The sequence below is a fragment of the Corapipo altera genome, unplaced genomic scaffold (genome assembly GCF_003945725.1).
Source record: "Corapipo altera isolate COAL_440 unplaced genomic scaffold, ASM394572v1 49, whole genome shotgun sequence".
NCBI lineage: Eukaryota > Metazoa > Chordata > Aves > Passeriformes > Pipridae > Corapipo > Corapipo altera.
Genome location: NW_020884879.1, coordinates 8,308,373 through 8,380,461, shown reverse-complemented (window position 1 = coordinate 8,380,461; position 72,089 = coordinate 8,308,373). Strand labels below are relative to the sequence as shown.

Here is a 72,089-nt window from a genome sequence, read left to right as displayed (position 1 = left end):
GTGTGCATGTGTTAGAAAACTAATATTTTTTTCCATGTTGTTTTATCAGGCTTTGTGGGACTGATTTTGTTTTTTTATTCTCATTTGCAAGGCAGGGATTTATTAAAAATTAGAACAGATAACCCACTGCTATCCTTCTTTCTGAGTCTTTTAGTAAACATTTATTGTTTACTGATATTTTGTTGCAGAAATTGTATGTATATATGTATTATAATCTCAAATGGGATCATAGGATAATTCAAGTAGAAGAGACCTCATCTTCTTGTTATTTTCACTAGCAATTTTTTTGTAATACTGATTTAAGCAGGATTAACAAAATAGCGGTTGAAGGTCTTAGACCAAGTTTATTTTGCATAACACTGATGAATACTATCTACAGTGGTTAATTTATCACTCTGCATCAACTATTTTTGAGCTTTCAGAATAACATGATTTTTTCTGTTGCTGTTTTGCTAACTCATAGGCAGATTTTTAGAGCCGTATTTCTCCGTTTTCTTCGCTAATTACAATACAGCTCCCGAAGTGACATTCTGAAGTTGCATAACTTTTCTGAATCCTGATTCATGTAGTGGGCCTGGACACCCTTTAAGGAGTATAATAAATTAATTCAATTGTAGTTAGGCTGTTACAATCATTGCAAATTGTGGAAGTCTCACTTCAACTCAGATAAAGTAGGTAAAGGTTCATTACCAATTATCATGTTCATAATTTTAATCTTTAATTATATGTTCATTAATTAAGAATTTCAGACAAATGCAATTATAGTTTAAAACATGGATCATTAATAACTGTAACACTGCATTACATTTTGCTTATTATGCAAATAATTTCAGAGGTCAGAAGTGGTTACCTATTTCAAAGTATATAAGAAACATACTGTTCAACTGTGCACAAAATTGGAAGTTTAGGTAACAGTTCTGAATCTTGGTTTTTAATAATTCACTCTGACTTGTCCAGAGACACAGTAAAGAGGAACTAATTTAATGTTTGCTAGCATGGTGACCAGTCATAAGACTACAGTAACTTAAAACCATGGTTACCATCAGTAATGATGTTTGATCTTCTTCAATGATAATGATGATGTTTCTTTGCACAGGTTGGCTGCCTCCTATTTTATCTCTGGCAACAAATTGGGTCTTTCTCTGATGATTAGCTGAAGATAAAGGTAATATTAAGAACTAGATGCCCCTATGCATCTGCGTGTGTGCAATTGTCCATCTATTTGGTGAAAGTAGTGGCCTCATTTGAAATCAGATTCTTAACAGCAACAAGGAAGACATATTATGTATTTGTTTATAATAAATGTTATTTTTACTATAATTATTCTTGCAACTAAAAATTTTAAGAGATCTATTTAGTTTAATGATTTGAGATTTTTATTTTAATATATCAGTTTGATCATTTTACAGTTCTCCCACGCAGTCTGTCTTAGGTCTTTCTTAGAAAAAATCTCGCTCTTTCTGTTATCTCAGAGGTTTTACTGAAACCCATCAGAACTTCGTCAGCCTCCTTTCTGGTGGTAGCTCCCTTCTTTCTAAAGCTCTTCAAACTTGTTTCATTTTGTGTTCCAGAGTTTCTAATTGGAGGAGCTAGTCTTCATCAGTGTTGGGGAGGCACACAAAGCTCCCCTCCTTCAGGAGGCCTCCAGCTGACATGGAGCACCTCAGAAGGACAAAGCAACCCAACAGCTTTCTTTTGTCTTGCTCATTCACACTCCTTTAGTACACTGGACAGCAAAGAATAAACTGGAGCAAGCCCTCTGGGCTAGTTCTGGGAGAGAGATTGAAGTTCCTAAAAGGGTTATCAAGCATTGGGACAGGTTGCCCAGGGCAGTCTTTGAAAAATCTACCCTGGAGGTATTTAGAAGATGTAAGTGTGGCACTTACATCAATGATCTTAAAGGTCTTTTCCAACCTAAATGATTTTATAATTTAAACTGGAACCGAAATAATTGAAGCTGCTAGAACCCCTAGAACAGCATTCTGCTTTTATTTTAGTTAAACTTACTGCAAATTAATTAAAAAAAATTTAAAAGTCTATAAAACCTCGAGCAGTAAGTAATACCATCATTTTTCATTTCCAAAGGATGACAAGAAATTTTTGCAACTTACCCAAACATCTCTTTCAATAAGATGGAGATGTAGTATGAAAGTCAGCATAACTTTGCAGTGTTCTCTACAGTTGTTTTATTATACTACATGCAGGAGACACTTCCACTGACTTAAGACAGAGATGTGGGGAAATGTCACATGAAAGTTAACCAAGACTAAAGATCAAGGATCACGATTTCCTGATAAACAGTTTCCAGAGAAAATTAATTGGGCATCATAATCTGTGCTTCATTTGTATTGTTTTTTCATGGGTTATGTTCCTCTGAAGCTGCTCAGTAGAAAGTTGAGTTACCTGTTCTCTTTCTGACTGTTTGAAACCTTAGAACAGGGAGAAAATTTACTTTAGACTAGGAGTGACTGAGTATGCTTGGTGTGTAAAAGTTTTGACCAGGATGGCCATAGGTTGTGGCTCAGACACAGGAAGAAGACTAGTGTCTGGCAGGAAAGGCAGAGGATCGGGAAAGAAGACTGGGCGAGGGAGTAGGGTGGGGGTGGGGATGGGGAAACCAACAAAAAAACAAAACCAAAAAAAAAAAAGAAAAAAGAAAATGAAAAAATATGTACACATATATAGGTTGAGGCAACTGATATGCATTTACTGTTACCTAAATACCCATATGAATGTTGTTGGGCTGACAACAATACTGGAGGAAGAACAAGACTGCCTCTTCAGAGACACCATGGTCTGCAGCTGGGAATCCCCTCTTGTTTCCTTTCTGTCTCACTCTGAGGTTTCTCAGTTCCAGTAGCTGTTCAAATAGATGCATAGGTATAAAGTCCTTTTCATTTATTTGTTTAGGTGGTCAGTCTAAGAATAAACGATGTCCAGGATCTGGTCCTGGTCCCACCAAAGATACTTGCCCCTGAAGTCAGTGGGAAGGAGACTATTTTCTCATTGCTAATGGTGCTGTGTTCCTACCATACAGTGTAGGGACAGAAGCTTTTTTCTTGTCATTTTTTTCTTGGGCAGGGGATTCTCCCCAGGATTCCCACTGCGGGAAGAATCTAGGCCTGCCCGTAGATACTCTTCCTTTTTTTAATCCTCTTTTAAAGACTCTTTCAATGCTACTCAGAATTCTAAATCAGTAAGTATTTAAAAATTCATTATATGCTATAAAGTGTACTATATTTTAAGAAATAAAAATAATCCAACATCTGTGTCTGTTTTCTAAGCAAGTCTATTTGGAATTATTTAGGGGAAATACACTTTAGGTCTGCAGAACAGCTAACATTATAGTTCCCTAACGATTTTAATTGTCCCCTCAGTCCCTCACCATTCTTTTCACATTCTGCTTTGAGTGAAACAGATGTTAGATTTAGATGTTTGTGTTTCTGGATGTTTATGCAAAACTTACACTTTCTAATAATGTTCTGGGTTTTCTAGATTTTTCTTGTTTTAATGTTCCCCCCATAGTCTTCCTGTTGTTTTCCATTTAAAATAAAGGTTTTATATGGAGTTTAAATAATGGACAGATATCCAAATCTTAGAAATTAAAAAAAAAAAAAAAGGATTCTTTTTAATTCAGTGCATTGTTGGTCATTATACTCAAATTCATAGACAAAAAAATAGCTAAATTTATAACACTAGTTCTTTGTAACAGGCAGATCTCCTTCATTGCATATGCTTGCACAAAAGACTGCTGGTACAGAAAAAGCAGTAGGTTTGAGCTGATTGGATGGAACCCTTCCCCTCCACACTTTGCTTCTGGATATTGAGAGCAGGAGAGAGAGAAACAAAGCAATGGGAGTTGTTCTGCTGAAATCCACCGTGTGCTGAGTTTGTTCTCTTGAAGTCCAGGTGTTAAGAGAGTTAATAACCCAAGGATCAAACCACTTTGCTATATTGTGCACTTGTGTGGATACTAAAACCCACGGACAATTGCTGTGCATCAAAGAGATTTGATATGTACTATACAAACACTTTGCTACAGTGTTTGTGTTTCCAAAAACTTAAGGGTTCTTGAGATATCTTCTAACTGTGCTGGAGTAAAGGGAAGAGTCTGGAAAGTGAAAGCTTTTTTCTTATCGTGGTTTTTGCCTGACCTAAGCATTTAAATGTGATCTGCTTTTCATCCTGCTTAGGCAAGATAAAAGTGGCCCTGACTTGCCCTAGGGATTACTTTTGTCTTTTCAATTCCTTCAGTAAGCAAAAACTATGTAGTTGTGAGCATGCTGTTTCTAATATTGAGGAGAACATTGCCTTGCAGCATTCTTTTTTGTCTCCATATTTGATACCTATAGTATATGATCTGAGTGTTCTGTTATACAACAAGAGAATTCTCCACTACTTGTTTAGTTTAGTTCTGTGTTTCCTATTGAGGTATTCCCATAGCGACACTTAAGAAATTATGAGCTTGAATTTTGGTGGCTTGTGGTCTCCAAGCAAAGCCTTAAAGATAATATCTGGTGAAAGAAATGCTTTTCTGATTTTCTGAGTTTTATAAAAAAAGAAAATATGTAAGTGAAAATACTTGGAAAGGAGCTTTTATCTCCTCTATGGCTCTCATAAATTCAGTGAAATTCACTGAATATTGCTGCAGCAGGTGAATGTTCTGCTTATATTTTTAAGATTATGCAATTTGTTACTATAAAACTATCGATTATAATCCACTGGATTCAATGCAATATACTAGAATAAATGTAGTGACCTACAGGTTAAGAAACATAATAATGAATTCTTTATATCTTCTTGACTATAAGAGCTTTTCAGAAAAGGATTTTACTGGCAGTTCTTGTAATAGAAATGCATATCCCTGTAATTTCTTCCCCTAATTAACACTGAGAGAAAAGCTTCATTCTAGAGGTATTCCCCTTAGACACTCTCCATTCTTACTATTGTACTTTTATGAGAAGAGCATAATTACTCTGCTGCAAACTGCCACACTTAACAGAAAGTACTGTACATAGTTTCAGTACTTTCAGAAAGCAGAAATTAATACCAGATTACAGAACAGTAGAAAGTATTTTGCACTTACCAGGTAATTTACTTTTCAAATATCATGGTTGTCAAGTACATCTTAGATTGTATTTGCAAATTTATATGAAAATACAATTTTGGAAATCTCACCCTATATCCTTAGCAGCTTCAGAAGAAAACATCTATAAAATACAAGTCAGAGGGAAATCAGTGTATGTCAGAAGTTGGATAAGATAACTAAAGAAACTTTGGATTCTTACTGGTTTGAGCAGTATGGATCCTGGTTTGAGGGAAAAGCTTCATAAACAAAGCTTTTTAGGCTTTTCATATGAACAATGTGTCTATCTTTTACTGTAAATAAAAGGGAAAAAGTATAAAAAGTTTTGAGATGGGTTAAATCTGAAAAATACAGATTTGAATTGTCATCCAAACCTACGCTGAAAACACCGAATTGTAAGGTCCGAAGTTCTTGATCTAAATTTGGATATTTATTTTCCTTTTAAATATATATTTTATAAGCAATTTACAATTAATTTCTTTGTTTTTTTTTTCCAGGTCAAAGCGTTATGACAGATGACTGGGCTTTTGGACTGCACTTAAATTTGATACCAACTCCGTTCAGTTAACCTGAATTTCACTCCATCCTTTTGTGATTGTTTGGCAGTTCACATGAGGGCATTCTTCGTTCCAATAGGCACAACACAAGAACTCTTGATTACTTGGTGACTTTTTGTGACAATCAGAACCAGGAATTGCTGTGTCATATCTTCTCTATGGTGTCCTTAGTTTCTAAACTTAGTTTTGAAGTCTCTGAACTTCTATTTAGCACTGCTTTTTAAAGTAAATACTCATAGCCATCTTTGGTGACTCTTTTCTGAGTTAAAAAGGCTCTGATTCTGCTTAGTATCTGGGATTTAGCTTCCTATCTGCTAACAGCAGTAAGTCCAATTTCTTCTCTTTGCAGGTCACAGTCTTAGTAACCCCCCTCTTTCTGTTTACATGCTCTCAGGTTGCATCTAGGCAATCAATTGTCTGCAGGAAAGTTTTGTAAATCTGTTGTGTACTTTGACCAAAAAAAAAAAAAAAAAGACCAAGAAAACTAACTCTGAAAATAACCTGTAAAACACCTGCAACAAGTGTTTAAAGTATGCACAAGGATATATTTCATTTTTCTGTCTTGTATTCACACTCATGGATTCATTGTTGGCTACTGTAAGGTAAACATACTCAGGTATCTTCCCCAAGAATGCCAAGGCAGTGGAAAGGGTTCAAAAAGGTTTTATTTCAGAGACAAAAACATTAAAAAACTTCTCGGCTCTGCCAGGCAGTATTGGGCCTAAGAGAGAAAAGGCATGGCCCTACCCTCTCCAGGGCTTTTTGTCTTCTCTTCCCTGTTCTTCTCACCTTCTCTTGGCTGCTGGGGCCCTGTACATGTTTGTGAGGGTTATCTCTCTCCGGCATAGCAGAGAAGGATAACACAGCTCTCTCTCTGCAACTGTCTCTGACTGCAGAAAGGAAAAAAAAAACCAAACACCTAACCCTTTCGAGAAGGCATTTTGCAGTCTTCCTCAGCAAAACAAGTTCTACCTTTCTATTACAAATCCTTCTGAAATCTCAACTCTTCCTATTACTTAATTGAGAAAGCTATCTTTCAATAGAGACTTCCTGAGTAGGACTGGATTTTTTTGCCCTCTGCCTTCAGCAACATTCTAGATTGGCTTTAGTTCAGCGGAGCAATGCTAGGAAGATCTATAGTGAGTCTTCAGCGTTGGCCTGACTAGGTTTTTGCTGTGGTGGATTGACTGTGGTCAACAGCAAAGCATCCACAGAGCTGTTCCCTCGATTCCCATTCCTGCAGGATAGGGAGAAAACAAAAGGAAGGTAAAACCACTTGTGGAGTGAAAGAATGCTGGTTTAGTAGGGAAAGAAAAAGGTGTGCACACAAGCAAAGAAAAACATTCATTTACTACTTACAATTGGCAGGTACTTACCATCCAGACACTTCCTAGAAAGCATGGCCCCATCACGTAGTGGTGACTTGGAAAGACAAACACCATCACCACAAACATCCTAGCTTTTCTCCTCCTTTCCCCCATCTCTTCTCACAGAGCACAACACCACCTGGTATGGAATACCCCTTAAGCCAATTCACATCAGCTGTCCCATCTGTATCCCACCCCAGTTTCATGTTCAACTCCAGTTTACTTGCTGTGGGAGGGTAGGGCTAGAGTGAGAATAGTGAGAACAAGAGAAAGACATTATACTGAGCAAACCCTGCTCAGGAAAGCACAAATTCTGGTGTGCTGCCGGCACTGCTCAGTCACAGTCAGGGCCTGCAGGGGCTATGCTGTGCAACGCTTTGTGTCCTGCATTTCACTTCTTCCACCCCAAAGGTCCAAAGGTACTATAAAATTTATAGTACGGAATTAATTAATCCCTGTAAGACTTTTTTTAAGCTTTGTCTTGGGAGATTCACACCTACACTAACAGTCAGCCACAAAAACACAAAGATGAAAAAAGAAATGATAATTAAAATGACCACCAACCTTCCAGAATTGTGTCTATCTTCACTTCAAGACACTGACAGAGACTTTTCAAAAGTATCTTTCTCTCAAATCTTTCTGACTGAGACATGTTTTCAAGCAAAAATGTGCCACCAAACTGGTTTGTCTTACCTGGCCCAGCTTTAAGCAAACATTAGAGCCACAGAGATTGTAAGCACCTCTGTGAAACAGCTGAAGGAAGTAATCCAAACCAGGGAGGTATTAGGACTAACTCTGGAGGATAGTTGACGGAATATCAAATTTTTGACATTCCCCAAACAGCTTTTGAATTCTTTATGCTTATTTTTAATTGTGTCAGCTATTGAAGCATATGCATAAATTACATCAGCATTATGTAAATTCATAAATAATAAATTTACAGCTCTGATTTCAGAGATGAATTGCTAGTTAAAAAAACAGGGTCTCAAAAACTTTATAAGGTAAAAGAAACTCTGTACTCTATCATCAAAGCTTAAAATTAAAGTCTTATGTTTTAAGTAAAAGAAGGAAATTCCCATACCAGAATTATTGCTAATGTTTCACATTAAAAAAAAAATCGGGAAATATGATAGCATATAATACATTTTACTCTCTGTCAAGGTCATAAGATCTGAATGAGGAATGAGAGACTTCAACCACTTTTTCAGTCAGGCAGAGTATTTCATCGGGTTAAGAAAATGGTAGGATGATCAGGGGCAATTTGAAATTCCACTGCCATGTTAGCTGGAACTTTCCCAGAACATTCAAAACTCAATCTAGTGACCATGGCATGAATGCCAAAATTCCCATTAACTTTTACAGGTTTTGAACAAGGTTGGAAGTCACATAATTGCAAATTATCTAGGGTGCATCTATCTCTAGGCCAAAATTAAAATCACACTATGATTATTAGTAGAATGCAATGATATTTTGGTCCTAAATCTAAAACTTTTCAGCTCATGTTTCTTAACAGGTAAGTAGCTGATTTTTTAATATCTCTCTACAAAATAAGTATCTTTGTGACATCCATGTCTCACAGTTCTTGCTATCAGCCAGATAAAAAAACACACGTATTTCTGAGGAAAGGCATGTCTATTTTTATTTTAAAGCCCACCAAGTAAAACTTTCTTGAAAGGTTCAGCAAGGGCTTGACATTTTATGATTAATGGAAGATTTTACTCATGACTTTCAGTAACATGAAGGCAATTTATGACTTTTTTTCAAAGTCAGAGAAGGTTGTTAAGGTACCATAATCTTTGTTAAGGTTTAATTTGTGTTTAAATTGTTAATGAAGTGAAAGTCTGGAAATGCAAATAACTTTTCTTCATTTGGGAAACTGCTGAAGTCAATGGTAGTGTTTGTTCATGATATTTGTCAGATGTTCTATCTCTAATTGACTTAGGGAGAACGGTTTGTCCAAATCACTTTTATGACAAAATATCTCCATAATTTCATTTAACATCATTTTATATTTCCAAGAAGTACGGTATTTTATTGAAATTTGTGGGAAAAACAGAATCCCTTGTAAAGAATTTAACAAAATTTAATTTCAAGGTCATAAAAATGTGTCAATGTTTACACTGTAAATCTTTCATTTGTAACTACAAATGATTCACATGCTTCTAGCGAATATATATATATGTGGCAATGGAAGATACTACCAGGCCAAACGTACCCACAGAACACTTACGTCTATCCTTTTTAGTAATTCCTGTAAACAGCACTGAAAACATTATCAGAAAGTGCTAATGTATAGGTTATTGGCTGACATGTGTTGCATGTCCAGTTAAAAATTTATGTGATTGTTAGCGAACCTAGTAGAGAAGTCTGCTTCTTTTATTCAAACTTTTACAGATTTTTGCTTTTAGCTTTGGAGTGTCCACTAGTAAAATATTATTGTTAGAGAGGGATAATATTTCTCCTTTTTTCTCACTTGCACAGGTAAAAGAACATCCAAAAAATTTCAATGTCCTGATAGCATACATGACACCTCACTATCATTCTTAAAATATGATCATACCAATTCATAATATTACATATAGGGATCACATTAAGAAGCTTCCAATAAGCAAATAAAGGGCAGAGATGTCTATATAGTCCTGCTTATATTTTTATCAGTAAAATATGAAACTTCTATGAATCTATACTATTGCTAAAAACAGACAGAAAAAGTTTCAGAGATAGTTGTGATATACAGAATTTGATTTAGACAAAAGAGATGGGGTTTGCTTGTAAAAACGTGTCTATAGAAGCTTATTGGCAGATAGAAAAGGCACAAAGTAGATGGTAGCACTTGAAAATACCCCTTTGTGTTACAAAGAAAGCAACAGAGATACAGATACTCTGAAGCTGATTTACAGGCTCTTATAGTGGTTTGAATTAGAGAAGAAAGTTTAAAAAATCAGCAGTTAGGTGATATACAAAAGATCAAAGTTTAGCTAGTTATTCTCTATGTGTATTACCTATGTATTAGTCTTAAAAAAATTTCTTCAATGACTCCGAATAAACAAAGCACAGCTTGTAGAACAAGAACCCAGGGTAAAAATGTCATAGCATCTTTTGGTAGTGTTTTATTTCTGATAACTTGAGAGATTAAAATAATAGCTTAATTCATTGGTGTATACATTATTCTTCTATTTCTACATGAATGCAGAGAGACAAAATAATCATAGCTGAATGTCTAGAAAAACTAAAGTAATTCATTACAATACTGGCTTTAGTAAAGTTATGTCTTAAACTATAAAGTTGCATAATTTAATCATTCTTCTTCATCAGTGCAGTTAGAACTCAGTAAATGTGAACATATGGAGAAAATTCATCAATTCATCTAACCCTGTACAATCCTATTTTCTTTTACTCTCATACAGTTGTTTTTTTTTTTTCCTTTCTTTCTTCAGTTATTTGTTACTAATTTACACAACAGCACTAACATGCTTCCCTGCTCTAGACTAATTGATTTGTTCTCCATGTGTTGAACTCTCTGTTCAGTCATCAGTTGCTGTGGGAAATGAGCTAGACAAAGACAGATGTATAACCCTGGACTTTTAAGAGAACATACTTCAGCTTGTTCAGTGCTCTTCTTGGCAAGGTCCCATCAGAGACTGCCCTAAAGGGCAAAGGATCTGGGAGAGCTGCATGGTTTTCAAGGATGTCCTCCCTAAAGCACAAGAGCACCCCACTCCAATGCACAGGAAATCAAACAGCATGGTAGAGGGCCAGTGAGGATGAACCAAGGGCTCCGGATAGATCTCAAAAGCAAAAGTGCACAGAAGGTAGAAGTCAGAGTGAGAGCACAGAGACAACTGTGACAGTGAAACTTTAGAGAACACAGCAAGAATGCACTATCAGTGCTGCCTTTCTCATGAGAAGCTAATTTTCTTTTAGTAAAGTGCTTGCAATCACTATTTAAAAAAAAAAGTTTAATCTCATTAATCAGCAGAATAAATCTTCACAAAAGCTGACCACTGAGAATAAAGTGACAGCTATGACTGTTTGTACTGATGATCTTCCTTTATGAGTAGTGTTGTGTTTCCTTTACTCTTCCTGTGACTACTGTAAATTTTTTTTCCCAGTGTGTGCTTAGCACATCCAGCCCAGGACCAAGTTAATTTAATAAGAATCATTAACATTTATATAGGACTTTATATTCCAAAAGAATTTTGCAAGCATTTATTAATCTTTAGGTTATCTCGGTAAAATAGGTATCAAATTATTATCTTAATTTTAGTCATGGGGAAACAGAATGCAGTAAATTAAATTCATAATCAATACCACACAGAAACTGAATAATAAAGCCAGTAACATAGGTGAGGAGGTGCCCAGTCTCAGTTTCCTAAATGGACAATGTTGTTTACCTTCCTCTCATAGCAGGATCCATGCAGTTGTAGAAGGTTAGGGGTAGGAACAGGACATAAAGTAATCCAGTGGCTATGCAAAATGAAAGTTTAATGACATGGTAATTACTCATTAACATTCTCTCCTAGTATTACATCCTGGAATACTTCCTGGAACTATGCGAACATAAAATTTCTTTCACTAGACAGTTCATCATAGATCAAGCAGATGCTACCAGTGGTATTGGGTTACTGGAAACTATTAGCTTTGTAATTCTTGTCTTCTGTTCTACAAGTAGTGGCTTGGACACTTGAAACGTTACACATTGTCACATTGTGAACACTTGACAAAAAACAAGGAAAACTACAATGTCATTCCTTAAAACATTTTTATAAATAATGAACAGTATGTTGCAAATTCATAAGTATTTAAATAAATATCAGCATATCTATGAATCTGTAAAAGGGTCATTAGTTGAAATTTGATACCAGACCTGTGTCTGACCCAGATGTCATTTTTAAGAGGTTTTAAGAGTCTGAAAACAATATCAAAAAATCCATAGCTGAAAAATATGATAGAATCATATAATTGTTAGAGTTGGAAAAGACCACTGAGCTCGAGTAGAACTGTTAACCTAGTACTGCCATGTTCACCACTAAACCTTGTCCCCAAGTGCCACATCTATACATCTGCATCATCCAAGTTATATTATTTTTGCATGCATTTATAGTTTGTAGATGTTTTATTCTGAAAAAGTAATGTTTTATTTTTGTCACCTAATCCAGAAAAATACCAGTAATTTCATTTTAAGTAATAATTAACTAAGAATCCAGCAAGAATTTATCATATTTATACTCTCTAAAATTGAGAATATTGTTCTTATAGTCAGGAAACATTGTTCACATTTTGATCGATGTTATGGTTTCATATAGTCTTTCATATGCCTTTTGAATTAAGCTTCTTGACACTAGGACAATGGAATCCTATCAGTAATATCAGTGAAACCACAATGCCTATAAATAAAAAGAGATTTGGTTGATTTGTGTTTATTAATGCAAATGCAAAATTTCCTGTATTTTTTTCTGGGAAGCCTGTTCTCTCAGATAATGAAAAAGGCATTATAAAACTGGAAAGAAAGATGATTTTTAATATTATTATAAGGATAAATTCTAGCACTAACTGTAGTAGTTGTAGGAATACTAGATAAAGAAGTAGGTATGCCTCAATGTTCTGTTTCAGTGACTGGTTTTTATATTCTAAGTGTAGAAAAACCCACTGTAAAGCAACTATTGATATATTCAGTTAATTTGATACTTTCTTTTCTTTTAAAATATTTTTCAGTTTAGTTTATGTATTTTTAGATTTTTCCTATGTAGTCTTTCTGTTTTTATCAAATACATCCTGTAACTGACTGTTGATTTGAAGCTCTACTGTGTTTTGACTTCTGTGATCATTAGAATCTTAAAGCCATAATTAAGCCTTTGTCCAACTTAGTGGTACCTTATTTGTCTGATTTTGTTTTGTTTGTTTTCACAAATGAGATAACTTTTCAGTATTTTTACACATATTTTATCTTCCATGAAAAGGCAATTACACTGAAAGAGGATATGGCTGTAGGGAAATTCACGCAGTATTTTTGCAACTCATTTTTGTTTCAGTCATGACAATAACGTTTGCCTCAACCACTAATTAATCCATACCTGTTATCTACTATTGAAATATTAACCAGAGACCTAATTTTTTGTCTTAGCTGAGCAACTGCATTTTATTTGGTTAGAATAAAAAAAAATTGTTAGAGTAAAAAAACCACCTTGTTAAAACCACCTTGTATTAAAAACATTAGTAATTTTAAATGCTGTACTATTCATTTAATATATAGATCAGTCAAATCTCTGGAGTGTTTGATACAGAGGAAGAAGGGGAAGAGCTCTCAACCCTCTTTAAATACAATGTTTTAAAATCTTGACATCTTGTAAAATGTTTCACTGCAGTTTACTCCCATTACTGATAAAACCCACTGTTCTTATTCCTCTACTTATTGAATCATGAGAGATTCATGTTCATCTTTACTGTCATATTCCGGACCTACTTATGAGAAATCTAAAGAGGCAGCTATAATGACTGGTGGATGTTAGTAGCTGTTCTTTGTTTTCACATCAGACCAGAAAAATCTACAAAGAACGCTGGTAAGCCAAATCTGTGAAGCCAAATTATTATTGAATAGTCTGATAGTCAAAGAATATCTCCTAAAGCAGTCCTTTGGGGAATCAAAAAACAATACAGATGCAGAACACTACAAACATTTTGCTAGCAACTTTGAAATATATTTCAAAGTGATTATGCTCTTGTCAGTTCACCGCTTCTTCCATTGGATAGAAGCATTTTTTTGATCTTCTTTTAACTAGCAATGTCTTAAATCAAATGTTTCTTGTTACTACCATAAAATTGAAAAACTGATGCTATTGAAAGAGCCACAACAGATGAATGCTGTGAGGGTGTGTTTGTTGGTTGAGGGTACTCAATACAGAAAAAATACTGCGAAGTTAGGTAACTTATAGGATAAAGTTCTCAAAAACAATTCTGAGAAATGTCTGAGAAAACATTACTTTTGGGAAAGTGTCTTGAAGTTTTTCATTCCTGGCCACTCATGGATCCAGCGTAAGATCCAAAAGTATAATTTTGTAAGAGCAGGACTAATTTTTTTTTTTTCACAGTGTAGTTAAGCTATTTCCAAGAATATTTTTTATTCCAAATGTCTCACAGCACTTGCCTCTTATTTTAGTTATTTATTTATTTTAGGATGAGACCTTGGGTATGATATATCTATAAAACACTGACTTACTTATGTAGAAAAATATATCTACACATCTTCCCCATTATACTTTTACATGAGAATAAGATTTTCAGCCATTTCTCATGCATAGGTATTAACTGACCTTCCAGACTACACCTCAAATGTAGGTGTACACCATGACTACTTTGAAGGTACATTTTGTTTCTTACTAAGATAGCGAGACAGTCTAACAGCAAACAAACACAACAGATTAGTTCCTCTACTTAGACAGGGAAATGTCTTGTGTGATTTGAGATCTACCAGCAAGATAACCCTTCTTAAAGACTGGTTTTCTTCCATGTATCTACATCTAAGTACTTATATACGGAGATCTCCCTCTACCTTGCTTCTATTTCTCTGCCTACATGTGAATGACAAGACAGATTCCTACATGCATGCTAAATACATACACTTATGCTACTTCTTTCCTGTGAAATGGCTGTGCTGTTTTGAAACTGATTAAGTTAAGCTTGTAAACCATCTTTGCATCAAAGATTTGAGTAATGCTGTATTTAGTCTCTCTGCATCACTGTTGATTTCTGATAAATTTCTACATCCTTGCACAAAATCTGTCCAAATTTGGTGATATTTTGGTTCTTTTTTTAAATCTGCGACAAAGCTTGAATGAATTTTGCCGGATTTTATAGTCAAAACCTATGAATATTTTTGCAAAATTTCTCTATTGCGTACACTAATTGAAATACTGCACAATATGTACATTTCTATACTTTTCTACATTTAACAGTCTGTAATATAAATATACTCACAGAAAAAAAAATATCACTGCTAAAGAAATAGAGAACATTAATGTTTATATATAGTACTATGCTGAAAATTCAACTTCATCAGATGACTGGTTAAGAAATTCTTCAATTTCTTAATAAAAACAATTTAAAAGACTACCTTTTCTTTAACCAGGTGCCCATACAGCTAAAAACTGTATTTGCTAGTGAAGTGGTACTCATCTTGCATGTCAATTGAAAATCAGGATTTCCATTTAACATTTAGGATTAGGAAAAAGGATTTTCTGTTGTTTTGATCTTATTGCATGTAAGTTTGAAGCACAGTTGGTAAAAATGATTTTTTACTATTTTTGAAGGTTAAACAAATGTTTTAAATAACTTTGGTAACAAATAAGAGTATTAACACACTTTGTAATAGATTATTACAGCATCTTATACCCCATATTATTTAACTAGGACAAAATCAGTAGATGCATCATGAAAAAATCCTATGGAAAATAAAGTAAAACCTGACATGGTTCCATTTATTTCTGCAATATTTTTAAAAACTAAAGGATTCATAGTAGAGGAGAGGTATTTATTAATTTTATTTGCAATATATTACATGAGGTTCAAACACTTCATAATTTTAAGGTTTTTTCCCTAGTTCTACACAAGTTTTGAAGAACACAAGTATAAACTTCTTGAAATTCTACTCATGCATATCTCCAGAAAGCAAATTATTAAGATGCACAATAAGGAACGAATATAATAATGAATAAATTTTCTTTTAAAATAATATTGGCATGATGAAAATATGGGATCTCACTCCTAGAGAACCTGGCTTTTGATTTATTTGTAAACTATTCATCTCAAAATGTTTTTTATTTCATCTGAAAAGTAGGACAATCAACACATTTCTTCCTAGGAAAGCAATCAGGCATAATAACAAAACCCTACTATGACAACTTCCTCTTGAAAGTAATGAAATATGCATGACAAAAGTATTTTTTTGAAACTTCAAAATTTTGGTTTTCTTTCGGCCAGTGGGGTATGCCGCTGTTTATAGCTGATTTCTTTTTAATAAATACATTGGCAATAACATCACTGTCCATCTCTTTTTCAATTGAAAAATCTGAAACCAATATTTTCAATTTAATTTTCAAAGTGTGTCAAAAGCAATGGCTTGGGGCAGTACGTATTTAGTGTCAGATGGTGCCTGCCACTCTGGAATTATGAAGGAGGTTTTAGAAGTCAGAAATGAACTTTTGCCATTTCACATATTCAGAAATGACTAGGATGGAAATAAGATGTGGCACTCTTGTGAGAAAAATATTTTTTTTTGAGAGCAGGAACCATCAATTACATGTAATAGATTGTCTTGAAAAAAGAATTTTCAGTAAGAAAATAAACTTTTTTTTTGTAATTATTTCTCCTTTTAGCAGTAGAAAAGATTTGTAGTGTTTATTTGAATTACCATAAACTTGAAAATTTAATTTTGAATTCTTAGCAAGTTCACTAGGGGCTCATCTATTTATTGTAGATAATCTTTCTTCCAATTTGAATGTTGAGCACAGTTTATATAGAAGCATTGTTTGCACGAAAATATTTTTTGCAATTAATTATTGGCATTATCACCAATATTTTGCTCTCACTGGTGTTTACAAGATCTATAAAAAAGGATCTACTTGGTTTGCTTGCAAATAGTTGTTCCTTTAATACTCAAACTTTTGTGTTATGATCCCAATGAGAGTAGAAAATATGCTCATTCCCTAATTTGGCATGTGAATTTCATAGATATCAATCTGTTTTCAAGGGATCTACAATGTGAGAAAGAACCATATTATATATTTTGGTTTTAATACGATGTCATTACCCTGCTCTTCTACTTTGGCAAGAAGTTAATACCAATGGAATTCCTTGGCAAAAATGTGACCTCGATACAAAATACCCATGTATTTTTTCCATGTATAGTACCATCTGGATCCTTATAATTTTAGCTTTTTCTCTGACTGTTTTCTTGGCATGCTTAGCTGTTGGATATTCTCTCATGGTGGATTTGCTTAAAAGGACAGCTGAGGGTCAGGCAGCTGATTCCCTCTCGTGTGTTCAAACATAATTTTTGTGTGATAGGATCTTATATATGAATAGCTTAACTCCTATTCATATGTTAAAAAGATTTTGGACAAAGATTTCTAAGACATTTGATATCAAGGCTTTAATTCTCTTTCACCCTTTTTATCAGAAGAAACTGTCATCACTGTATCTGGTATGTTTTGGAGCTCAAAAAAGACAATCAAGATAATTCATTATTATACTAAGTATAAGTGTCTGGGTGTATTTTGTCATTAAATAAGTATGTACTGCAAAATGCCAAATGTATCAGATATGTCTCTAAGTAAGAGTATTCAATGCAAATATTTCCATGGCTATATTTGTGAAAGTAAAATTATAGTTTGATTCTGAAATCTCATTTTGGTTGAAATTAGACTTAAGTTCTTTCCAGTGAATTCCTTTAATGGAAATCAAATCACAATCATCTTCACAGGTGGCCTAAACTAATGCATTTGTTTTGAAAACTTCAAAGCCCATAAACTTTTCTCTGTGAGCAACATTTCATGTTGCTTGGATCAGAAATTTTGAAATTATTTTCCCTAAGTTGCTATTGGCGTTGCTATTACTATTTGTATTGTTGAAACACCCAGAGGTCACTGCCAGAGTGTTGGGCAGTGTCAAGGTATGCAGTACAACATGATCCGTGTTCTGAAGTACTGAGGGCTGAAAAGACAAGGAGCAGATGAGGGAAATTGAAGACTGATTTTAAACATGGATAGTGATATTATTAACTTCCTTTTTCTCCTGGCTCCATGGAAAGCAACACTATGAATAGTATGGGAAGATACAAACAAGATAACTATGTAATCTTCCATATGTATATGTCATACATATACACTTAATATGTACATATGTATATATGCACATATCCACAGATGTTATACCTATAGTCATATTCAGTAAAGTTCAGATAAAACACACATATAGTGTGTTTGGAAATATTTTGTAAAATGATTCTTGAAGTAATATTTAAAAGAAAATGGTAGGAGAGCCTGAGGAAATTGATTGAGAAAGGTATTAATTCAATACTCAGTCGATACCATGACCGATAATAGAATAAGTATTTGTGGAGTGGGAAACCAGACTCCTAGTCTTGTGCTACTTTATAAATCAAGAGTTTTAATGCAGAGAATAGAACTCCTACAGTGATCTGAAAGGGAAGGAAATAAGCTTGAATTTGTTATACAAGGAAAACAGAAATGGTAGGTATGTATTTAGATTGGAAAAGTGTGGTGTGACTGACAATAAAAGTTCAGGACTTTTTTTCTTAGTAGCTAATGGATCTGAGCAATAAAGCTGCCAGAAGAGAGGAAGCTGTAGTTTTTGAAATTAGAGACCTAATCTTCATATTTGGGGGGGAGGAGGGGGTAGGATTTTCAGAAGACTATTTTGATGCATTTTAATAGAAAAAAACCTGGTCTTCTCAGGACTGGAGACAGAAGATAAGATGAACAACAGACACAGATTGCAGAAGCAAAGGTGAACTACAGAAACAGAGCCAATACTCATAGACATCAAGGTAGCTTTGGAAAATAGGGACAAGCAGTAGAAAGAACAACTTGGTCATGCATATTGCCCAAGGTTCAAATTTGTGGTACAGAAGAATAAGAGCAAATGCATGAGTTCAGCCAAAACCTACTTGCTCTTTAGACATTCAAGAGACTCGCATTTCCTGACCCAGCTGGCTTTCCCCAGCTTCCCCAGCTTCCCATGGGAAGGGGAAAAGTGGATAAACCTAAGCTCTTACCAAGGTGGCTTGTTGAGCCTTCAGCTATTGACAGAAGAGACAAGAGGTGTCTCCAGAGTGGATATTAGAAACAGAATCTGACCAATATTAACCTGTAAGTAAGAGAGGCTATAAACTGATAACCTAGAAATTCATATGAAGTACAAGGATGCTCCTCTGGAAAGGGGCACCAGAACAATGGAGTTGATGGGAAAACCATTTTACCATTTCCTGACAAAGTCGTGATTGGTTGACTTTGGATGGTCACAGATGGAAGCTGTGAAATTTAGTTGTTGGTTTTTTTGTTCTAGGAGATTATGTTGGAAAGTCTTCAGTTTTATAGAGGTGACACACATCTCCTGGGATGCACCTGGGAACTACCAGAATAAGAATGATAAAGGAGCTTTGTTTTTTATAAACAGTGCTCTATTTAAATACTACTCGGTAAAGAAGAGTTCTTTCCTGTAGAGCCTACAATCAACCCCTGAAGTACTTCAGCAGAAAAAGCATTATGTTCTAGCAGTTATTCTGTCACTTTTCACACTGTGACCCATCTGTACAGGTTTTCTGTTTGCTCTGTGAAACCGCCTCTTTCCTATTGACAAGTCGTTTGGTGATCTTGAAAGGATATTTAATCTAATTGTCTTTCACTTATTTTTACCTTCAACAAATTTCCTTCCTCTCTTTTCACTCTCAGTATATCATCTTTCTTCCATACATAAATCCAACAAAATTGTTGAGCCAAAATTAAGAAAAATAGACCTTTAAGAACACCGATACTTGCAAACACATATAACTAATTTACAAGTTTGTTCTGTGTCATAACTCAGCTGTGGTTTTTAAAAGGCAGATGAAAGAAATAATTAAGGTAAGTGTTGTCAAATAAACCCAAAGTTGTAAGTTTGCTTCATAAAACCAACAGGGAGTTAAATTAGGGGATATGTCTGAGATATTGAACAAGATGTCCTATTAAATCACAATTAATAATGCTAAGACAGGAGACTGAATGAATTACTAAATAGCTTGCTGACAGTTTTATTAAAGTTGTTAATGGAGCTGTAAAATGGGCTAATCCCAACTCTTAAGGAGTGCCTTTTCTATCCCAGTTCAATAGATTACACAACAAGTTTCTGTGTTTCTGGAGGCTGTGGATGATACACATATTGGTGAAGTAGACACTCTGAATAATGCAATACTTGGAAGAATTTAATTGCCTGATTAAATGGCTGTAATAAAACATCATGTGTCCTAATACAAGCAGAAGTTGAGAAATGATCTTCCCACTGAGCACAGCACTGGTAAAACTGCTGCCAGAGGAAGGAGTACAACGTTATTAACCCCATTTCATGAAAGTTTCAAATCCAAAAATAATGCAAGCACTCACAAATAAGTCTTAAATTCAAGGTTTATGCAGTTCAGTTGTTTTTTCTAATTAACAAAGAGATTGAGAGTTAACTTCTTGTAGTTGCTTACACAAGGGAATTATATTACAGAATAGGAGAAAGTGGGTCTTTAATCCGAGACATATAAACTGAAATTAGGCAACTAAAACTTGGAACAAGGTCAAAGTACCCTATTAATGAAAGTAATTAATACTAGAGCGGTTTGGGAAAGTTGGTGGGAGAGTTTTTCCCTTTACAACCTCTAAGAACAGTCTGAATTATCTGAGAACTGGAGATAAACAGCTTCTATGAGGAATTCTGTATCTTCTCTTATCATTACAGAGGCTAGACATTCTTCGGTACTTCTTTTTATTGCTGTTGAACCTTAGCCCTACATTACTGAACTACTTCAATTTGATATGTCGTCTGTGAACACTCTATATAATTCAAAAAACATTTTTTCCTAAAATCAGGAAATTTTAGGCATGCCCTTCCTTTAAAATAAGAGCTTTGATATTGCTCTTATAGTGCTTACTAATCTCTTAAAATAACGATTAAAGTAAAATCTCATGTTTCAGAACTTCAGGTAGTCATACTCTAATGGTCAGGAAGGGCTTTCTACCCTATCCTCCATGAACAGGTACAGGAACATTAATTACAATATAAAATTTTAAGATAACCATCCATAGTTTTGGTAAACTGCAAAATTTTTTGCTTGCAACTGTGGCAGTTTAGAAGGTGGTTAGCAAACAGTTCAGGCATCCATGTGTGGAGGGTAGAGGGGACAATAGGGAGAGCAACCTTGACAACTAGCACAGGCAAAGAGCCCCTGCTCAGTAGACACCCTTTGATTCCTTGCTGGTGTGTTTTGTTCCCAGGGTCTGGGTCAACTGATTTCTGGACTTGGGTCCAAGGTGGAATAATCTATTAGCACTTAAGACTGACTGTATTTTTCTTCAGAAAACAAACAAACAAAAAAAGCCTTTTTTTTCTATTCTCTTTCAGAGAAAAAAAAGTACAGTGGCATCCAAACTTGTTAGAATTACCCCCAGGTAATTTTTCTTTTCTTAATGTAGTCCTGGAGATAGTAGGCTTGTGCTTATTTTAACTAGCTAATTTATGCTATTAAGGTATTACTAAATAATATTTAATAAGAATCAGATATCTTGTGCAAGATAAAATTCACTGACACCAAATTTTTCAGTATGGTCTCAGAATAGGTCAGATGGTACAAGTTTTTAAAGCATCAGCAATAAAATTTTGTTTGAAAAATTCATTATTATTCTGCTAGAAAATATAACCAGTTGTACAAAGAATTGGGTTTGTACTGTAGAAAAATATTGTCCTTTAGTATTTTAAGATTTAAGGAAAATCTTAATTGCCTATTTTCTCCATTCTTTAAGTGTATTTTAGAAGAATCTGCTCTGGTTTATGGGTTCTTTCTGAAAGGAAATTAGAGTTATCTCTGAATTGTTGCATTATTCAAACGAGTTTATCCAGTGTTAAGTATCCTATCTCATTTCCAATTTTACTTTGAAATTACCTGTTCAAACCCAAGGATATTAATTATTTTCTTGTAAATTTATTTTGCAGAATCAGGTGTTACAGATATCTTTGGGACCTGGAGCAGCCACTAGCTAGCATTCATTACAGCTGTTGGGAATAATACTAAAGGATTTAAATTATAAAATGTTTGTGTTTCCCAGTCAATTCTGTAACAATATTCTTCATAGGCCAAGTACTATATGACACATATTTAACAAATCCTTGATTACTTAATGGAATTCAGAGCCATTTTTTCCCTACTGTGTCGGGAATGATAGCTCCTTAATTATGCACTTACCCAATCCTCTGCATTTTAAACAAAACTTCAAAATTAAGCATCTTCCTGATATTCAGCAACTCCCCTAGTAAGGAATATTTTCATCAAATCCATAATTAGAGACTTACAAATATGTATCCATATAAATAATTTGAATGAAAGGTCTCACAAAGACTCTAAAAGAAGAGAAATCTTCTTCACACAACTCCTGCTTAAAGTCTAAATTCATTAAGGAGATTATTCTTTCTTTCCAGGGGTGCCCTATTAGAAAAGACAAGCCAAGGTGGAAGACAGCTGTGCACGGCTGGAAGGGTGTGAGCTTTCTACCAGCCTATAAGTACCAGCACCATAAGTGTCTTATGGTTGGAATTTGTGGTGAGAAGGAGAAAGAAGGGAGAGAACAAGATTAGTAATTAACTTCCAAGTACTGCCAAAATGAAGCTGAGGAGAGGATATAACATACACATACACACTCCTACTACTGTCTTAGGAAAGTAAATGTGGAAACAAGTAGCTCAGATCTTACTAAAAACCATGCTGTTGTATATACACATCTGCCTCTTTTCAATTTTAATAGTGGTATTTTATTATATTTTCTCCAGTTTGTAGTAATTTTTTAATGTGTTATATTGGAAGTGTGCTTTACTTTTTTTAGGACATAATTAATAGTAAATTGCTTTAACAAAAAAGTAGAATCTAAATTTCATGTCATAAAAATTGTGTACGAAGTGATTGTGTCCTACCTGAAGACAAACAAGGATGAAAATTATTTATGAAGAGATTTCATGTTTAACTATGGAGACAGAAAGAGTTATAAAACTCATTTAGAAGTTAAAGTTCTGAGAAAAGGACTTGCTGAAGACAAAAGCTAACACTGACTTGAAATGAACCTCAGCATTTATGTTAATGAAGCCTGCAGGAGTTTCAGCATCACCCTTTGATGCCTTCTGTTTAATTCCCTTCAGCAGGAGATAAGTGCATATATGCCCTGAAGACCTGAGTGTCAGCAATTCGTACAATCAGACGTTGTTTCTGAATCTTTGAATCTTATGAGGGCGGTATCACAGTAGCATTTATGCATGTAAGTTTCTATTGATATCAGTACAGTTGGGAACAACTTTAAATAGGCTACATTGTGTATGTATATGTCTAACTAAGCCAATCACACTGGGCTCCTGTGATGAGAAGATGGGCCCTTCCAGTGCACCTCATATGAAAATTCACATAAAAAACTGTTGAGTGTATCACATTCTGTGTTCACCTGGAAGTAAGTGAGAGAGCTTCCTTGTAGGTTGTTGCTTAACTTGCTTTAGTGATCAGGATTGTTCAGAAGGAGCAACTATAGAAAGAACTAAATACCTTCACTTAAATTTATGGGGATTTTTCTCATTTTTTTCTCAGAGGAAAAAAGTCATCTGGTACCTGGGTTTTGTTTGGCATCAATTTTTATTGCCTTCTTTAGTTATTATTTTGTCTTCCAAACAGCAACATTAAACTCATATTTTCAGCTTTTAGCACAGAAAAATATAGGGTTAAAATTGAAAACCACTTTGTGAAAAGAGGAAAATTGTAATGCCGAGCTTGCTAGTGTGAAATGCAAATGCGTTTTTCTTCCCTTGGTATGTTTATTCCAGCAGTGATATCAGCATACCATTCACTGGCACAAATCAGTATGCCTCTTTCTCAACAGTATGTACATATTCTTTCTCTATGTATAGATGCACAGAAAAGAAATAGACGCAAAAATCTGAGACAAGTGAATTTATTTTCAGTTTTTCATTACACCACTGGTCTTTTTCCCAACTTGAACAGCTGACAATCTATTGTGAATGACAGAAGTAGAAACATATTCTGCATAATAGAAAACTAAATGAAAAAGTACCCTAAATAACACGCACTTTGCCAGTCAAGACATCTGGAAGATTTACAGGACACAAAGATAAAATTTGCAGGTATCAAGAATTTCCAACAAAGTAACAAATATATTCCCTCTTTCAACACTTGTGCTGTGTAAGTACTTAAAAGAAGTCATTTATTTTCCCTAATCTCTTTCATTCTTCATGTGATCCAGTTTGTGATTATCTCCCATTTCTGTTCTCATTCATTGTATTTATAATTATTTTTTAAAAGTATTTTTATTTCTTTCCAGAATTCTAGCATATTAACATATACTTCTGCCTGACTTTCAGCTGCTATAATTTTCTCAGTTGTGTCTATGCTAAGCAAAACTATATTTCACGTTCTATTGTATTAAGAGAGTTTGCAAACATTGTTCCTGTACACATCTTTTCTAGTGTGATAGTTCACTAGTGCAGTCTTTGGAAACCCTGACAGTCAGCAGACAGCTTCCAAGGTCAAGAATCATAGAGAGGAAGTTCTTCTATGATAGCAGAATTCCCAAACTCCCTGACCACCATAGATAGATAAAACAAAGTGACATCAATAACCATAGTTTCTCTATTTTCTGGTAACAGTGACAATTCAGGGGTCTTCTAGTTTATAATGTGAAGTGCTGGAGAAAATTAGGTTTCTTCACTGTTGGTAGCACTGGTTCCACCTAAAGCATTCCCTTCCTCTCATGAGGATTTGAAGGATCCTAGTCAGTTTTACTTCAAACTTTTTGCCTTAGCTGCTCACTCCCGTTGGTCATGTCATTAATACTGGTGATCTTTCATTTCTCTATCAAATCCCAGAGAAAATTCCAGAATTGAGAAAAAAAAGGTTGTTTGCTATTGTCAAAACTAATATTACAGTACCAAGTTTAGAATTTGGACTAGAACTGATAAAGCTAATAAAACCTGTCTGTTCTTCTGGTTCTGCCCTACAGCCTGCTTTTATGTTCTTCTGCTAACATTGAGGTTAAGGTATTAAATTAGACTAATTTCTTGCAGTTGACAAGGTTGCATCACAATTAGAACGAACTTAGCCAAGCAGGAAATGCTACCCTAGGCAGCTGTTGGCAAAGACAAGGTCAGTGAAACAGAGAACAGAGAGGAAATTCATATGAACAACATTAAAATTAAATGGTGATAAGATGTCTGAATTGTCTAGAATGAAGGCTTTGTGATCTTTTAACAGCACTTTCTAAAGGTCACCACTAGAGATATAATTAAGTGTAGCTAATGCGAGTGCAAGTAGTCAGGTTGTAAAATCAAAAAAAGCTGATTGTGACTGGAAGAAATTTGTTTGGGAGTTTTTTTGGTCAATGTCAGTTCTATTATATTTTGAGAATTGAGAACAGATATTTTTAAGAGGTATTTCAGCGGTACCAATTACAAAAAAAGCAGACTTTGCTACTATTATTAGAAGAGGTCATTTGCTTGACTCTCTGGAATAGCCAGACATGGTGGACTTTTCTCTAGGGCTGATTCAGAAGAGGTGGGAATGGAACACCAGCTCTCTTGCTGTAGGTAGTATGGCACTTATTTTCCTCTAGTTCAAGAATACACTACTGTTTTAGTTTAATGACAATCACCTTGTGATGTACCCCAATAATGAAACCACTTCAAAATCATCATCTTTGTTTCCAGGGTGATTATTTGCTCCTTAATTATGTGACCTGTTACTAAAGTGCTTTATTGGCATTACACATTCCATTGTGCTTACCTAAAAGGCTGTCCAATTTATTAACAGTGTTAATGGAAAAAAGATTCCTAAGTAATTGCAAAATGTTCTTAACTATTTTATCTTAGTGATGTTTAGTGTAGCATTTACCCTGGTATTTTGTGAAGCTACTTCAATGTTGTTTTTGATAATGATATAGCTAGAAAGTAGATCTATTACTTTATTTTTTAAATGAGATTGAAAATATTCGTGTATTTTGAGTCTTTTGCATCATCTGCTCTGCTTGACCTTCATTTGAAAAAGGACATCACCTCTCTGGAGAATTTTGTTATTTCTACAGCATGCCACGAGATGTCAGTGTTTCAGAATATTACTTTGGTCACAATCTGCTATTGAAAGCCCCATTCTGTGTTCTGTATTGTTTAAGGTTTAATAGCTGCAGTAATTTTTGATATTTTTGGATTAATAATATAAACTGATGGAATCACTCCCAACTAGAAATGGAACACAAATAATTAAAAAAAAAAAAAAGAGAGAGAAACATAGACATGTCCCCCTGAAACCACATTTTTATTCCTTTCTTAAAAAATGGTACCTTGAGCAAATCTTTGTGGGTTTGGTCTGTAGTGGGTACTTAATCACTCCTGGAGTTTTGACTTATTGGGTTTTCTGAATTAGAAACGGCACTACAGTTCCTGGGTTTAGTGAGAACCAGTAGCTAAGTCAAGCCCAGGTCTGATACTGCATAGCTTGAGAAAGAAAAGACTGATAATCTGGAGGTTTAAAGCTGGGGAATTCACTTCCTTAAATTGAAAAATCATAGTAGTTAGCAGCACAATGCTGCAACTGTCTGAATGTAAAAGTTTTATGTCAGTGGGGGCAGGGGAGAGGGAGTGAAAGGGCAGTGGGTGAACAGGTGGCAATATAATCTTTCTAAGGTCCCAGTTAAAATTCAAATACATATCTTTTGCAGCAAAGTGGTATTAAGTATTTTTCCCTCAGGCTTTAGTAACCTCTCTGCAGCTCTAAATTAGCTTCCTGAAGGTGAAAATACACAATGAAATGTTCCATTTTGAGAGTAATTTCTCAGGTAGGTATACTACTAATAAGTAGATAAAGCTGTCACACAAGCTGCAGTAAAGAATTGGGAACATTGACTCTAAGATACGCTATTATTAGACCCGAGGCACATTTTTTTTAAAGGGAATATGAAATTCTTATTGTCCTCTAGCAAGTGGAGTACATAAAAACAAATTAGTATATATTGTATATGATATACATGGAATGCATCATACAGTATTTATGGAAAAAATAATGAAAAATCAGACAATATTGCCAAGCATGATTCAAATGTGAGCCTGATAAACCAAAAACATTAAAAGCAATTTACATTTCATATTCTGGAAATAAAAGAAGTATATTCAGTTAGAGCTAGCTCTGGTAGCATCACCAAGGCAAAGACACATTGGTTTTTTAGTAGAGGTTATGTTTTTAATGTCCATCATTTGGTGTATATTCTCTCTCACTGCTAAAAAAGGCAAAACCATTTTCAAAAAAGAAAAGAAAAAAAGAAAAATTTTTCTTTCTGGTAATGATGTAAGGACTCCAGGTCATGAGTCTAATGCCCTATTTTTTTGCACCATTTAGTCTTACGAAATAACAACTACTGTCTTCTGCAGAAAGATTCTCATTTGCAGTTCTTCCTTAACACTATGTTTCCTCAGCATAGATTTTTTTTTTTTATAGCAGAACAGTGCTTGCCCAAAGTGCACATGTGCTCACCCAGTCACTGGCCTACAGCAAGTGGGGTGCGTTCACTTGGTGCTCACCAGAGTCTCACCTGCATTTTCTACATGCATCTCCTGGCTTTTGAGTCCATAATTTCACTTCCTTCCTTCTGAAATGGTAAGTCAATTGTGAATACACAGGGAAGGAAAAGGAATAATGAAAATATAACTTCTTCTATGTGCACATACTCTAATTTCAAAATACCTGCTTATTTTATGCATCTGTCTCTTCAAGTAACTGTTGTCAGCAAAAAAATACTTCAAATTACCCTCTCTATATATTTCTTTATAAAAAAAAAATCACTAACTAAGATGTCCTGAAAGGCAACAGAATTTATCTATATTCCACTGTCGCAGAAAAGGAAACTGTAATAAGTAGTTCAGCAGACTCTGAAGCATCCAAAAATGCTGTGGTGATTGTTAATCAGTTTGGTTTATCTGCAGAAGTGTGCTTCAGCTTAGAAAGGAATATATGAATAATTCACCTTATCTGCTGCTTACTGCTATCTGCTGTTGATCTAACATGCAAAAGGAAATCGAGCTGAGATAGCCACTGTTGTTTGGATTTGTACCAAATATTTTCTTATTCAACCGCTATTAAAAAAGATTTTGATGTGCCTAAGTTTATTCTCCAGAGCAAGTTTCCTACTTCCACTGCTCACTAACAGCTGAGGGTTTTCATGCTCCGTGTTTTCAGCTATAATAGTCAATACAACTTAGTACAAAATTGTAATGTCATGGATGGCTGTACAATTTCACTGTTTCAATCAGCAACAGGAAGCTATTGAACTCGAGGAAAAACATGACTTTCACAAAGGCTCTGCTAATATTACAACAGGAGAGTAATAAGGAAACAAGTAATTTCAACATGCACCACTGACTTACACTTACACGAACAAACATACAGATACATCTACGTACCTTTAAAACACTATGCATTTCCTGTACTGGAATGGTTCTTTCAAGGATTTTGGATAATTTGTATCAGGTGCCTCTTGATTTGCTTGGAATTGTTTACTATAGAAGAAAAAAAATTGAAATACCTGAAAATAAGCAGAATTACTTATTTTTTCTTTTTTTTTTTCTTTCTTTGTTTTCCCTTTTTTTTTTTTCTTTTTTCCCTGTATTGATATGATTGGATTCCCTGTGGCACAAAAGGGTTGTTCTTCAAACATACAATTTCCTGTGGAGCCCTAAGCAATCAGTGTTCAGTGAACTGCTTCTGCCCTAAAGCTCAGAGGGAGAAGTTACTTAGGCTTGAAACAGTCTTACATTGTTGGCATCTTTTCGAGGAGCATCATGTACAGTAAGAGCCCTCATGTGACCTCTGTGGTATCTGTGAAACATCAATACGTCATAGCTGCATGTCCTGGGGCTGTAAAGTGTCACTGGTGTGCACTGGGTCCTCATCTCGGACACAGCTTACATGCATTTGGAAATTTTGAAGAATGGCCCTTAACCTGAAGTGCTGTACTCCAATGTGCTATTTTGAGAATGTTTTCTAATAAACAAATAACACTCTTCACCTAGAGACATTAGGCTGTAGATGTTCTGCTAAGTAGAGCAGCTGAAAGAAAGTCTGTGACTTACAAATTAAGTGTTAACATTGAATATTCATGATAGCAAACCTTAATGGGTCCTTCCCAGGAGATCTGCTCGCTGAACCTCAGCACTTAGGCTGTGACCCTGACTTGCTTCAGCTTAATGATAGTCTACAGAAACAGCACAGGCTCAAAAGCAGGACTTAAAGAATTTTTTCAACTTTATCCCCACGCTAGGTTATTTGTAGCTTCCATCTGCTGCCTTCACTCGTCCATGTGGAGGCAAAGCTGTGACCATATTCCATGCAGGAATTCAAAGTGTCCTGTCCTGCCCCTACTGTGCTATCATTACTACTGTAATGGTCAAGCTATAAATATATATAAAATGTGTTTGCAATCTTGTTATATTTCAATAATTTTTCCCTTCCCTAAAATCTTTGATAATTGTCCTGCAATATCTATTCCTGATGTGAAGTACCTTTATCTTTGGTTTTGAGACTGACATTCACAATCACCCATTTCTGAAAAGTACAGAGAGTATCAGTTCCTTCTACAAGGCATTGCAAACTGCACCTTGCCACTCAGACTAGATGATTCAAATCAAGATCAGGCCACTAGCCCTGCCTCTACATCCTAAATGATAACAGTTAAACACTTTCCTGTGTTGGCTGAAAATAGGAAAAATATTGAAAAACACCCTAAGCAAATGCTAGTATCCCTGAATTTTGGCTTATTGTGTCTCTCCTTCATTTAAGAGCCAATCTACCTATTTCTTTTAGTTTTGCCAGGCAAAGCTGAGATCCTCATTATTATATCCTCAATTTGGTTCTCCTTGCCTTTGCACTGTGAAGTGTAAAAAATACTTTACAAGAAATCTTTTTTCATATTTTTCCCATAGAGTGGGTGAATGTAGGGAGTAGAAGCAAACCTCCCTGGCATATTTAGCGACAATCCAAATTAAGAAATGCATATAATGAAAGTTCAGTACTCTCAAATATATAATAGTTTTAAACAATAAATTAAATCTGGTATCTTTCTCAGCTTTCAGTGAGCTTGCAAAGTACTCCTGTTACCAGGGTTCATTACCATATAAAACCTTTCATTATAAGTAAGTTTAAGAACCTACCATCCTTTCCATCACAACTCTGCAAAGTTTTAAAACTCAGCTATAAAATTTCAGAAATAGACAAGCTGGTTCACAAGGTCACAGATAGCAAGCATCCTTTTTCTATATTTTTAGGGAAAATAATTTATGCACTTTTAAAAGCACCAAGGTTGGCCTTTCTGCTGCTGAAATCTGTTTTTAATGCTGACACAGAGTTACAGCTTAGAGTGATGTGGAATGAAAATGCAGACCACAGTGAGAACAAGAAGAAAGATAGTCTATTCTTTTGAAATAGGAACTCATATTCCCAACCTATTACTCTAGTTAGTGGGTTTGTCGCTGCTGTTGTTAATTGAGGCCAATATTGTGAGGATTATTAAACGCTTTGGGAGCAGAAGCTATAAGTACTTTTGACAAATATTTGACATCGTAAATTGGATTCTCTCTATACAAAAGAAGAATTGCACTTATTTTTTTGTTGTAGTAAAACTACTTTTAGAATCATAGAATCATCAATGTTGGAAAACACTTAAAGATCATCCAGTCCAACTGTCCACCCAGCATTACCCCTTTAACCTCTGAACTACTAAATCATATCACCCAATACTAGATCCAGATGCCTCTTGAACAGCTCCAGGTATGGTGACTCCACCACCTCCCTGGGCAACCTATTCCTATACCTGACCACTCTAACGATGAAAATTTTTTTCTAATATCTATACTGAAATTTCCCTGTCTCAGTTTAAGGTCATTTCCTCTTATCTTCTCACTGCAGGCATAGCAGAAGGGATTGTCCCTACCTCACTACAACCTCCTTTCAGGTAGTTGTAGAGAGGGACGAGTTCCCACCTGAGCATCCTCTTGTCTAGGACAAACAAACCCAGCTCCCTCAGCCATTCCTTATAAGAAGTTTTCTAGACCCTTCATGAGCCTGTTACCCTTTTCTGAACAGCTGATTTCTATCACTCTTTATTGAGTATGAGCTTGATAATATACCTGGAAGATATAACTGAGAATCTAACTGATGTTTTACCATTGATGTCAATAGACGTTCATCAGCTTAGAAGTGTGCAACATGAAAAAACAAAGAATCACAGAATCAAAGAATAGGAAGGGACCCACGAGGATCACCAAGTCCAGCTTCTGGACCCACACAGGACTATCCCCAAGAATCACACCATGTGCCTGAGAGTACCATCCAAACGCTTATTGAACTCTGTCACCTTGGTGCTGTGACCACTTCCCTGGGGAGCTGTTCCAGCATCCAATCATCCTCTGGGTGAAGAACCTTTTTCTGACATCCAACCTGAACCCCCTCTGACACAGCTTTAGGTCGTTCCCTCAGGTCAACACTGTGTGTTTCAGCATCCATAGACAATGGGTTTCTTCATTCATCTTGGTGAAGCTGCCCTATTTACACTAGGAAGCTTCTGGACTCAAGCTATAGCCTAGTCAGGATACTGTGCATAAATGATGCACAGTATCAGTTTTCCATACAGATGTTCTCAAAAAAGCCTCCAAAGTAGGTCACTGGCCTTTTTAAAATAACCTTGTAATATTGCTTTATCATTTAACTGCAGTAATTCCTAGAAAGCTCCAACATACTTTACCTCTCCAAATGGACAAGGGTACACTACAGGCTGTGGGAAACTGCAGTGTACTAATCATGTAGACTAGGATGGAGGGAGGTAGTGAAGACAGCAGTCACGTCAGATAGCATTAATAAACACTTAGGAGAGTTGAGCTTTGAAGTCAGCTTTGAAGGAGCTGGCTATTGATCAGGCAAATCAGTGAAGGGATTAAGGAAGGGGCAGCATGAAGCTCAGGTGCTGTATCTCCTCAATGCCAGTGTACTTAACTCTAGTAAATAATTGCATGATGTCTCACAATCCATATGTTTTACCATGAAAAGCTGTGATCAGATACACTTTGTTTAATCTTTTTAAATAGCTGTCAGTCAGAAAACAAAACTCGTTTGGATTAGTAAATAATCTTTTCAAAGTCATGTTGAAGATTACTGTAAGAAGGGTTATTCTTTTCTTTCAATAAGGCAAGCATTCACATCCTGTTTGGATGTTGAACCCAAATACAGAAGACACTTACTCCTCCCTTTTATCCTGCAGTAGTAATGATTGAACTCCCTCATTTGTAATTTAACAGTGCTCTGTGTAGTGTGTTCAAAGTAACATTGATGTAAAAGTTTTTAACACTCAAATAAGCATCTTTCAACTGAATGGAGTGTTTACACTGAGTTAATTTCTTCATCAACTTACCATTACTATGACTAAACCACCAGGAAAATTAAGACACCAGTTAATAATTTTTTCGAGACTGCACAAGTGGCATTTAAAGCGAACAATCTTTACTTCCTTTAATTTTTAACATAACTTGAAAAATTGGCTTGTCACCTCTCAAACAACTGAAAAACAGAGTAACAACAGTAAATGATAATGAAACAGCGGTAAGATTGTGCATGAACTGCCCAAACCAAGATAATGTAATATTGAGATATCTTGCTTTGAGTATTTCAATGTCTATAAATGGAGGGGAAAAAAATGGAATCACCATCCCTGGATGTGTTCAAGAAATGTGTAGATGTGGCACTTGTGGTTTAGTAGTGAATACGGCTGTTCTAGTTTGATGGTTGGACTCCATGATCTTAGAGATCTTTTCAAACTTAAACAATTTTATGAGTCTATGATACTTCCATGTCTTCTTTCATGGTATTTCACCAGTGCTGGCAAAGGAGAAAGAGGCACTCTCAAAACAAAGAGGAGACTTCTAGCCTTCTTAAAATAGTCTTATATTCTTCAAAATTTCTGTGAAATTTAATAAAAATCATTGCAGCATTCTGAATATTATCTGAATGAATGAAAATAGCAGAAAGAACCCCAATGCTGGATTTCTTTGTATCATTGTATAATAGTCCTGTTTCCATGTTCCACTCTACTTTTTAGTATGATTTTTAGCTTAGGATTTCTTTTAAAACTGGTCATGTAATGTTTCAACTGCTGTTGTTTCTCTATGATTTTTTTTAAAATTGATAATATAGAATAAACTCATGTCAGAAATGTCTGTGCTCTGCCTGGCTTTATTTTTTTATAATGATGCCTAAAGATTTGTAGCTTTATCTAAATGTTAGTGTAGTTGTGTAGTTTTCTTTCACTTTGGACAGTTACTTTCACATAGTTTGTGTGTCACATTTCTGAGTTTTGGTTTAACTATCTTTTAACCATCTTTTCAAGGCAATAGACTTTAGCAGCGACATTCTGTTGAGATGTGCACCTGGACCAGAATAATAAGATATATAGTAGAAAAAACTAGATATGATATATGTGGGTGCGCACCTATGTATTATGTGCACCTGAAGGCCTTCATTAAAGAGCTGCTCTCTATCTTATCTATATTAACATTGTTTGGAGAATTTTTTTCTTTCATTTTAAGCATCAATACCAATTATTGTTTTGTTGGCTGTTAGATTCCATCCAGTAACGTTGATATGTATATGCCAAAGAAATTTTGGCTCAGCTCTTCAGACAAACTGAAATTGTGGTAAGATTTAATCTCATTTCACTTGAAATTCATTTAATTCACACTCCTAATTTTAAGATACAGCATAGAATTTAGTTAGGAGATTTCAAAGTCCCTGGTTACCTTAAGAGTTTCTCCTTGTGACCTTACATGAAAGGGTTATTTAAGAGTGTTGCACAACTTCCTTGGCTGTGTTCAGGTTGATGCTATGTGCAGAACAAGATTTGTTTCAAGTAAGGATAATGGTTCTCTTGGGAGAGAAAATGGCTGGTCCCTAGTTTTGACGTGATTTATGTCCAATACAGAGATCACAAAGACAAAAATAAAGCTTTCATTTGAAATGAGGAAGATATCTACTGCCCTTGAGAAAATACTGTGCTATAATCCTTGTTTTCTGTTACCTTTCTCTTTTTTATATATACATATATTTAAAAAATAGCTAGCAAGATTCAGACACTTAATCAAGTAAGAAGCTCTAGCTGAGCTGTATAGTCTCTCTTTCAGTGCTACCTGATATGACATGCTCCTTTCCCCAGCACCTGATTGCATCCAGTACCTGCACTCTCCAGCAATGGCTCTGCCTTGCCCCTATGGTTTACAAAAGCTGTCATGATTGCCGTGTCAAACAAATTAATGTACACATGCACTTCTTTAACGCTATGTACCAGCCCATGGTACAAGTGAGAATGTGATGCAGGAATTAAAATGTGGTTCAAATAATCTCACTGTTGCTAGAGCATCTAAGAGCATGTGCACAGTTTCAGTGGTTCATCTGGTGTTCAGTGGCCTTTCAGGTAACAATGAACCGGGTCTATGTCTTATTTTGCATGGGATATGTATATAAGAAAGATTCAGATTTTGTGAAGAACAGCTTGGCTTTTGTGGAGTGATGGAAACATAATAGCTAACTCTTTAGTAACCTGTGGAGGAATTTGCTGGGAAGAGTTTACGTGTGACAGTGGAGATAATAATTTTAAAACCTGACTCTTATCACAGGAATTAAGGCTGCCAGGGACTAAACTTCAGCCATCATGTCCACAATTCAGATGCACCATACCTTAATCTCAAATAAGGAATCAGAACTGGAATATATAATTTTGTTTTATGTTGAAGATCACCTACATTTTTCAGTTATCTGCACTTTTCATGACATGGGACTTGGGTGTGTGTCCCACAAAAGTAACAGCTAAAAATCACAAGGTAAGTGGAGATTCAAATTTTTGATGCAAATTTGTTAGAGAAATAAGACACACTTTACAAAATAACATAATTTAAGAATTTACAATGTGAAGTTGCTTAGATGAAAAAAATCTTAATACAGTTCATACTTTTCATTTTGTATAATTCCCTTTGACAAGAAAAGCTTTTTCTCTAGCTTATTCTGTTTATTCAAAATCAATGTCTACAGTAAACTGCCAAATTGTCACATTACTTTTATTTTTTAGTAATCCCAAATTATTACTATGTTTAAAGTACATAGGAATAAAGACTGAAAGGAATTTCAGGGATCATCTAGCCCAATATTCCACATTTGAAGGCTTTTACATCATAATATTTTTCATAAACTTTACAAACTTCATATAAAATGAGCTTCATTTTGGCCCACAAAGTTCCTTACAGAAAACTTTCCAAATCCTCATTTCTCTGATAGTTCAACCCAAGTGTGTTCATGGCTGCTGAATATGCATTTGCTCTCCTGTCAACATTGTTCTTACCTTGAATAGACTTTCTCCCTCTCTGCAATTTGCCCATATTAATGTATTTATAGAAAACAATTATATATCCTCTCAGTCTTTGTTTTACTGGGCTAAATCCTCATGCCTCTGAGCTCTCATAATCTCTCCTGTTAAAGTAGGCTCTCTTGGTGTAAAGTTATTGCATAATTGTCTTTACATTTTTTCCACATTCTAAAAATACCCATAAGATCACCAAGTTGTTTTTATTGTTTGATTTGTTTGGGGTTTTTTGACTTTTTTTTTTTTTTTGAGTGGGGGAAGGGATGTTTAGGGTAGTCTTTTAAAAACATATCAACCTTTGTGAAAAATATTTGTCTGTTAAAGTATACAAGTGCATCTGTATTTTATCCTTGGCTTGGAATCAAGAAAATATTGTGATCTTTTTGCTTAGTCATTTTCAGTTGGTGACAGCCAGATCATTAGCAAAAATCTCTTGATTAGTCCATTCTGATTAGATATCCATATCACAAACCTAACTAATTTTTGATAGAGCTTAAAAGCATAACTTGTACTCAAACTAAAAAAAAAAAAATCTTAATGACCTTGATCTTTGATACTTCACTGTGGTGATGCCTGTAGGAATACACTCCTCCCTTGTATATCCTTCTTCTATTTTGCACTATGACCAAGGTTTACAAAGGGGCAAGTACCTTTGTTCAGCTGTACTGTTATGTCTGGCATCTCCAATGAGCTATGTGGAAAGGTCCTAGCAGGGAGCATGGAATTTGACAACTGAACCTTGTCCTCAAATCCCAGTCTGATCTCCATCTGCCTCTGGCAAGACTACACTTCTCATTCTCAAGCCTTCATTTCTGGAGATGGTATCAAATGACACTTTGAGCAGAAATAGTATCCCTTGTGTGCCTATATATATGTGAATCTGAACAGAAAAAGTATTCCAGGGCTTCTGGATGCCATTACCTTTCTATCTCTCAGGTTAATTTGTATATTGTTTCAGTTATCTTTTCACCTTCACCTCCTCTCCTCTAACTGAAAAGTAAAATACAAAATCTGTAAACACTGAGTGCAGACCCCATTATATACTTTACTGAGCTTTGGCTCAATTGTCTACTTTTAATCAGAACACCAACCTAGGATGTCATGATTTTTACTTCTGCCTTTCAAAACTAAGAATTTAAAATTAATCCTTTGAAATTAAAATTACCATAGAAAATTCTACTGACAGAACTACACATGAAAGTTGCACCAGATTACCTTAGCTAAGTTTATTTAATATGTTGAACTGCTCCACTACTTGTATCTGTACTTATTCTAACTCTGCTTTGATTTAGCTGAAAGTGACTGCCTCTAGGTTTAAATCTAACTGCAGCAATACACTGTATCAGTTAAGAAAAAGAGAATTAAATCACATCTCTTCTAGTCAATTACTGGGGGCAATGTAGTCCTCTTGTTACTCATGTTTAGTTTGCTATGATCTTCACAGATTAGAAGAGACACACCAACACCTATCCTAATCACATACTTTCTTCCTAGTGCCTGGTTCCTAATGGTTTTGGGAAACAGAGAAGGTAAAAGCCATGAAAATGTCACAAAGCTACGATGCACTGGGAATAGTTCAAAACAGAGTCCAAAAGTGGTGACCAAAGTGCAGAACAAAAAGTAGGAGAAGAGCAAAGGTTCTCTGTATCTGGCAATTCCTTTGAACTCTCACCACAATAAAACAGACTTTAAAGGAGAGTACAGAGGTCAGGAATTGCCATGTTTTCCTTACAACTGAACCATCACAAAAACTGCCACAACCAAGAGCCATTTATTTAATTCTGTGCTCACTGCTTGTTACTGACAGGGCTGATAGAAAAGCTGGGGTTATTTTGCTACTGTGTTTGCTGATCAGCTGATGAGAAGTGCAGATGACAGACAGTATTCAGGCAACTAATCCTTAAACTAAGAACATACATGATCTAAGAAACAACATCTGTAAAGAAAAAGAGATGGTTTGTGCTAAGATAAGGTATGCATGTGCAAGGCTTGGACACTGTAACTTCTTGGATAAATGGACATTGATCAATTTTAAGTCATAGTGACAACTTCCACCAGTACAGGTACAGCCAGCAGATCTCCTAACACTGGAGAAATCCTTTCTGTAAGAAGGTCGCTTGGTGGTTTCTGTGTCACAAGATGAATGCCATTGTTTGGATTAATAAAAAGACCATTACATGACAGAGCTCTGCAAGCTTCATGAAGGTTTGAAGTCTCAAAATGAGGAAGTCTCCCTAAGCCTTTTCATCTCTATAATAGAAAAAGGTATCCTGCAAATTAGTACTCTGATACTAACCACACTGGAAGATTCATCACCTGAGATGGCCTAAGAGGCGGAGTTTGAGGCTGATAGGGGCAACCTTCACTGTTTAAACAGGTAGATCATGATGGGAGTCAGTGCTGAAGCTCAGTGATCTCTGTCCTCATTAGGCTCAGATAAATAAACTAGGCTGATGAGTGTAGAGAAAGATTGTTTTGCCTACGATTTCTGTGATCCATGTTCAGAACACAAGGAGATAGTCTGCTCAAAAAAGTGGGAGGTTAGCCTGAACAACGTCTGGGAATTGCACCTCTTTTGTATTTATATGGAAGCAGCAATGAAAACAACATAAAATAGATCCATTTTAGAATTTGACAAAGTAAAGGAAATTTAGGAAGGGAAATTCAGACTGCATCACGTCTTGAAAATCTCATATTTAATGAATTCTAGAGGCAAAAAGGTAAGTCACGCTGGAGATCTCTTAATGCCCATGACCTTAAGCAGAGAATTGTATTTGGATGGATCTCGTCTGGCGGGTTAGGCTGCTACTTACCAGCTTGTAGAGACTTGCTAGTTGAATATTGGCATAGCTTGGTAGGAAGATTTAAAAGTCATGCTGACAAGAAAAAATGCTCAAAATGCTTTTGTTTACATTAGGTGACACTTTTTAAAAAAATAGATCAAAGACAGAATGACTCTGCAATCAAAAAGAAATTTTTGTAAAGTGCTTTTACATAATAAAAAAGCTTATTTAAATGACAAGAGATATAAATAACTCAGGGTTACAACTAACAGATGAAAGTGAAGTGTAATAAGTTGCAAAGAAAAACTAATAATACATCCGTAAATGGGTTTAATTTCTTTGAAACAGAAAGGAAAGAAAAAGAAAACAATACTTGTGAAAAGAGATTTGAAACATAGAGCCAAATAATTTTGTCGCAGTCCATTTTAAAGTCTTTTTGTTAAAGAGAAAAAAGGGAAGAATAAGCAGAGACTAGGAATAGAAGGAAGAGAATAATCTTCCCAAATATTTGCTGTATTTTTGTCCTGTGTTTTTTATCATTTTTTGGCTTCAGGTTTTAGTCTGTAGCTTTCAAAATGGTGTGGAATGCCGAAGTGGCTTAGTAGAGTAAGGTTGATGAACAGATTTCATCATTAATAAAATACTCTTTGTGACTAATAATCCCTTCAAAAGGAAGAGCTTTCAAATATATTCAAGATCTTCCTCTCTTTGGAATTTTCATGATTAGGAAAGCATTTTCCAAGTGGGAAATTCTGGATCCCTTTCCCCACCCACGACGTGGGGCGGCCCAGTTCTAGTTCCGTTTCCATCTGAAGAACTATTGCGACGCTTTGAAGGATGGGGAAAGGGAACTCCAGGGGTTTCTCAGGGGTCTCTTCTGGCCCTGAGCCTGGAGGGGAGAGGCGCTCCCCCCTCCCCCCCCGCACGTGGCCCCATGGCTGGCAGGGAGACAGGACACTGGGCGTGGAGAGGAGGCAAGAGAGAGTTTATTGTGGGGGATGTTACATTTATAGGGTTTAGGAGGATTCACAAAGTAACCAATTAGAAGTCTCAAGGGGCTTACAGGAACACCCAATCACAAGAAGAGGTTAACAAAGGCCAATGGGAAACACCTCAGGACACCTTCCCAGGACATACCTGCATGGATAACATGGGGGGTGCTGGGAAGAAGAAGCATGTGTTTGCAAAGAGACCACCAAAAGCCATTTTAAGACATGTTTAAACAACAGTTTTCCCATATAATGCAGGTTTAGTGCTACAGGAAATATTTTGTATTTTGTATTTTCCTTTTATTTTCAGATCGGAAAAACTGCTAATAAGTGGAAAGCAAACTCCATGGGGACTTCTCTGAAACAATATAATGGAGAAAAAATAGCAGTTTCTACATGGTTTTTTTTTTAATGTCTGGATGTGGAAGGTATACTTAACTATAAATATTTAAATAAACAGTTCTCAAAACAAAATTTAGAAAAAGTGATCATTTTGCATCATTCAAAGAAATTCAGTTGGATTTTCATGAAAGCAATTCTTTGATTGGGAAAAACATGCAATTTAGATGTTCATAATTGTTTCAGTACATTTTTTACCTTTTTTTCAATTACTTGCATAATTTAATTCACTTTCTCTTCATGTATGACTTTATGAATTAAATCTGATAAATATAGTTAACTACAGTCTGCATATGTGGACTATGATTTCTGGTAGAACATGATCTTCAGCATATATGCCTCCTCAGCTCTTTTCATAAAGAAAAAAGTTTGAGTTTTTTTGGTAGTGGATTTGTCTACTAGAAAAAGATGACTGAAGGAAGCATCTCCTACTGAGGCCACTCAGTTCAAATTTTCCAAGTGAAAAAAGGTCCTACAGGAAAATAATTGCTGTCTTTTCCCATCTTTTCCCTACTTTTTAAAAAACTGCTTAAGTTGGAAAATCTAGGTTTTAGACTGGATCTGTGGTGTGTACACGGAAAACCTACCATGTTTTTATCTCAGATTTTTCACCAAAAAATCTACAATTTTCTGTTTTCCTGAGCTCAGGAAAGCAATTACATTTGTAATACAGCTGATCTCAGAGGCCTAAGATAGGTGAAAATCGGAAATAATTGAACACTCTGTTCCATGTTATAGTATAGAAGCTTAACTTACTTTCAGAACCACACAGAAATTTTTATCTGAGGGGGAAAAAGTTGGGAGATGGCTTAATGCTGACTTGAAAAACTGAGAAGAAATAAAACTATAGATCAAAATTAGAAATTAGATCAAATACCATCAGACCTCTCAAAGGTAGACTTTGACACAATCTGATTTTATTATTTGATAAAATATCTGTTTCTTTATACAGATAAAATACATAGGATTTATTAGTGTTGTTGTATGATAAATCATTTTCTTCTGGGCATTAGTATAAGAACTATGAGAAATATAAAGAAAAATAAGCATAGTTTGTACTGATAATATAATGTGAAAAAAATCAGAACATTTGGGGGGATATATTTTTTATATTATTTTTATCAATGGTAGTAGAAAAATGCTAATTTCCTAATGAAATATATTAATGGCACAACTGTGTTCTCCTTAAAACTAAAAAGACTTGGATTCCACACACTTCTTCCTATGCCCTAGGCATATAACATATAATATTAATAACAGAGTGATCAGTAATCAATATGAAGTAAAAGAGATGATTTTTAAAAACAAGACTTTTTTATATAGGCTAGGAGCTCACTGCATGTAAGCAGTTGAATAGGAACTAGACTTCCTTGGTTAACTGCTTATGGAGTAACTGTTGGTTTTGAAAAACACACGGCTATGAAAAAAGGCAATTGTTTTAAGTCAGGTAAGATACATCCAGAAAAGATACAGAATAAAAATAAAAATCTGTTTGTGGAAGGTTGACATAATTCCACCTGAAAGAAACTATTTTAGTTAGATGTCATCATCCAATCTTCAAGAATTATTAAGAGTGAAACAGATATAGAGGAATATATCTAAGCACTAAAACTAGAGGATCTATTTTTATTACTACTTCTCTTGTATGGCAGAATGAGGCAATGACTAGGAGAGGAAAGACTTCTTTGGTTTTTGTTCTAATAAAACTGTGAAATTTATGCACCCGTCCACCACACTCACAATCAGATTTTGTTTTTAAAATTTGTGGTGACAGCTGTGGTCTGCAAGAGAAGACTTTATTCTGGTATTTTACCTTCACATAAAATTCATTCAGTGTCATTATAACCTGCGCCTTTACTGCACTCTGGTCCTAGTAATGTCGTTGATTCTGTATTCATGTAAATAACTGCATTAATAGATTAGATTGACCATAACTAGACTTCAATGTTGCACCATACAAATGGTCTTTACCTTTTAAAATTTATTAATTTTATTTTGTAGTTGATGCTTTGGCCTCATGAGACAATATTTCCTGAAATGCAAGAGGTGAATTTTGGGTTGAGCTTCTATATACATCAGGTACTACAACCTGATAAATCTTAGCAGTACTTCTCCATTATGTTTCTGAAAGTTTCATCTCACCATTCTACCATGTCTATGTTGTTCCCTGCCACAGCTCGTAGGTGAAAGGGAATAGGATAGGGCACTGCAGCAAGGACTAGGACACAGCTGAGGGTGAGGAAGCAATGCCAGCTTTATTGAGGGGAACACGGGCTTATATAGGATAGGATCAGGGGCTGGACTCAGGCAAGGGGAGGAGAGAAGGATTGACAGGTCAGGAAAGGTAGGGATTGGGCTTCAGGAGGGGAATGGGTGGCAACTCTTGGGTATCTAGGGGAAAGGGCCAATGGCAGCTGCCTCTGCACTGCACCAAACAGTGGCCAATCACAGGCAGAGGAGCGGGAAAGCAAGGGAGAGCAACAGGCTCTGGTGGGAAAATCATGAGGGAAGATAAAGACAACATGGAGAATGGGATTTTTAAAACAACAATCAGGGGTATAAACATCCATTAACCACATGACAATAAACTGAGGATAACTGGGGATAACAGGGGTAAACTTTTCCAGTCCAGGTATAGCCTTTTCAGGCATATAAGGTCCATTTCAGTGATGCAAGTCCATTTATGGATTGTAAATCTTCCTCCATGCCTCAAAACGCTCCCATTCGTCCCTGTTCACTTCATCATCATCTCCAACAGTTCCCTCAAGTGCTGTGCATTTTTGTGATCTTAAAAAAAGATGATTTTTATGGGAAACTTGCCATTCTAAAATTTCTTGGGGATACTAGGTGCAGTTGGCATGTTGTAGTTTCTAAGACCGGTTAATTATGAGGATGCTATTTCACCCTTGGCTGAAAAATTTGATGTTCATGGCCCTCAGGGTAAGCAAGTTAAGACCTTGCTGTCATCACTGGTCTGCTTTTAATTGCACTTTCAGAATTCATAGAACAGTGCATTATGTCTGGTCCCAGTGCATTTTCAAAATGACATTACAGTTCTGCAGCCTAAAAGACCATATTCTCTTCTTACGCGAAACATAAGCACAGGCACTGACAAAGACCACTGGCTACCATGGTAATAGGAGGATTTCCCCCACTCTGCCCCCACAGTTAAACACATTTCTTCTGCTTCTTGAGATCTACGTGCTTTAAATCATCCCTTGAAAAAAAAAAAAAAGGAATTTTTACTGTCCTACTTTACAAAACTAATATTTGAAAATATTCTAGGGTATTCTGAAACTTAAATTAGTGTCAGAATTAAGTTATTTTCATTAAAACTTGAAGGTAAGAAGAAAAGAAAAAGATGTTGAGTTGAAAGAAAGAAAATGCTCACTGCAGTCATGAGCGTAGAGGTCTATAGATTTAATTAATGAAACATTTCAAGGGAGATCTGATAAATAAAGTAAGCATTTTAATTTAATTATACTAGAAACCCAAAGTGTTTTAAACATAATCTGAATATTTTTCTCAATGCAAACTATTAGCTCCTTTCTAACAGATCCTCCACTACATCTTTACCCTAAAGTATAGCAAACGGTAGGAAATTTTTTCATGTCTGCTGATTTAGACTGATTCCAGGAAGCACAATACATACAAAAAGCAAGCTTAGAATATGAATGTGTCTTTGAGTATGATTGAGTCTTCACTTTGAGGAAACATATTGCTAACTTTAAATACTTGACCAGCAAACATTTTATGCACCATTCTCGGCATACATTCATTCTAACTCACCTGTAGCAGTCAAAGTACACAAGGAACAGACAAACTACGTAGAGCTATTAATTCAGATGTTAAGCAAATTAGCTTACATTGAACAGAATTATAAGTCGTCTCTGTAAAGTTATTCATTCAAAGTCTTTGTGGGTCAAACGTGGGATTGTAAAAAAACACACCTTAAATAAAGTAATTTTTTCCTTCAGATTCAGGATTGCTGTGTTTCACTTCCTATTATTCAGTTTCATGCATGCTCATCTATTCTTGCTTTATCTTCCTGATTTAGATTTAACCAAGAATGAAGCTTATACTTATTCTATATGAGTGGATCTATTTCATTTATTGGAATTGTTCAGTATATGCATCTGAACAAGTATACATCCTGTTCAGTTATCATTCTGAACCCTAGGCATTATAAAAGATTTTTATTATCAGTTGACACTTTCCACAGTTTCTGAACAACAAAATACTTTATTCTGATGAATTTTTTTCCCTGTGTAACTCAAAGGCAAGATTTCTAATACCAAAGCAGCCTTCTGAGACAAAGCTTTGCAGCAATATTCCTTAACAAGAAATATTAACATACCTTGACAAAATTTTACTTGTTATTCTGGACTCTGTAGCATTCTTTATTCTGCAGTTCACTGTGAGTCCTGAACCCTCAATAAGTTCTCAATTTCTCTTACAAGACAAGAATTCTTTCTATTTTCCCTTGGCTCATTACTGTACAAATTATTTACCTTTTTCAAAGTTAATTTTGAATTTGCAGGGGTCTAGGGTTTTTAATGATTTTGCTTACTAGGTGGTAGATGTGTTCCAAGATTACTCCTCTGTTCTACTAGTCCAATATTTTCACAGAATTAATTCGTTCACGGTTTTTTCAAAAAGTACATCTGATCGGCTTCATATACATATGAAATGTTATATTATATACATAATTCTTACTGCCAAAGATGACTAAGAGCTATTAAATACAGCTGTCATGACCTTCTCTACCAGTCAGCAGTCTCTTAAAAGAGATTATGAGTTAGGAACCATGTTTTCGGAAATAAATATTCACTACAGATGGGCTGCTTCAGCCCTAATGTAATCTCAATTAGCTTGTGGCTGCCCCACAGCTGACAACAGATAGAAGCTATGAGGAGTAGGAGCATAATGCAGCTCCCTTACTGAATTGAATAAATTAATTTCAATGAGTTTGTACAATCAGTGCTTTAGAACCTGTTACTGTGAGAAGTAAGTCTTCCTGCTGATTGTCTGTCCTTTCATTTACATATTTCTAAATAGGCATTTCTATTCAAGTCTTCTTGACTTCTAAGACTTCTAAGGAGGCATAAATCTAGTCACATCATCATACATTTTTTCAAGTTAATTCCAGAGCACGATTTTGATTAGTTTGTTCTTCCATTCTTGTATTTATTCTCCACTTTATTCTAGGAGTACTCAGTTTCAAGAAGTCATTGAGGTCCTGAGGTACTGAACAGAAATTTATTTTGGTTAGTGAAAGAATTCCACAATAACAGAATATGCTTTTTAAAACACCTTTCTTCCAGCTTGTTTGGCTTAGGAAGATGCAACTGTAAAATAGCTACATCTCTGCAGGACTAAGACATAGATCAAACCTATGTTCTGAGCTATCAAAAGCAATATTTATCAGTTGGTGATTTTTTTAAACCCTAATGTAGACCATGATGCCGTTGTGATATGTCATTATGTTGCAGGGAGGCTTCATCTAGAACAAAGAGAAGAAAGAAAAATTTAGAGTTCTGCCAAATGTTTGATAACTCTACTGAATCTAATGTTTGTTTGCAGACGTAATCAACACTTCAAGAGACCAGCAGAATTCTTGTTGGAACAACTTTGCAAGGACGAAATTATTTTGAACTGTGTCTACACAATATTAAAACAAATTTGGTATTTTTCATGATAAAACCATTGTGTCATTCAGCTTTATACCTTCTGTTTTGCAGTTATATCTCAGTCTCAGTTTACACCCTGGAAATATATACAGGAGAGGAAAGGACAAACAACTGAAAAGCATGTCACAACAAATGTTCCCTAAATATGATTTGTCTTCTATTGCAAATGTGTTTAACAGAATTCATTAATAGATCCAGGAGAAAGGAAAAAAAAAGAAGAAAGAAAAGGAGTAACCAAAAAGAAAAAGGAAAAGAAAAAAAACAAGAGGAAAAAGGAAAAAAAAAGAAAAATAAGAAGGACAAAGTAATAAACATCTTTGCCAGTTAACATCTTAGTTAATTGGGCTTGTGGAAGCATGAAGAAGAAAAGTGAATTTACATTGCCCTGTGACTGAATGTTTGTTTACAGACTTTATTTATTTTGCATGTTTTAAGTATTTGTTTATGGAAATAGATGAACCACAGAGGAAGAGCTTAAATCCTAATTATTATGTAAACTTTATAACAGTCAGTAGAGAACAATACAAACAATTCACCCATCTCCTCTCACCCTTTTGTGTCCAGTAGAGTTTCTTTTAGTTGACTATTATGTCATCTAGACAGTTGCCTTAGAAATCTTAAAACAATGTACTTTATGAGATTAGTTGTACAGTTCTTTTTGGACAGTTTTGATTCTAAGCTTAAGAAACCATATTACATTGAAATTATGATTCATACTTTATTATTATAGCTGAACATTTTTAATGCACTTTATTTGGAAGATCTAGTATAGGAAGATTCTTCTAAATATTAGTGATATATCAACCTCACAAAGAAAAAATTCTGTTAGAAATAAATATAAAGAAAAGTAAACAAAATTAATTTGAACAAAACATTAAGAAATCTAAGTATATAATGAAAATAATTGTGCCAAGTTTTACCTGTTCACTGTTGACAACAATATCTGGAGACTGCAGTATAAAAAAAGTGAACTACATGAAAAAGAGAGCTCATTTTCTTGGTCTCAATAACAAGGGAAAAGAAAATTCCATCTGATATAAAGTGAATGTCAAGGTATTTGCATAGGAAGGAAAGGGGTCTGAACTTTTTATTATGCTATTTAAAGCATAACCTTTGCTTCTATGCTGCAATTGTTAATGTAGGTGGTAAAGTAGCTTACTAGCAGAGATTCCAAATCACACAAGACATACCTTCTGAGAATAACAACATATTTTACCTTGGAAGTCTGTTATGCGTTTCCTCAGACCTCCATTACCAGATTAATTTGGTGATTAATAGTGAAAGGAAAAAGTAATAACTTCTCTTCATTCACAGAACTAATGAATATTGTTATATTCACAAGTATTGAACCCTCTGTTAGTCTCAGTTTGATGGCTAAAGTTTTATGTTTGTTGTATACTTAAAACGAATTAAAATGTCCTTTCTTCCCTAATCATTACTCAACAAAGCAAAGAATTTTGTGAAAAGAATTAAAGAGAAATCTCTTACAGAGAAAAAGAAAAAAAATTATGTTTAGGTCATTAATTGTCGATACGTAATTAAACACATTCATGTTATTTATTCGTATTGACCCATGCACATCCATAATTCATTATGAAAAAACACCAGAAAGAGCACAGTGATAGTGGCATGAAAATTTACCTAAGTGAATGGATCAGCCGAATGTCTAATTTTGAGACATCAAAGGTGCCTTTTTAGCATACCACATAAAGAGTCAAATTACCTTATACTTTTTGTTCATATAGAAATTTTGTGCCACTGGCTCTTGTCTTCCATAACCATAAAGTTATAAAGACGATATATTTAGGGTGTTTAAGGAATTTTATTCTGTTTCACTATAAAAATTATGCAAGAATGGTTTAATTCTGTTTCTGCTTTTTTACTTTTTTTTTTTCCCATTATGATGCACTGTGATAGTGGGCTTTTTGGAGTAAGAATTGAACATTAAAAACATAACTGATATTGTATTTTAATTCCTAGCTGGAAGTTTCCAAAATGTTCTCCCTTCAAAGTGATTACCACATTCTATAATCTCTGTGTGTGTCTTGTAATGCTTTAACAGATTTAGGTAATTAAAAAAAAAAAAAGACCATGGTTATGAAAAATAGTTTCTCAGTAAAATTCTTAAAGGGGGAGAGGGTACAGGAGGCATCCAATATATATATTCACACAATAGAATCTTTAAATCAATGTAAATCTGTTCTTAATCCTGAAATGAATTCCAGTTCTATTTGAAAGTAACTTTTTTTTCTGGAACTACTGTTCATTTACCAAAAGGTATATCAGTGCAGTTAACAACCAGTCTTTTGTCTTGAAGTTCCTTTTCTCAAAGGCATCCTTTTTAATTTAGTCCATTGTCAGTTTTGCAGGAATACACTGTGTATTGAGAAAGATCTTTGAGTAATTAGTGTAATGCAACATACCTATAAAGCTCAGATATACTTCATAAAAATAAAGACTCTTAGATATTATGTCCATACTAAATTTTAATATAGCATGTCTTCCACCAATATTTTACAGTATTTAACAACAAAATTGACCACAAGAAAATTATGAGTGTTAATGCTTTTAGAGTCTTCCTAATTGCAGGTAATCCAACCTAGCCCAAAGTGGCTAAGCCTCAAATGTAGAGCAGGAAATAATGGCTTCTGAAACTTGACTAGAGAGACAGATTTTAATTATCTGAGAAACATATCAATATCTTTGTTTTGTTTGGTTTAAAGGAAGATCCAAGAAATTATAGGCCCATCAGTCTTACTTTAGTCCCTGGGAAAGTTATGGGATGAATCCATCTGGGGCAGGCAAAAGTCAGATGAAGCACATGATTGGGAAATAAAACCAGCACAGATTCACCAACGGCAAATTGTACTTGACAAACCTGATTGCCTTGTATGACAAAGGAACATGGCTGGTTGATGCGGGGCAAGATGTGGACATTGTTTACCTGGATTTCTCCAAGGCTTCTGATAACTTCCTACAGCCTCCTTCTGGAGAAACTGATGTGTTATGATCTGGACAAGTGGTCTGTGCAGTGAGTGGTGAACTGGCTGAGAGGCTGCACCCAGAGGGTGGTGGTAAACACCTCCTTTTCAAACTGGCAACCTGTCACAAGTGGGGCCCAATGCTGTTTAATATCTTGATAAATGATCTGGATGATGGAATTAACTGTACCCTGATGCAGTTTGCTGGTGATACCAAACACTGAGTGGGGAAGTGGACACTTCAGAAGGGAGAACCACCCTGTAGGAAGATGTGGATAGTGGAAGAACATAGGACATGAATGCAAGAAGAGTGAGACAACAAGAACCTCATGGAGTTCAACAAAGACAAGTGTAAGGTCTTGCTGACGAGAAATATGATTCGGGAATGTAGCACAGTCTGGAATCTACATGGTTGGGGACCAGCTCTGTAGAAAGGGACCTGGGGGCCCGGATGCTCAACAAGCTCAATATGAATGAGCAGTGTGCTGCTGCAGCACAGAAAGAAAGCCAACAGGATGCTGGCATCAACAAGAGCATCACCAGCAGAGATGCGCTCTACCCACCACTTGTCAGGCCACAGCTGGAATAGCATGTTTGGTTTTAGTCTTGACTACCCAAAAAACATGTGGACAGGCTGAAGAGGGTCCAAGGAAGGACTACAAAGATAATCAAAGAACTGTGAGGAAGTGGGTTTATTCAGTCTTGAGAAAAGAAGACTTAGGTTAGACCTTATCACCATGATACAGTATTTAAAGGATCACTATAAAGAAGATGGGAAATTCCCTTTTTACAAGGAATAGCATGGAAAAGACAATGGGTAATGGGTACAAGTCACTCCTGGAGAGATTTCATTTAGACACAAGGGTCAAATTTTTCAGAATGAAATCAGCCATTGGAATAATCTGCCCAGAAAAGTGCTGGTTCCCCATATTGTATACTTTTAAGATTCGTCAGGACAGGGTGCTGGGCCATCTAGATCATACTTTCGACAAGAGAGTTTGCACCAGACAATTCTTGAGATTCCCTTCCAAACTAGTATTCTATTATTCTATGATTTCAAGTACATAATTTAGTGAACCATCAGAAAAAAATTAGGGAATAAAAAAAGTGTGTGCTGTTTTGTGTACATTTTATTGGATTGTTATCTTTCAGTTAGTCTGCAATTCTGGTTAAAAATTATTTGAGATTCATATTTGTTCTGTGAATTTTCATTTTTTATTACTTGAATTTAATCAGATCAAAAATCTCTATTCTGGCAACAATTTTGCCAGTAGTGAAATAAAATAATTGCACTTCACTGAATCAAAGCTGTATACATTATACTGGAGTAGCAGATTTAAATAATAGGGTTAATCAAAGAAGTTCAGGTGCATACAATGTATTTCTTAGTGCAGTGTGTTATAAGTCTGGTCTATTTCACTTAAAACAGATGACACATATGGCATACAAAGAGATCAACTTGATTGTTTGAAGGAAATGATTTTGTTCTAGAATTCCCAAAAGTAAGAGAAACACATGCTAGGCCAAATCTTAACGAATGTACATTGTAGAGGAGTATTGATTAAGATTATTGGCTTATTTGTATAAGGTTTTTGGCATACTCTAGAGGCAGATATAATGCCTAAGGCAGAACAGACAAATTCATTAATGGTGCTTACTTTATTATTAAAGAGAGAATGAACAGTGGCAATTAATAAACAATGGTTTACTAAAGAGCTTTCTGCAGAAATTAACTTTTTAAATAATTTATGAGGTAGTATCAGAGATTTTAGTACTGTATTTCATCTAAAAATAGTGTTGAAACTGATCTTCAAATGAACTTCTTTCAACATATGACATAAAAGTTTAGAGCTCAGTTTACAGAAGATATTTCTTGGTGATTTCTGCAATATGCCATCTTCTCAAGTGAGACAGAAGGGAAAGTCATAGGAAGAGTAGAATAATCCCAGAGTGATAACACATAGGAAATAACACCCAGAAATCAGAGATACAGATATCATAAGGAAGTTGTCTTATTTTGATCACAGGACAATTGAATAATAATAAAACCAGACTGTTTTATAGGGTTTTTTTTGATGTTGACTGTACTGCCATATATACAAGTACCTTAACTCCTGACTGATGACAGTGTAGACATTAAATGTCTTAAATTTATTCTGTTATGCAATAGAAGAGGCTGAATATTTCCAACATGCCACCCTCTGCCCCCCCAGAGAACCCCCAAAAAAACCCTAACACAACAAAGAATAGATGCAGGAATGAAACCAACCAATCAACCAACCAACCATCTAACCCAGCAACAACTGCAACCCCAGCTTTTGGTCAAACCTGAATGCAATCATCTTCTACATGCAGCTTTACTGTTGTCACACTGCTCAGGACGTCATCCCAGGTACATCAACAGCTCCTGACGTGAACAACAGCAATGACAATGAAGATTACATGGACTACTGACCTTGGTGGTGAATCCCAGAACCACAGAACATGCTGAGTTGGAAGAGACCCACAAGGATCATTGAGTACAACTCCTAGCAATCCCCAAGAGTCACACCATGTTCCCAAGAGTATCGTCCAAACACCTCCTGAACTACATCAGACTTGGTGCTGTGACCACTTCCCTGTTCCAGCACCCAAACAATGTCTGGGTGAAGAACCTCTTTCTAATATCCAACCTAAACATTCCCTGACAAAACTTCAGGCCATTCCCTCGGGTCCTGTCACTGGTCATCACAGAGAAGAGATCAACCCCTCCTCTTTCCCTCATGGGGAAGTTGTAGACTGCAATGAGGTCTCCCCTCTATCTTCTCTTCTCCGGGCTGAACAGACCAAGTGACCTCAGTTGGTCCTCATATGGCTTCCCCTCAAGGCCCTTCACCATCTTTGCCCTCCTTTGGATGCTCTCTAACAGCTCAATATCTTTCTTATATTGTGGTGCCCAAAACTGCACAATATTCAAGGTGAGGCCACCCTAGTGCAGAGCAGAGCAGGACAATCCCCTCCTTCGAACAACTGGTGATGCTTTGCCTGACGACCTCAGGACACGGTTGGCCCTCCTGGCTGCCAGGGCACTGCTGACTCATATTCAACTTGCCATCAACCAGGACCTCCAAGTCCTTTTCTGTGGCACTGCTTTCCATCATCTCCTTCCCCAGTCTGTACAAATATCCAGGGTTATCCCCTCCCAGGTGCAGAATCTGGCACTTCCCCCTGTTGAACTTCATAAGGTTGATGATTTCCCAGTCCTCTAATTTGTTGAGGTCTCCCTGCAGGGCCTACATGCCTCTGAGGGAGTTAACAGCTCCTCCGAGTTTTGTGTTATTCGCAAATTTGCTGAGTATCCCTTTCAAGAGATACTGCATCTAACTCATTTATGAAGTGTTGAAGTGCAAAGAAGACAACAGAAAGTACTGAGAAGAATTTTTGATGTCTTGGAAATGTGTACCTTGTGATAGCTCCTTTTGTTCTTAATACTGATTTCTGCAGTTACTGTATGTTTCATTTCTCGGAACAATGTCACCTGAAAAAGGACAATAGAGAATTGAATTTTAAGTGAGTTTTACTGCTATTTACTTCCTCTGCTCAGAAAAATTGATGCCTTTATTTTCTTTAACCACACTGAGCCACACTTTTTTCTCTGTCTTCCTTCGGTCATTCATTAACTCAGTTTTTGCTCTGGATGATCTTTTTGGAAACTACAGCTCATGACCATGAGCAGTTACAGTTAGCAGTTAACAATGCTGAGTGTGTTACTGTTTTTTTCATTGGGAGTTTAAAATTTAAAGATGTAAAGGTGGCCAATAACTCTTTTCTTCTATTTTCTTTTTTTTTTTTTAATATCTGCTATTTTTAATAGGAATTTAATTTATCTCTCAGATTAATACAACTGTTACCTTTCCCCACAAAGGTCTTTCAGACATCCAAATAACAATTTAAAAATCAAATAATTATTAAAAAAGCTCTTTAAAAATCTTCACAAACATTTGCTTAACATTTGGGATTACTGCTCAATGTGTCTTAATCACACTTCAGCAGACCTCTGCTTTAGTTTCATGAATTTACCCATTCATGATTATCTGAAGTTTAATTCTAATTTTCCTTCACTCTACCATATTACACCTTACTTTTTCTCCTGGCAATGACTGCTGAATACTTAAACCTCTTTAGTAGGCATTAATTTTGCTTATATGGCATATTTTTAGTATGTTAGAACTGAAAACAGAAGGACATATATGATGGGTTTTTTTTCCCTAAGCTTTCATTGACAAGGGGTTGGACTAAATGTATGTCATCTCTGATGTCTCTGACAGTTTAGTTTTGTTCAGCTACTTCTGTCTTTAAGATTTCTACAGAAGACATATTGGACCTGAGTGGAAAGGATGGCTCAGCAGCTAAGACACTGATCTCAAACTGTGGAATCCTGGGTAAACCAATTTTGGGTCTTAATATTCATGTTTTCAGGTGGGAAATAATATTTTCTAATCTTATGAGTATGCTGTAAGGAGAAAATTTATAGAAAATTAATTATTAAAGAATAATGATTAAGTGAATTACATTATGCCATCAGAAGGTTGTCTTCTCATCTCTTCTATCTTTTGCAGATTCAAATGACAACTTCAGTTCTTTTCTCTTGCCTGAATAAAACCACAGTTAAAATACAACATTTTCAGCTAAATTCATTTTATAGTTGCATATATATGTATACAGTACATGAAAGACTGATATCACAAACATACTTTTATTTTGCTAACCTAATCTTTCTTCTTCAGCAGAAAAATTGTGAAGGGAAACCACTGTGCATAAGTGATATAAATTACAGTTTGTTTATAACCAGGCCATCAGAAGAACACCAGAAGGACCCGGCATTATTTCTTGGGTTTTTTAGGTTTTTTTCTTATTGTTGGCAGAACATGTTTTACTTTTTTATATACCAGATGGACTTTTAGAGGCTCTATATAGTCACAGGTGCTTTTGGAAGAATATTCTTTAAAAACCTGTTTTCTAAGCTAGAGATGATGTACAGACTAATTAACATCTGTCCCTTAATTTTTGAGACAAGAGTAATAAATTGCAATCACAAAAGGTTGCTTCTCTCTGTCTGTAAAGCCATTTATCTATAGTTTAATCTTGAAGAATCTTGCCTGCACCAGACTGTTACAGATACAACATTGCCTGGCTTCATTAGTGGACTTTTTTTTTTTGCTAGGCTTAACATATTTTCAGTAGCATAAAGCACTTCTTCAAGTTGCTGACTGTGGTCTATACAAAAATGTCGACCTCAAGGCTTTTCCTAAACTAGAGATACATAGAGAAACGTTTCACAACATACTGCTTTAAAAAGATTTTTTTTTTCTGAAAGGGGAATATTTTCTTAAAATAAAGATATTTATGAAAGATTTATTAATGGTGTAAGCTTTCCAAGCTGGGTTTTTTGCAGCAGATCACACATACGTTACTGAGGAGGGCCCTTAGACCGGAGGAGAATCTAATTTTATTGCAAGATGTTCTATTCAAATTTTACCAAAACAAAGATAATTAAAAAATTGCTTTTGTTTGTTGTCAGGAAACTTCAGCAACTTGACAAAATAATTAATGAGCATAAATATTTTAAGACAAATCCAATGGCCCTGTCAAAAGTGCAATGTAGAGGGGACTAACTAAGGAATGACAGAAGAAGGGAAGTCATGAGTAGGCCACTACATCAGGAACTTCTGCCTCTTTAAATCAAAAACAAAGGATGAATTTCATCCACAACCCTCTGAAAGTACTGTGTGTCCAACGGCACAGCACTATAAACTCACCACAAACACTGAAGTACCACATAACCGAAACAGGTTTTCTGAAGAAAGAAGGGTTTAGGGGCGGGGAACTCCATTCAAGAAGACTGGGATAACTTTCCTTGTTTTTTGGCTATTCATCTGAACCCATCTAATTTCTTCTGCTTCAGAAAGAAACATCCCTTACTGACAAAGAGTGGGTGTTATTCACCTAATCTGACTTCACTGTGTGCAGAAGTGCTCACAGAATATTTTTGTCGTTAAGTGGTGGCGACAGATTGCTGTGTTGCATAGAATTTATCTTTGTCATGAGGCATTGTAGCCCATACAACTTTAGCTCAATATCATTTTCTACATGCCTTACAAAATACAGGGTATTTAATTAGTTACAGCAAACTTGGATAAATGAATTGAGTGTAACACTAGGCATAGCATCCCTATAAGCTTCATATTAATTTTGAATTTCCTAACTTACGAGTGTTGGATTTTGCAACTAACTTTTTTTTTTTTTAATTATGTAACTTAAATAAACACTTTGCATTTGTTTTCTGATGTAAGTTCTATGAAAGATGCAAAATGACAGGAGTAGGCTAGTAGGAGAATGATTTTCTGATTCAAAATTAACTACATGAAGATCAGGGCTTATAAAAAGAACTGTCATTAAACAGCATAGGAACAAAAACTAGGTTTATACAGTCATCTTGTGTGGCAGCTAAAATTCCAAAGAAAGTTCATTTTGTTGCTCTAAAAGTAATTTTTTATGATGTTTGAAGCTCTTAGTAAAAGCCCAGTGGGAAATCCTGTTCTTCAGTTCCTTTCTTAAGGCATGTTCACTCATTTGGTTGGTTTTTCTTCAAAAGCCTGCCTTTCTGCTACCCAAGATTCTTTCTATCAGGCAATTTGACTAGATATCAGAAGTGACATTTTTATTTCATTTGTTAGGGATTATAACAAGCAGTGAGACCTCATCATACTGATAACCAAGCTGGTAGGACCTAGTTGACCAGAAACTGGATTCTGCAAGCCCTTTATTCAATTTCAGAACCTATTTTTCTTTTTTTTTTACTATTTCGGTGGGGTTTTTTTATTGTTTTGTTGTTGTTGTTGTTGTTGTTGTTATTGTTGTTGTTGGGGTTGTTTTTCTGTGTTTTGTTTAGTTTTGTTTTTTGTTTGGTTCTTAAACTGAATGTCCTCTTTGAGCTTTTTTGGTTTACATTTTCAATAAAGACAGGAAACAGTCCACATTTTTCCCTGCAATATACTTCTGAAAAATCTCAAGTAATTTCCCTGTTTTCTCACTCTGTTGCTTCAAGTCTTGAGAAGCCAAATGCCTTTACTCTTGTAATCTGTTTTAGTCAGACTAATTGTATACAATATGTGGCAAATGCATATTAAAACTAGGTGTTTTAAATAGCATACTAGTTTATAGATTTGTAGTTACGCATCTTAGTCCCACAGTAATTTATAATAGGTCTCACAATTTTTATTCATAGTTTTAAATTTTAGTGAAACACTTCAATGAGTTTGTTAAAGTATTTAATTTATATATGTTGCTTGATTTTGAGAGAAGGGTCTCAGCTGGTTGCTTCACATAGACAGCATCTGTTTCTCAAATATACAGAAATGCTCCTGTACAGTAGCCCTCACTGGGTGCTTTGGAAGCTACTCTGTGTTCACAGAGGTGGGCACATGGCAACATAGGTTAAGCACTAAAAGCAGCATATGGCCTAAAAAATGAGGAAATCATAAGATCCTGTAAAAGAGGATCACCATTTTTCCTATTATCCAACATGTAACAATTAAGCGTCTTTTTTTTGCTAATAGTGACTTACTAATGAATAACGTACACCATCCTTGCTTTCTATGATGTTATTCTTTTTAAAATCTTCGGAGCTGTGTCAGTGCTGTATGTCATTGTTCAGATAAGAGACAGTTCATAAGAAGCTCTTGTGGTTATAGACCCCACTGCCCACAAAGTAATAGCTACTACTATATAGGTATATACATATGTAGAGAGAGTATATAGACAAATAAAGGCAAAGATAATTTTGATGTGAATTCAGCTGTTAGATTTGTACTCCATGCTGACAATAACTCTGTTTCCTTATCATTAATTTAGTGAATGTGTTTAGCATGTACTCTGGTCCCAGGTTGAGAACTTAGAGTAATATGTATATACTAAATATACAGTCACTAAACTTTTTGTACATAACTGGGATCTTTTTTATCTTGTGAAGCAGTCATTTTATTGCTCCTTGGAGATAATAAGCATTTCATTCTGTGCCAGCTTAAAAGCTGCTGCACAGAGATGATCTTTAGTTTCACTTGCCTTTTTTTTTTTCCTGCAGAACAGTGACAGACTGAAGCAGGCTTAATTGCTTACCTGACAACTTTCATAACCAATTTCTTAACAAGGGTGAGACAGGGTGTTGGAGAAAAATCACCTCTGTACACTTTAGAACAAATCAGTTATTTAAAACAAAGTACCAGAGCATGTTCCTTCCAAAATTTTTATTCCATTTTCCTCCTTTAGGGTGCAATTTCATGAATGATTTAGCTAATTCAAATATGGTTTGCAAGTAATAGAAAAAGATAATTTCACTCTTTTTCTCCTGCAACATGGACACTTCTTTTATTTTACAATAGGCTGATTTTTTTTTCAGGGCTAGCTACCTCAAACCATTTCCTCAACTTTTTAAGTAACCAGTTATTTAAGAAAGCATAATTGTACTTGCATTTAACCTGTTCCTGTGGAGTAATCTCATGTATACTGATCTTTTTTTAGTCCCTGTCTTTCCAATTGTCATCAGTTTTTCCTTAGGCTCTAACATTTCAAACTCTATTGTTATTAAGTCTGGAACATCCAGCATAAATGCTTATTTTGATCTTATGAAAAGTCTGATTTCCATTAAAATAGCCTTAAAGAATTTTAGTGACAAAGGAACAGCTTTCAATTTCTGTAAATTCTGCTGAATTTCTGGTCTTTCTCCTTTTTTTAACCTCAAAGTAGCACTTTTTGCTTACAGTAATCAAAATTTTATAGTCACATTATGCAATCCTACCTATGCCTTTAATGTTATAATGTTAAACTTTTAACTGCTTTCACTACACTTAGTCTACTTCACTTAATGATTATCTCAAAACTCTATATAAAATTTTTTCAGTATTTCTTTGTCTTCTTACCAAAGAATGACCAAATCAATCCTGATCACTCTTGTGATTTTTGCATTACCCTTGTTTTAGAGCATCCATTACTGCCCTATGCCACATGGTGCTCTCTGGGTTTTTTTAACTGCCTCATCATTATTTAATAAGATGTTATACTCTGTCCACACTCTTGTGATGGTTACAATGGACTGTCCCCTGGGTTTTCCAGTTTGGGTACTCAGCTACTGATGACTGAACAGGAACAGGAATTGAGTATCTTTGTTGTCTATGATGCCTTTCGAATTTTATTGTCTCTTCAAGGTACACCGATGCTCTGACTTTTTTTCTATTTTGCATTTGAGATATTTTAAAAATCTTTTATGTGACTGAATGACAAGTGCTTTCATCTTCTTTCTATATGTTTTCTGGTATTTCCACTTGTTTTTTAAAATATCTCATTGAGAATGAAATTCACTATACATAATTTCTTTTTTATCCTTTTTCCATTCTACTTTCTTTCCTAATATCAGCTGCTACAACAAGGAATTTATTGTTTTTCCTTTTCTTAATTTTTACTGAAACCTATTGCTTATAATTTTTGTTCCACTTAGTGAGTTTTGCATTGAGCCCTAGGAGATCCTTTGCTTCCTCTAGGGAAACGTTGTTCTTGACACAATTCAGTCCTTTAATGGAATGCTCACTCCAAGTCCTTCATGACCTATCAGAGAAAAAAGCTGCAGAAGGAAACATTCCAGGAACCTCACTCCAAATCATACCACTGAAATCTTGGTTTTTCTTTCTGGGTTCACCCCTCCTAATACTTAAAATTTTTTGAACTGTCTAACTGGCACCTACTGTGGTATCAGAAGTGCCAGTGTGGGGTTTTCATTCATGTAGTCTGACAGGAAGCAAAACACTGGTATACAGCTGGTTAAAAAGAAACCAGTATATTCTATCCATTTAGCAGCTTGAATTTAGATTGTTGGCCTCAACCTCCTTTGTATTCAATATGAATTCACACTTTATACTACACATATGCTAGTTGGCTACAGATCTTATGTACATATTTTGTATGTATGCACAGCAATAATTGCGCTACAGAAATGTTTATTTGTTCGTGCATAAGTTCTTGTCTTTGTGTGAAACAATTCCATCTTATTCATATAATCAGTTATAGCTTCAAATGTAGTCTGGTTTGATAGCCAAGGTCTGTCTTCCTTTTAACCTGGTAGCATCAGCATTGCTTAGTTTTACTCAGGACAAGTACAATACTCAGTAGATTTTCCATGCAAATATCTTGCAGTTTCTCTGGTGATTGTCCTGTATATTTCTTTTTGATATATTGTGCCCAAAACAAGATCTCCATTCAAAGTCAGATAATATTTTCTGTTATGCTAAAGTCTTTACAAATACAATAAAACTTCAACAAGTTAGAAAGTTCCAAAAGATCAAACTAAAGTTTTGGAATTTTCTGTTTATAACTGGGACACTTCTCATTTGGAAATATGTAAGAGAACCTGAGATGAGCACTTAATTTATCCTTTGTCTGGAGACTTCAGAAAAAGTCCAAAGGACTCTTGTTATAACTTTTTCTTTTAAACATTAAAAGGTTCTATAAAGATCACAATAAAACTCAAACTGTTATCAGAACAGAGTAGTTCACTTTTGAAAATGCATTCTTTCTAAAAGAAGGAAACACTGAAATACATTTTTTAAAAAATTTCTTCATAAAAGTAAAATTGTGGACATTAAAAATTAATTTACACCAAGACCTGATTTGTGTAGCTTGCTGCTACCAAGAATTTTCAGAGAATTTATGTAAAAAAAGGAATTCAAGATACAGCAAACATAGCTTTTAGTGTATTAAAGGAAGAGTTGGAATCTAAGAAAGGAGAAAAGTTTATCTTTGGCATGGTATATGACATTGAAATGACAAGATAGACCAAAAGAATCTGGCATCTTACCCTATGGAGAAAAATAAAGAAGTCTACTTTTTGTTTCATTCCTCTTCTAGTATCATATCCATAAGTAATAGACAGTGCCTTCATTTTCATGTGAATAAAATCCCAGGTATTTAATTGTTATAAATTTCTGCAGCTCTCTTGACTGTGAGTCTTTTCAGTAACACTCATTTTCTCTTAAGTGCTTTTAAACTATTTTAAAATGTTAGTAACCACGGAGAAATTCCTGGTCTCATGACAGATGTGGAGCAAATGGGAGTGATTCTGAATTGTGTCTATATAAACTAAGGAAAATCACTTGAAAAATTCTGGGATGTTATGCTGATCTACTCCATCCTGGTTCTGACTGATGTGTGTAACTGGAAGCTGAGGTCTGATGCAAGAACCTGCTGTGGTTTAACCCCAGCCAGCAACTAGGCACCAGATAACCACACATTCACTCTTCCACCAGTAGGACTGGGAGAGAATCAGAAGAGCAAAAGCTAGAAAACTCATAGGTTGAGAAAAAGACAGTTCAATAGGGAAAACAAAAACCTTGCACACAAGAAAAAAAAAAAAAGAATTAATTCAGTTTGCCATGGGTGGGTAGGTGTTCAGCCATCTCCAGAAGAGTAGAGACCCATCACACATAACAGTTACTCGGGAAGACAAACAGCATCATTCCAAATGTCCCCTCCTTTCTCCTTCTTCCCCCCACTTTATATACTGAGTGTGATGTCATCTGGTATAGAATATCCCTTTGGTCTGTTTGGGTCACCTGTCCTGACTGTGTGTCCTCCCAGCTTCCCATGCACCCCCAACTTCCTTGCCAGTGTGGCAGTATGAAAAGTAGAAAAGGTCTTGGCTCTGTGTGAGCACTGCTCAGCAATAACAAAAACACCCCTACATTATCAACCCTGTGTTCAGCACAAATCCGAAACGTAGCCCCATACTAGCCAATGTGAAGAAAATTAACTCTACCCCAACCAAATACCAGCACAGAAGCCAAAAGCTTGGTCCCTGCAAATGGTCACAAGGGCAGGGTGAGTCCTTGTAGAAGAGTAAATTGTACTTTTCCTGAACTATGAGGAAAGCTGGATCAATTCTGTTTTGCCTAATCCAAATATGTACTCTAGCCATGTAATTATCTGGAGTGGCATGAGACAGGACATGTGTCAGGCTGCTTAGCCAAGTCCTGGTATTCAAAGAAAATAAAGTCTCACCTTTAATTTTACCAATAGATCCTTTAGATAAAGTTTCCCATCATCTTGTTAGGATCCTAATTCTTACCTGCTGCTAGTATAAGCCATTTTCTGAAGTTGCCTACCATTTTTATTTGTCTCAAAGAACAGCTTTGCAATGTTGCAGTAACCAATCTGTTGAAGATTGCCAAAATTGTGTGCATTTCTGTTTTTTCCTGAAACAACATGAGCTCTCTTGAGCAGCTAATTTAGCATCTGAAAGCTCTTTTTTTAATTATTTCTTTCTTACCAGAAAGACTCTGCATGCTACAAGTCATTATGCCTTCAAGACAAAGAACTTGTTCTAATACCATAGTTGTTTTTTTTTTAATGTTAAGCTTTGTCCTGTCCTTTATAGAGTTGAGGAAAGTACTCAGCTATTTTTCCAAAGAACAAAAGAGGAAGGAAAAATGGTAGGTTAAAATAATTAATACTAGCTCAAAACATTTGAATATGTAAGAGCTAACAGAAGCCACATTTGACAAAAATAGGTATTTACATGCTGATTTATTCAGAGTTAAATGGAGATCTATCCATCAGATTGGTACTTTTTTGTGTAGTAAAATAAAAAATAATGTGATGACAGGAAATTAAAGTGAAATTATTTTGATAATAGACACCAACATTTTTTCTTCTCTTAAAAAAAAAAAGTAGGAAAAAAGTGACATACATTTTAGACAAAAGATGAATATTATTAGTCTGCTTTGACAATAACTTTAAAAAAGGCATCTTGAGTCTTCATCTTGTGGTGTGTCATATACTTATTTACTCCTGGCCTACTTGACAAATAAATGACAGCAAGGTAGGAAAGTAATTTAGTAGTTTAAATGCTACTTGGAACAGGATATGAGAGTAGTATTGTCAAATTTAACTATGAAAAAAACCCCATGAATATATAACCAAAAACTTAATTTTGGTAATCTTTTGGCTCTTAGAGCATCCATTTCTTCATGAAGACAGATCTTTTTTATTTAAGAATTTCTATCTCAGAGGAATTGCAATATCAATGTTTTTTCTTAGTTCATTAAATAAAAAAAGGACAAGCCTTTGGTGCTTAGGATTCAAACTGAAAAAAGTTTAATGTTCAGTTAAGTTTGAGATTTCAAGGGTCAAAAGTGAATTTAGCTCAACGCACCTGAAATGTGGGAAAGATTTCCAATTCACATAGTAACCCTAAGTGCATTGCCTTTTCACAGTTGTTGAGTGGACATTCTCTCCATCAGACATCATAGTCACTTGTTCTGGGATTTGGAAGTTGTTTTCCACTTGTTGCTTAGGGGTTCTTTTCCCCACTATCAGAGTTTTCATCTTTATTTAGGGACGTAAAGACAGATGCAAATCTGTAGCCACTGTACCAGTCCCTGTACATCAAATACTCTCCATTTGACATGGAGAGAACATGAGTTTTCCACAACAGAGATTAACAGAAAAAAATCCCTGTTTAAATGGTTCAGTGATTAGTGCTTGGCTATGTATGAGAGCTCAGAGGTCCAGATAATTTCAGGCACTTGCACTTAGGGCCAGTAGTTTTATTCCAGTAGTTGAACTGACAGTCACTGACTGGTTCCAGTTTACTGATCTTTCCACCCTTTTTTTTGTTTTGTTTTAACTATTGAGCTGATCTATAAACCAAAACAACTTTTTGCTGTCAGTTTGTTTGTTTCTCTTTCCTGTTTTCACTGAACTTTGCCTATTAACAGAGCATTAAAACAGCACCTGGAGATATAAAGTGACAAAATGAATTTTTATAGCTTTTCCTGAACAAAATATACATATAATTAGAGGGTTTTTTACCTGAAATATGGACTGATGGTATTCTAGAGGATAAAGAAATAAAAATAACTAGCCTGATTCAGCTGAATATGGGGATGTCAAATAAGTCATATAATCTCTACCTCCAGACTGCATTGTTTTAACATGTCTTCCTTAACATGTCATCCTACGGATGAGCATAAAATATAACACCTGTGATTCCCTAGTAATGACATTTTGTTCCTCTTCAGCACTCAACTCAGAGCGGTGGTGTCTCTCTGTTGTTCCAAGGGAGAACAATCCATAAGCTTGTTGCTTGGTGTACATTAGCCATCAATAGCTTTTCAACATGCATGGTTTACAATTGCAGTTTGCTGTGTTTAAATGTCATCTGTATTCTGTAATTGAAAGAATGCCTGTACACACACACAAAAAGGGAGAATTGAGTATATATGCCAAGAGCTTCTGTTATTGTGTCTGGGTTTTTTTCACTACATGTGAATTATTGACCTCAGAGGACCATACTCTAGGTGATAACTTTGAATTTACAAAGCATTTAAGTGCAGTCTCCCAACAACATACTTCCAATTTCTTTCCTTCACAAATATTGGACAATGTGCTTCCTAAGATTTCTCTGGAACAAAGCAGTTTTTAATAGTAGTGATTGTATGAAATGTTCTAACTGTGGTTATTTTCCCTCAACAGTCACATGTGTATGTACAATCAAATATAAATCAAGATAATTGTTTCCTTGCAATTTATGACAGAAATAAGTTAGAAAACAATGCAGTAGAGAAAAAGTCAAGAGATTTTTAGAAGCTCTGCCACCTGATCTATTATAAAATGAATCTAATTATCTGGAAAATGTGTGTCTATAAGCAAAATGTATGGCTATATGAATAGATGCATTCAGAACTGAAGTCTACTTATAAGCAGCTGTGGCCAGAGCGTATTAATTGTTCAGATTTATGACATGTGGAAGTGTATAATATGAGAGGAAAGGCAACAAAAAGGCCTCTTCTCTTTCTTACTATCTTTGTTGTCAGTTTTTAAATCAATACACTTTTTTCCATAGGACATGGAGTTCAAATGCAAACAGGTGAAGAGCTGGCCTACTAGATAATGAGCACAATGAGCAAAGAAAATTTGCCAATTTTCCTGGCAAAAGAAAATTGAAAGATTTTGGAAAAGCAAGCCTTGAAAGAAATACAACTATTACCTATGGATATTATAGGGAATAAATGCTGGAGAATCAATATTTAAGCAAAAAGGTAATGCTGGCACAAGAACTGATGAGTGTAAGCTGAACTAGTAATTCAGCAGAGAATGTGTTGAAGGCCAGGCTGGATGGAGCTCTGAGAAACCTGGTCTAGTGAAAGACATCCCTTCCCATGGTAGGGGGATTGGAACTAGGTGATCTTTAAGGTCCCCTCCAGACCAAGTCATTCTGTGATTCTACAATACATATCCTAGAGGAGAGTAAGCTTCTGGAACGGTTTTCTAAAAGAAACAGGGAAGAAAAAAGTATAACTTGCTTTAAAGCCAAAGCTTGATGCATTTATGGGAAAGATCATATGACAGTTTCTTTTTATAGCAAGAGTTTGGAGCTGATGACTTAGCAAAACTCTTCAACTCTTTTGCTCTTTGTCATGATATTTTTATGCCGTGATTTTCCACACTTTGCAGATTGCCATCTGAGCCACTTCATAAACTTGCCTTTACAGCAACTGAATTGATTTTTGTCATTCTAGCAAAGTAAGTCTGATAATCAAGAATTTATTTCAAAACAAACCTCTGAAAAATGCATCACAACAGTTAATTTTACTGGTTTTCTTTCTATTTAAAAATGAAAAGCTGACAATAATTTATTTTTAGTGTATTATACGTCTACATCAGTTACACTCAATTGTACCTGTTGTCCTGGGAATTAATCTGACAATCATATTATGCTTAACAGTCATTTCCTAGGTAACTAAAAGAGCCACATACATGCAATGTAGCCATTAAAAACTTTTTCTTTTCCCTAGTGACTTCTATTTTATTTTTCAGCTCTTCCATATGCACTACACTTTTTGTAATGGTAGGCAGCTGTGAAATGCATTAATGAGCTGTGAGAGAGAAAAAGAACAAGGGAGACCGAAATGTTTCTACTGGGAACCATGAAACGTGAAAGGGACAGAGACCAATCTGGGGGTAAAAAGCATCTATGAAAAACAATCAGTCAAATTTTGAATGCCTGTTGGAATTCACTTTTGTTTGCAGGAGCAAGATCAGGTAGCAAAATTTTTTATCATATTTATTTGATATGTCAGCATGTTCAAATCTTGCTTTTCATGAAGACTTGGGCTCATGAAAATATTTTTAATCTAGATATAAAAAAGCAGGCCCATCAGAAACTTCTTAGGGCAAGACCTACAGTGGCAGGAGTGCAGGTGATTAAGAGCACACTTTCTTCATTTACTGTGGTTTTGTCCTTGAAAACTTTTTGTGTTTATATATGTATTCTATAAATTTGCCTCTTTCTGGAAATGTGGAAAAAATTGGACTTGTGGATTATTTGAAAAGATCATTGATATTCAGGGCAGTTGACAATTTAGGACAATCTCAGTGATATTTATTTAAACTTCAACTGATTTTGATTATCATAATTCTTGTGCATCATTACACAATTTGATTCAATAAATCATGGGTTTAAAAGCTTACTATAATTTGGTTTTGTTCTTTATTTGTTTATCATCTTTTTTTTTTGTTTTGGTTTGGGGATTTTTTGTTTGTTCGTTTGTTTTTATCAGAGCAGCGTCTTTGTTTCCAAATGGCATTCACTTTCCTATTACTTTCATTTTATTTTTTTAAGTTCTCATGCTATGGAATGGGTAGGACCTTCATTTCAATGTGTGCATTATTTTCATTTTCTGTGGTTTTTTAGTGTGTCACTTGTCTATTCAGTTTTGCCTTCAGTGAATTTTTCTAAAGAGTTTCTTCTTTGGTGTCAATGTGCCATGTGTGTAATTTATTTTAGGAATATTTTAAATGTTTGAAAATATTTATTTGCACTTATCTTGAAGGTTTTCTGTATTAGAATACTTGATCTTCTGATAGGATGTATTAAACAGAAAGTAGAGAAAAGAAGAGAAATTCTAAGACAGCAGAAGAATTTGTTTTCCCAGGCAGATAGAGAGGATTGTACAAGTGTTGACAAATATGGAAAAACAAAGGACATTATTACAGCAAAACGGATTAATTAGTTTGAAATATAGATACATGTAGCCATACATCAGTATGTATATATACACTTCTATAAATAGCTACTTATGTACCTATATTTGTGTTGTTTCCAGATACAGCCTGTAACAGTCTATTACATGTGTGAGTCTTCCTTTTTTTGGTTTCCACATGAAATATAAATTTTTTGTCTCTTTTTACCTTTGAAAAAAGGTTTTTTCCATCGAAAATTTAAGTCATAATTTCAGTACTCTGTAAAGATCAGTCTTCTAGTTTTTTCCTCTACCTGAAGAATGCTGTTGAGATGACCAGTAATTTTACAGATCTCCAACAGTAAGAGAACAGAGAGAGATGGCTTATTTTCTAGGTGGACAGACGGAAGAGAGTATTATTTTGCCAAGCTGGAGCAATTTCAGGGCACAGGAGATGGAGATATCTGGGGCAACAGCAGGGCATCACTTGTTCAAGTTGTCTTCCTACTGTTTGGTAGTGAAGAAGCTCAGAGGTTAGAAGGCAAGAGGCATTTTTGTGTTCTTGAGTTGGCTATTTATACCTATTTGGACTGACAGCCCTTTACTGTTGGCAGCAACAAGATGCAGATGTTCATGTTAGATGATCATGGTCCATTTTCCTTCTGTATATGTGCTGAAACATCAAGCAAATTACAGAAAAATAGCATGTTTTTTTATACAGTCATTTGTATATTTTTTTATTATTATGTATTTTTAATTTGTCAAACCACATAAACAGAGTACATCTTGTGGGAATGTGAATATCTTTGCTGGCCTCCCATATGGATACAGAAACATCACATTTTATCTTCATGTTGTCCTTTCTAGAAAATGGTAATGGGTTCTTGGCTTGAGATCCTTCACTGCTGTCTGGGTGGCAGTGCTGCACCATATTTAGCAGTTCCATAAAGTCTGCAGATTTACAAACTTCAAGGAAATGTCAGAATGCCATATCATCAATGCACAACATTTGAAGTGGAGGTGGCCAAAATTCCAGTTTTCTTCACTAGGTACGTGATGATAGGAGGCTTTCACTGTTACTGGTCTTACTGTGAACAGCAAGGAAGTCACATGAGTTGTGGGAGAACTTGCCAAGAAAGACAACAGCTTCCTACCTCACACAGGCCAATAATAGTTTTGTGGAGAGAGAAGAAAGGAGTTTGTTTTGAGCTGCTTCACTAGTCTGTAGGAAATTACTCCAATGAAAATTGTGTCTTTATTACTTCTTTCTCTTTCCTATTTCCCTTTGGGAAACACTTCCTAACTTTAGAATCCATCCTAAAGTTAATTCCGAAGTCATTTTTCCCCCATTGAGGGTGAGTATCCTTACATTTATTTTTCAGTTCTTTTTTCTATTCTGGATATAAGAAAAAAAACTTTCCCTTTAGATGTGTTCACTTTTCTCTAAAACACACTAGATTGACAAATGCCAGTGATTTGTTATGACTACAGGTTCACCAAAGGATCAGAGGGAATTTTCACCTCCTAGATTGGATTATGTGCTCTGGACATGACATACAATACATGCTAAAAATGAAACCTGGGAACACAGCATCCTTTCTAGTGCCTTCTTTTCTGCTGGAAGATAATCTCATCTGCAGAGTGGTGATGTGCAACAGTACAGTCACCTTGTCACAAGAAGCAGCTGTCAGGACTGAACCTGCATAGCCAAGTCCACCTAGTTGACAGATTGTTAGCAAGCAACAAGTCTGAGAAAGCCCTGCCTAAAAGAGGTGAAACTAAATCTCCCTACCATTTTTCAGTTAACTGAAGAGAAGAAAATGTAATGCGTGAAACTAGGTAGAAAGAGCTATGAAAAGAAATGTCTTCATATGCAATACTCACACATCCTCTTATGGAATTGTTTTTGTGGAAGAGCATGTGGGTTGAAGTGAAAAGGAAGTGTGTTCAGCAGAATTAGTGTCTCATACAAAACCGAGCGTAGTTGTTGTATAATCATAGAATGGTTTGGGTTGGAAAGGAATCTAAAGATCATCAAGTGTAATCCCCCTGCCATGGGCAGAGACATCCTTCACTAGATCAGGTTGCTCAAAGACCTGTCCAAGCTGACCTTGAACACTTTCAAAGACGAGGTGTCCACAACGTCTCTCAGCAACCGGTTCCTATGTATCACTATCCTCATAGTAAAAAATATCTTCCTTATGTCCAGCCTACTTTTTTTTTGATTTAAAACTATTGCCCCTTTCCTATTGCAACAGGCTGTACTGAAAAGTATTTCTCCATCTGTCTTTTAAGCCTCCTTTAAGTATTGAAAGGCCACATTAAGGTCACCCTGGAGCCTTCCCCAAGCTGGACAATCCCACTAGCTCAGCCTTTCTGCATAGGAGAGGTGCTCCAACCCTCTAGTCATCTTTGTGGCCCTGCTCTGGACTCAGTTCAACAGATTGATGTCTCTCTTGTTCTGTGGGTCCCAGAGCTGGATGTAGTACTCCAGGTGGGGTCTCAGAAGTGCAGTATAGAGGGGGAGAATCACCTCCCTCTACTTGCTGACCAGTTGTGATTGATGAGACCAAAAAAACTGTTGTTGTTTTCTGAATTCCCAGATATATTGAGACAAAAACAGGGTATTCAAGAAGATACTGTCTTGGGGAATTCCTGTCAGTTCAGCAATGACTTATCAGATCCTTACAGGACAGACAGACACTGTTATTAATTGAAGTGTGTGAGTTTCCAGTTTTGAATGCAAGACCAACCAAGAACTCTCATCTCTTCTGGGTGCAAGCTGGTCATGTCAACATTATAAGCTATATTTCTGTGCTGACATCAAATTCCTCATATTCCAAATGCAACAATCATATGGGATCAAAAATTTTTCCAATCGAGGCTTCAATCCTGATAAAACCAAAACTGAGAGGATATCATTGGGATGATATAAGCCTATTTCTAAAGAGATGAGAACTAGTCTATATTTTTCACAACAAGTCTAATGACTCACATATCTTTGCATATAGTGGAGCTGGTAGCCATCGACCTTTGCAGCAGCACACATTTTTCTGAAATTTGACTTGTTCCTTCATGTTAGATTGTTGGTGTCATGACATGATTTTCAGGACTTTATCAAATCATTTCACTGACATTTACTTTTGGCGCTAGAAATGGTTCTATGGATCACAACAGCATCTATGGCTAGCTTTGCATCTTCAGCTTCTCATGTGAGTCAGGTTTTTTGTTTGGGGTGGTTTTTTTTTGTTTTGTTTTGGTTTGGTTTTGGTTTTGTTTCTTTGTTTGTTTGTTTGTTTTTGGTTGGTTCGTTGATTTTGTTTTTGTTTATTTTCTTTCAGGAGACATAAGGCTTGATAAAAACATGTAATAATTTTATTTCATGGGCTTTGAAGCATGTCATAAATGTCCTGCATAAAATTTTCAAAAATCTGATCTACCCTTTGAATTAGTACGGTTTTAAAGTGAAACAGTTCTTTAACAGACTTGTGAAATATTAATTCACACAGCTAGGAATATTTCTTCTTTGTAACATTGTATTTTGAGAGAACTAGCAACAATTGATTATTTAATTTCTCTGTGATATATTACTTGATTTTAGAGTCAAGACAACTGTCTAGTGCCATAAATATTAAAATCTGAATAAATTCTTTCCATTATAAAGTTTAGTTTTTTACGTGATTCTTTATTTTCAATTTACTCATTTAACATGGTGATCATGGGACAACTGGCATCATTTGAATAACTCAGGAAGAAAAAACAACTACCAAATATAACACATTCAATCAGCTAACAGTTTGAAACCTTTGGACTTAGAGGTGGAATTAAAAAATCATAAAAAAGAAACATTATTGAAACTACACTATGCCTTACTATCACTAGCTTCAACCAAGCATTGAAGAGCTCAGATGTTCACAAATTGAATTAAGAACCGTAGTCAGTTTTGTTGAGCAAGACTTTCAGTGAAAACAAAGAAGCAGATGTAAGGAAGGCTTCAGTGAAAAATTCTTCATGATTCTACTCTGGACTGCAGAAATTGGATGAAAGTTTAGTGCTTTTGGTAGTGATATTAGTTTATATATTACCAGTTGAAGAATGTGTTTAATTACGGTTTGTTTGGTTGGTTGGTTTGAATAGTCATTGAAAAATTGCTAGTAAATACTCTGAAACAAAGAATACAGAGAAAACAAACCTGTGGCAGTATTAGAATGATTTCACACAATGAGATAATAAGACAAGTTGATTTTGTGCTTATTATGTTGGGGAGGTATTTTCCTGATATTAAAAAGGAAAAACAAAAAGTGAGTGGGAGCTAACTCTGAACATATGTTAGTGGCAGAGAAGTGCATTTCTTGATTGCTTTTTAAATATGATGAGCTAACTAGTAAGACAGTCTTTTTATCACAATAAACCTGAGGAAGATATTCAGCAAATTGTAGATCATGTCATATTTCAGTTAAGCATATTTTCATACCTCATGCTCTCTTAGTGTGTCTTAGACTAGTGTTGACAAGTGACTAACTAAAAAACTGACACTGGAGGTGTTTATGTGTGTGCAAATAGAAAAAGAAACAAAACCAGCCAAGACCAAAACTAAAACAACAACAACAAAAACCCAAGCAACTTTGATCTGAAAATTGCTTACTGGAAAAGGAGTTTGTGTAATACTCTCTAGGGACATTAAGCAATGGGTTGCATCCCATTCAATCCTTGGTAATCAAGCCTGGTGTTTGTTTCTTTGTTTGCTTTAAAGTATTTAAGTGTTATTTTGTGCCTTGTTTGTGAGACTGAAATGAATTCAACGGTCAAATTGATTCAATTAGTTACCATAGGATAATCTAGAACACAAATTATGCCATCTGCTTGTCTATAACTTGTGCAGATACCCAGTAGTGTTAGTGATGTAACTGGATAATTCATCTCCTATATCAAAGCAGCTGAAGTTACATTTATCATGGGACTAAAGATCATGCCCAAGTTTAACTCTAAAACTGTTACCTCAGGATGACTCATTTTTTGGTCATACCTTCTATTTCTGAATCTATTTATAAATGGGGCTTTCATCTTGCAATCACATAGAAGTATTTTGAATAACGACCACTTCTTTAAAATTTTATGTTACTACCAAAAGTAATAAGATTAGTAGCATTCTATGAACTTCAACAATTTTTTCTTGTTGAAGTTGCATTTTTTCTTTAATATGTTTTTAAGAAAGAGCAGGTCTTAAAAAACCCAGTATTCTGAATAGAATATGGCAAACCAAGCCATAACATTGGAAGTACTTTACAGCATATTATAACACTCTTTTCCAGTCAATACATCCCAAATCCCCCACTTCCCAAAGAAATCTCCAAATCAGACTATTCCTTTTACTGGGAGTAAATTGCCAGAAAATTCCCCTCAATTTTCTGAAGGTCTTGAGATAGGAAAATAAGACCATCTTAAAAATGAGGAAACTGCTTTTTGTAGTTAAGGTGTCACTTCTTAACAGGAATTGTTTACTAGTAGAAAAGACTTGTAATGGAAGAAAACACAGATGGAATATTGAGAATTAAATTAAAGACACAAAGCCAAATCTCTGTTGTTAAAAGAGTTGCTGCTGTGAGACCTTAAGGAATATTACTTTATGAATATCTTTTTGTAATTGATTTCTTTTTGTTTCTCAGTATTAGCCTTCTGCCTACAAAAATGAGATACTGTAGCCTGGAGAAGAAATTTAGCTAAGACAAATTCTAAAGTGATTTGGGATTAATAATTTTCTCTGATGTGTAATGCTTCATTTCTATGAAATTTGTGCTCTGCTGCTTTAGGTATCTGAAAGCTCCTTATAAAGCTATTATTTCCTCACTGTGGAGGATTAGACTTTGCTCAGAGCAGCTTGAATAACAACATAAAATGAAATCAAACTAAAAAACTCAACAGATCACTGTTCTGCCATTATGTCGTACCTTCCTTAAATATACTCCAGAAAGTATAGACTTTGTGTCTGAAAACAAGAAGTGATTGATGCCATGTGCTAAACACTACTGTGAATTCCTTGTCTGTGGGACATCAAGGAGAGTTTCTGAATTCAGAGGTTCAGGGAATATCTCAGCCTCATCCCATTTCCATCTTGAGGAATTTGTCCAAGCATATGCCAGGATGCTTGCTGCTACGCATAACAGGTCTAAGTTTCCACTGAGAAGAAACTGTTTGGTCCATAATCTGGACATTAAAGGGTACTGATCACTAAATTCACATATAAGCCACTTATATGAAATCACAAAACCCCCCATTGTATTATGGACCTTAAAAGAAATTTTATAAGACAAATAATGGTGACTGATACCTTAAATTCACTTTCAAAATCTAAGAGAATTAAATTTAGACAAAGGTAACATAAAAGCTTTTGAAATTAATTCTAGTAGCTCCTTGCCATCACTATTGCCTTGAAAAGTCTAATATTACTTCATATGATTCCTTCTCACCAAACTTTTAAGTAACTCTTAAAATTAATTTCTTAATCTTAGAAGGGGAGGTAAGGCATAGAAATTTATAACAATCCTCCAAAATGGTGGTAGTTTTTTAACTAGTTAGCAATTTAGGTATTTTTGTTGATTATTTGAATAAAAAAATCTCTGAGTTACAGATTTTTCAGTATGAAATGTTTTTGATGGTATCCACCTGTTACCTTTCTATCTCAGTATTCTTTCTCAAGCACGTCTACCCTTTGACATTTACCTGTTATTCTCTAATTCTCTCAGGTCCAAAATAAAATGTGCTTATTTAAATACTGTTTTAGGAGAAAAATGGAATTATTTTGTTTCTCACTGACTTTGCCAGCACTTGTATTAAAAATACTTTCTCTCATTATTATCAGTTCTGTATTTTAATGTCTTCTGCGAAATTATATATGATAGGAGCGAAATACATTTAGCATAATAGTTTTTCCTGTAAATTCAGCTAAGCTGT

The 72,089-nt window shown here is 35.3% G+C and overlaps 2 long non-coding RNA genes across 2 annotated transcripts; one reads left to right on the top strand and one right to left on the bottom strand.

Annotated features, from left to right (window-relative positions):
* Positions 1-27,024: 27,024 nt before the first annotated feature.
* On the bottom strand, positions 27,025-28,356 carry LOC113945061. Its single transcript, XR_003526931.1, has 3 exons — positions 28,257-28,356; positions 27,389-27,445; positions 27,025-27,076 (listed from the first exon to the last, which is right to left on the bottom strand). It is a non-coding gene; the product is annotated as an uncharacterized LOC113945061 (long non-coding RNA).
* An 8,956-nt stretch (positions 28,357-37,312) lies between these two features.
* Positions 37,313-67,172, top strand: LOC113945062. The gene is made up of 3 exons (XR_003526932.1): positions 37,313-37,513; positions 66,006-66,187; positions 66,630-67,172. It is a non-coding gene; the product is annotated as an uncharacterized LOC113945062 (long non-coding RNA).
* The last annotated feature ends 4,917 nt before the right edge of the window (positions 67,173-72,089 follow it).